The sequence below is a fragment of the Peromyscus eremicus genome, chromosome 7 (assembly GCF_949786415.1).
Source record: "Peromyscus eremicus chromosome 7, PerEre_H2_v1, whole genome shotgun sequence".
Taxonomy (NCBI): domain Eukaryota; kingdom Metazoa; phylum Chordata; class Mammalia; order Rodentia; family Cricetidae; genus Peromyscus; species Peromyscus eremicus.
In genome coordinates this window covers 84,350,042-84,422,130 of record NC_081422.1, presented here as the reverse complement: position 1 = coordinate 84,422,130, position 72,089 = coordinate 84,350,042, and the positions used below count along the sequence as shown (strand labels likewise).

At 41.2% G+C, this 72,089-nt stretch overlaps 2 protein-coding genes across 2 annotated transcripts; both read left to right on the top strand.

The window, feature by feature from the left end:
• The first annotated feature begins 34,682 nt into the window (after nt 1-34,682).
• Ankrd34c (ankyrin repeat domain 34C) lies at nt 34,683-36,287 on the top strand. Its single transcript, XM_059267057.1, has one exon. It carries the CDS (start codon nt 34,683-34,685, stop codon nt 36,285-36,287), a length of 1,605 nt encoding a protein of 534 aa, XP_059123040.1.
• A 14,495-nt stretch (nt 36,288-50,782) lies between these two features.
• Nucleotides 50,783-57,596, top strand: Tmed3 (transmembrane p24 trafficking protein 3). Its single transcript, XM_059268355.1, has 3 exons — nt 50,783-51,071; nt 52,620-52,868; nt 56,788-57,596. Exons 1-3 carry the CDS (start codon nt 50,895-50,897, stop codon nt 57,022-57,024), a joined length of 663 nt encoding a protein of 220 aa, XP_059124338.1. The 5' UTR covers nt 50,783-50,894; the 3' UTR covers nt 57,025-57,596.
• The last annotated feature ends 14,493 nt before the right edge of the window (nt 57,597-72,089 follow it).

Sequence of the window (72,089 nt, the reverse complement as noted above, 5' to 3'; positions counted from 1 at the left end):
TAAAAGTAGATTTAATAATTGACCTTTTTATCTTATCATATCCATAATATTTTTTCTTTTCATAATAGATTCAATAATCTACCTTTTGTCATTTTTATATCTTCCCCTTTTTCTTTTTAGAGTAGATTCAATTATCTACCCATTTATCTTATTATTTCTTTATTTTCTCAGAATAGACTCAATGATCTACCTCATATCTTGTGTGTGTGTGTGTGTGTGTGTGTGTGTGAGAGAGAGAGAGAGAGAGAGAGAGAGAAAGAGAGCTCATACATGAGTATGTGGGAGGCCAGAAGAGTGGGTGTCAAATGTCCAGGAACTGGAGTTACAGATGGATGTGAGCCACTGGACATTGGGGCTGAGAATTATACTCAGGTCCTCTACAAGAGAACTACTTTATTTATTAGTAGTATGTGTGTATGATGTCTCTGTGTACATAAACGCATAGGTTCCAGTACATCTGCAGAGGTCAGAAGACATGTGGAGTTGGTCATTTCCTTTTACCTTTACATGGGACCCAGTGTAGATGGAAGTTTTTGTATCTGGCCAGCAACTCCCAAATAATTGACTTGGAGGCTTAATATTACTTATGATGCTCAGCTGGTAGCTCAGGCTTATTACTAACTAGCTCTTGCACTTAAAGTAACTCATAATTCTTATCTGTGTTTAGCCACGTGGCTTGATAACTTTTCTCAGTTGGCAATCTCATCTTGCTTTCTCTTTGTCTGGCTGGCGACTCCTTGACTCTGCCCTTCCTCTTCCCAGAATTCTCCTAGTCTGCTTGCCCCACCTATACTTCCTGCCTGGCTACTGGCCAATCAATGTTTAATAAACCAATTTGAGTGACAAATCTTTACAGTGTACAAGAGCATCATTCCACAGCAACCCAGGGATCGAACTGTACCAGGCTTTTTCTTTTGGGCTACCTACCAGCTCTCAAATCATGACACAGAGATTTATCATTAGTTTTGAATGCTCAGCCTAGCTTAGGCACATTTCTGGCTAGCTCTTTTAACATAAATTAACCTGTTTCTCTTTATCTACATTTTGCCTTGGGGCTTATTACCTTTCTTACTTCTGCGTATTTTACTTTCACTGCTTCTCTGTCTGTCTGGTGTCTGCCTGGCTTCTTGCCTCAGGCATGTCTCTTCTTCTCTCCTGTCCTCCTCCTCCTTTTCCTCTTCCTCCTCTTTCTCCTCCTTCTCCTCTCTCTCTCTCTCTCCCTCTCTGCCGCCCATCCTTTTCCTGTCTAGCTATTGGCTGTTCATCTTTTTATTAGACCAATCAGGTGCCTTAGGCAGGCAAGGTGAAACAAATGGAACACATCTTTACATAATTAAACAAATGCAGCACAAACAAAGGTAACACACCTTTACACAGTTAAAGTAATATTCTGCAGCATAAACAAATGTAGCACATCTTTGCCCAGTTAAAATAATAACCCACAACAAAACTCAGATAGCCAGGCTCGCCAGGAAGCATTTTTACCTGCTGAGCCATTTTGCCAGGTCATGAAATGGAATTTTTAAATCCTAAAATAGCCAATGAGTATAGAAGTATAGCAAAAGATGTTCTTTATTGTAGTATGAGTGGGAACATAAATTGTCACCTACTCCTTTGTGGTTACAATATTGTTACTGTTCCAATAGTCTTCTGATTATTCAAAGACAATAACTCATATTTCTTAGAACCCATCAACAACAATAACTTTAGACAAATAGCTCATGATTATTTCTTAGAGAAAAAATGTAAACAACAAACATCCAGCAATCCAGGTGTGATTCATTAATTATGGTGGAATGATAGAATCAAGACCACAAACTGAGGAAGCCAAGGGGAGGGAGTCGGTAAGGACATTCCTCCTCGGCTTCTGCTTTAGTTCCTGCCCTGACTTTCCTTATAGCTGTAAGCTGTAGGATAAAATAAAGCCTGCCTTCCTTAAGTTGCTTTTGGACATGTGTTTATCACAACAATAGAAATAAACTAGGTCAGGAAGGTATTTCTGAATGATAGCCCTACCCAGCTAGTTATGGTCTTCAAAGGTAGAGAAGCACAAACCCTCTTCTTCCCACGACCTTGGTCAGTCACGGTGTCAAACACTTCAATTTCCCCACAGTGTTCAAAATAACTATGGCAGTGTCTCTTTCATGATACAAATAAAGATCTGTTTCACAGTTAAGTGGACACCTCGTCTTTGAGACTCTTCTTTCCACAAAGCTCTCTTTGGTTCCGCGGCTCTCCCATTCACCTTGTGTGGCCTTGCTTACGTGGCTGCATTAACTCTTTTACAGAGACAAACACAAACTTCCTGGGGCAGCTGGTGTTTGAATCTCTCCTTACTGCGTGGTTGGTGGGTGTTCCCACTGCTGAGAGTGACTCGGCAGACTCTCCTGGGAGGTTTTGAAGCTCAGCTATAGGTTGAAGAGCTTCTGCTCCTTAGGAGACTGACTTAAACATGATGGCAGTAACAGAGACTTCAACAATGCTCTGGTAGTTTGAATGAGATGCCCCCATGTTCTTAGGCATTTAAATGCTTGGTCCCCAGGTGGTGGCCCTGTTTGGGTAGGTTTCGGAGGTGTGGACTTGCTGGAGGAAGTATGCCACTTGAGGTGGGCTTTGAGGTTTTAAAGTCATGTGTTATTCCTAGTTTTCTTTTGCTGCTTCCTGTTTATGGTTTGAGAAGTGAGCCCTCAGCTCTCAGCTGCCAGCTCCATTCTCTGTCCACGCCTGCCGACATACTTTCCTGACAGGATGGTGAGGAAACTCTAACCCTTTGGAACTGCAAGCCTCAAATAAATCCTCCCTTCTATAAATTGCCTTGGTCATGGGGTTTCATTGTAGTGATAGAAAAAGTAGCTGAGGAAGGTGTTTCCTGGGCCATGTCCATGGGCATACAGTTCATTTATTTGTTTTAAATATGGGGTCTCAGAGTGGAGAGCAGGCTACTTTTGAACTCATGGCAATCTTCCTGCCTGGGCTTCCTGAATACTGGGATTACAGGGATTTGCCATTAGTTCCGATCCCCTTAGTTCTTTAGTCACTGGGCAGAAGTCAGTAGCACTTGACTCTCCACACACAGAATAAGCCTGCTGTGCTGCAAGCACCATCAGTCATAATCCTGATCAAGGCAGAAACCGGATCGAAATGCAAGCTCTATCCTCCACACCTGCCCTGAAAAGGAGTGGTTAAAATGTAAGGGCAGGAATAAGGGGTCTCTGGAGAACCTTGACATCTCAGGCTCCATTTTTACCAATATTAAAAGCAAGGACACGAAGCCTGAAGGAAGTAACCCAGAAGGGCTCTCAAGGAACTTCTGGGCAGGCCTATCCCTGGTCCCCATCCACATAGTGTTCCCTGTGGACTGCAAACAAGGGTTGCATCTCCAGACCGCTCAGGTCTTGGTGCCCAGTTCCTGGAAATTTGCATATGCTAAGCCTCCTTTGGGGGAAACAGGGTTTTTGAACAAGATTATTTTTAAAAAGACACAAGGCTCTTACAGGACCCAAAAGCACAGGCTCACAGCTTCTAACTAGGCTAGCTAAACAAGGATGCTCCTTGGAGGAGCTGCAAGTGAGGACTCTATTTTAGGCTTTTAGGAGGAACACGGGTGATCATGACTTCTACTGGAGGGAGTGGCTATTTAGGGACATTTATTTTTGCTGAAATACTTGCTGAGTATTTTTATAACATACTTTAAATCTGAAAAGACCAAATCGCTTCTGTAGGAGCTTAGAGAATGGAGTGGGAAGGAAGAGGGCAGCCATAATATTGTTGCTTTTATGTGGTGGTGACACCTTGGATTCAGTCTCTCTAGAGCAAAGAAAGGAAGAAGCGAAGCAGAGGCGGCAGCATAAATATCACACGAGGCAGCTTGCTGCCTCTGCAGGCTTCCCCAGAGCTGCCATTTTCTCTGATGGTCAGGATAATAGAGAAGTTTCAGGTGGCCGTGACTCTGAGAACTCTGGCTTTCTTCAAGTCTTGGGATTCTGGTTTTCAGGGAGCCACTGTGCCACCACCCGGTATGGCCACTCTCATTCTCACTGCTCTGGGAAAGTTGACCTCAGTGTTGCAGGCATCATGAGGGACATGTGGCACAGCTAAGATCTTCTAGACTCTGTAGCAAAACCACGTTTACCTCTTCGAAAAAGACACCCATGCTTGGGCTCTAGCCCATTCTGTTATGTAATTTCTGAAGGTGGGACTCAGGTGGGTCTTAAATACTGCATGTGAGTCTAACAGACAGTCTGCATTAGAACTACTACTTTGCAAGTCAAGCTTGGATGTGCAGAAGATTGACTTGAAGTGTTTGCTATCTAGACTCAGCACAGGCCTGGTGCAGGGCCTGAGAATCTGCATTGTTCTCAAGCTACTATATGCTGCTGCTGCTGCTGCTGCTGCTGCTGCTGCTGCTGCTGCTGCTGGCATCCCACACTGAGGTCCCAGATGTAGATCACTTCATACTGGACCAGTTTGAGGGGCAGAAGGGTTTTTTTTCCCTTGTCAATAATCGTAAGTGCGATTTTCAGTAAGTCCGATTTTCAGTAAGTCCAAGTCTGAGCTTTCCCTGTCCATAGGAAATGTTAATCAGGCCATGCCATTGCTGAGAGCCCTTTAATCTCAGTTTTTCTGTGACTTGAGGGATGATGGTCAGGAGTGTGTCAGACCTTTCTTATAATAGCTTGTGAGAATCGGGTGTAAAATTTCCTAGAATTTTGCCAGCCTGTCAAAACATAGCCATCATTTAAAATTTTGTAGGAACTTATAGGCCAGGCCAGTCAGAACAACATGGAAGGGCTACCTGCCAGTGGAACTCTCCTACACCCCTGGTGTGGTTCCCAAAGACGAAATTTGCTGTTACCCCTTCCTATCCCCACTGCCCACCCCTACTGCCATGCCCCCACCCCAGGTGTTATGTCCACTCCTCCAACTCTGAGTGAATATCCAATGAATTCAGGTAGAGGCCATGCCAGACAGAAGAACAGAACACACCAAACAGAAGAGCCTCCAGTGGGCAGAGGCCCCCTGTTGAACTAGAGGCCATGCTAGCTGCCAGAAATCCAGCCCCCAACTTTGATGGAGACTGTGCTGGACCACAGGCAACATGGTGGCTACCAGAAATCCAAGCAACAAAGACCAGAAGACCAAAGAGGAAACAGAAACCAAGGAAGAAAATACCTATCCAACAAAGACAAACTCAGAAATTGGCACCTAGGCATATAATTACCCTAAACCTAGATGCTTAGACACCATCATAAAAGCACAATCAACAATAGGCAGGACAATATGTCCCCACATGAACCCAGCTATCCTACTACAGCAAGCACTGGAAAGTCCAACATAGCCGAAACACAAGAACAAAACCTTAAAACCAACTTTATGAAAATGATAGAGATCCTTAAAGAGGAAATAAATAAATCCCCTAAAGACATCAAGGAAAGGACAAACAAAAAACTGGAGGAAATGAATAAATTCCTTAAAGCAAGTCAAGAAAAAGCAATCAGTTAAAGGAGACAAATAGAAATGTTCAAGACCTAAAAATGAAAATAGAAGCAATAAAGAAAACATAAACTGAGAGAATTCTGGAAATGGAAAATCCAGGTAAGTGAACAGGAACTACAGACACAAGCATCACCAATAGAATACAACAGATGGAAGAGAGATTATCAGGCATCGAATAAATAGATACAATGGTCAAAGAAAATGCAAAATCTAAAATTCACAACACAAAACATCCAGGAAACCTGGGAGACTATGAAAAGACCAAACCTAATTATAATAGGAATAGAAGAAGGAGACTCCCAGCTCAAAGACCCAGAAAATATTTTCAACAAGATCATAGAAGAAAAATTTCCTAACCCAAAGAAGGAGATGCCTATAAAGGTGCAAGAAGCAAACAGAACACTATATAGATTGAACCAGAAAAGGAAGTCTTCTTATCATATAATAATCAAAACACTAAACATACAGAACCAAGAAAGGATATTAAAAGCTGCAAGAGAAAAAGAGTAAGTAACATATAAAGATAGACTTATTAGAATATACCCGACTTCTCAATGGAGACTCTAAAAGCCAGAAGAGCCTGTACAGATGTCCTGCAGAGTCTGAGACCACAGATGCCAGCCCAAACTACCATACCCAGGAAAACTTTCAATTACCATAGATGTTGAGAAAACAAGATATTTCAAGCTAAAATCAAATCCAAATAATATCTATCTACAAATCCAGTCCTACAGAAAATACTAGAAAAAAAAAACCCCATCCAGTCCAAGGAGGTTAACTACACGAATGAAAACACAGGAAATAATTAATCTCACACCAGCAAAACCAAAAAAAGGGAAACACATGCACACACACACCCCCACCACACCATCACCACCACCAACAGAATAACAGGAACTAGTAATCATTGGTAATTAATATCTCTCATTATCAATGGACCCAATTCCCCAATAAAAGGACACAGACTAACAGAATGGATGCAAAAACAGATCCACCCTTCTGCTGCATATAAAAAACACACTTCAACATCAAATATAGACATTATCTTAGAGTAAATGGTTGAAAAAAGATTTTCCAAGCAAGTGGACCTAAGAAGTCAACTGTTGTCCTTTTTTAAAATTGTTGCTTCCTTTTAAGCCATAGCTGTCCAAATCAACAACTGCATCTCCACCACTGCTAGCAGCAGTCAGGCCTCAAGGGCCATCGCCAGAGGGAATTCTGTTCCACCAGGCTCTGACTCTTGCAAAGCTATGAAGGAAACTTAACTAAATCTCTGTCCCTCTAAAGAACCCATACTAGCAACTTAACAGGACACCTGAAAGCTCTAGAACAAAAGGAAGCAAGTACACCCAAGAAGAGTAGATGGGAAGAAATAATCAAACTGAGAACTGAAATCAATAAAATAGAATCAAGGAGAACAACACAAATAATCAGTGAAACAGAGTTGGTTTGTTGAGAAAATCGACAAAGTAGACAAACCCTTACCCAATGTAATTAAAAGACTAACTAAAAGAGAGAATATCCAAATTAACAAAATCAGAAATGAAAAGGGGGACATAACAACAGACACCAAGGAAATCTAAAGAATTAGGTTGTAGTTTAAAAGCTTGTGCTCCACCAAATTGGAAAATCTAAAAGAAGTAGACAATTTTTTTAATACATACCAAGTGAAATCAAGATCAAATAATCATTTAAATAGACCTACAAACCCCAAGGAAATAGAAGCAGTCATTAAAATCCTCCTAACCAGAAAAAAAAAAAAAAGCCCAGGGCCAGTTGATTTTAGCACAGAATTCTACCAGACTTTCAAAGAACTAATAGCAATACTCCTCATATTATTCAACAAAGTAGGAATAGAAGGAACATTGCCAAATTCATTTTATGAGGTCACAGTCACCTTGATTCCCAAACCATAACACTCAATAGCATACTTAAAAGCCAAATCCAAGAACATATAAAAAAGATCATCCACCATGATCAAGTAGGCTTCATCCCAGAGATGCAGGAATGGTTCAACATATGGAAACCTGTCAATGTAATCCACCATATAAACAATCTGAAAGAAAAAAAAAGCACATGATCATCTCATTAGATGCTGAAAAAGCCTTTGACAAAATCCAGCACCCCTCCATGATAAGAGTCTTGGAGAGATCAGGGATACAAGGAACACACCTAAATATAATAAAAGCAATATACAGCAAGCCAACAGCCAACAGCCCACATCAAATTAAATGGAGAGAAACTTAAAGCAATTCTACTAAAATCAGGAACAAGACAAGGTTGTCCGCTCTCCCCATATCTATTCAATATATACTTGATGTTCTAGCTAGAGCAATACAACAACTGAAGGAGAACAAGGGAACACAGATTGGAAAGGAAGAAGTCAAAGTATCATTATTTGCAGATGATATGATAGTATATGTAAGTGATCCCAAAAATTCTACCAGGAAACTCCTATAGTTCATAAACACTTTCAATGAAGTGGCTGGATACAAGATTAACTGAAAAAAAAAATCAGTAGTTCTCTTATATACAAACAACAAATAGGCTGAGAAAGAAATTAGAAAAACAACACCCTTCACAATAGCCACAAATAATATAAAATATCTTGGGGTAACTCTAACCAAGCAAGTGAAAGACTTGTATGACAAAAATTCTAAGTATTTGAAGAAAAATTTGGAGAAGATATCAGAAGATGGAAAGATCTCCCATGCTCATGGATTGATAAGATTAACAGAGTAGAAATGGCAATCTTACCTAAGCAATCTACAGATTCACCACAATCCCCTTCAAAATTCCAACTCTGTTCTTCACAGACCTTGAAAGAACAATACTCAACTTCATATGGAAAAACAAAAACCCAGGATAACTAAAACAATCCTGTACAATAAAAGAACTTCCAGAAGTATCACCATTCCTGATTTCAAGCTGTACTACAGAGTTACAGTAATAAAAACTGCATGGCATTGACATAAAAAATATACAGGTTGAACAATGGAATCGAATCAAAGACACAGACATAAATCCGCACATCTAGACACCTGCTTTTTGATAAAGAAACCAGAAATATATAATGAAAAAAGAAAGCATCTTCAACAAATGGTGCTGATATAACTGGATGTCTGCATATAGAATGCAAATAGATCCATAGCTATCACTCTGCACAAAACTCAAGTCCAAGTGGATCAAATACCTCAACATAAAACCAGATACACTGAACCTGATAGAAGAGAAAGTGGGGAATAGCATTGAACACATTGGCCCAGGAAACAACTTCCTGAACAGAACACTAATAGCACAGGTACTAAGACTGACAATTAAGAAATGGGACCTCATGAAACTGAAAAGCTTCTGTAAGGCAAAGGACCTTTTCATTAGGACAAAAACAGCAGCCTACAGAATTGGAAAAGATTTTCACTAACTCCGCATGTGACAGAGGACTAATATCCAAAATATATAAAGAACTCAAGAAACTAGACATCAACAAACCAAATAATCCAATTAAAAATAGGATATAGATCTAAACAGATAATTATCAACAGAGGAATCTAAATGGCTGAGAAATATGAAGAGAAATGTCCAATCATCAGGGAAATGTTAATGAAAAACTTATCAGGGCTGGACTTTTTGAGTTACCAGTTTGTCTGTATTTCAGGAAGTAAACAATGGAGGAAAAGTTAATAATGTAGATTAAACTTAAAATGAATGCTGGAGTAGAGGCAAGTTTTAGTTTAGTGACTATAATTTGCACAAGAGTGAGAAATAAAACAACACTAGATCATGAATCTGATGCAACGGCAGCAAACTTGTTAGGAAATGAGTTAGTGGTTATATTGCTTCATAAGTTGATGAAGAAGTACAAAAGATAGTCAAAATCAATAAAATCATTCGGTGAGAATTTATTAGTTAGATGGAGCTTACCAAAAAGGACTTGCATATTTTATTACTATTTATAAATAGTGTGCTACTTGCCCTTGATTTTAGTAAAGTTTGAGCTGTTATATATGGGGACATATGCATATACACAGATACAAATATGTGTAACATGCACATTCATTTTGCCAACCAGAGAGCCAATTGTGTTCATTGGCATGGCACCAGATACTAAGATCAGGATTTTACAAAATGCCTTCTCAACTTGCTTCTCTGGCATGTGTCTGAAATTAGGAACAGAAATCTGCATGTGTGCATGAATTCCCAAATCTACATTGAGATGTCTGATGTTGATGTCATGGCCTTTGCAATGAACAGGGTCACAGAGAGTGAGAGTGGCCGACTCTGGGGACTTTGAACCTTGACTCTGGAAAGTCAAACTGTCTTTCCAAAGGGAACTGCTGGAGAGTCTGGGCATGAGATGCAATGCCCCATCAGTAGTGGAAACCAAAGGCAAGAAGACTGAGGTCTACATTTAATTAATTTTTCTCCTGGGAAGAATTCAAGACAGCTTTCTTTCCAGTGGTCTGGGAAATGGGTTGCACAGAGGGATTCAAAGTTTCTCATGTTACATTTTCCATTCCTTTGCCCGATGGCATCTGTAGCATTCACACATCATTCAACACACACTCCCTGTTTAGCATTTCTGAGGGCTAAGCCTTTGGGGGAGTTCTATTCATAATGAGTGAAAGACAGGGCTTCCTTCCAAGAATCTAGTTAGGGAAATACACACAAAAAGGGAATTTAAGGTTCCGTCCACTCTGCTCTGGTCTGTCGAAATTACAACATTATTAGTTTCCTATTGACAGGGTCATACTCTCTGCTCTCAATATTTGTGGATGCTCAGAATATACATTTACAAGCCCTCTCTGGACACCATCTTACAAAGCATTATTTACATAGTCTAGTGCCAAAGGGTCTGAGTGGTTCAAGGAGGGTCTCATTGCTCAGAAAGCCATGCTTCATGATGGCATTCATGGTAGGTCTTTCAAAATATTATGTCCCTAGATGACTCATTTAAATTCCTGGCTGAATGAGCAAGAAAAGGTATTCCAGGCAATCTCTGAAAATATTTCCATTCTGTTAGCACAGATATAAAGAGCTAAAAGAAATGTAGGAGTGATTGCAGGGGAATATTTTTTGTACTCATGGGAATCTCGTTCAAATAAACAAAGATCAACCTTGTACAAAAACCAATTCAAAATGAATCAAAGACTTTAATTTAAAACCCCAAACACTGAAAATTTCAGAAGAAAATACATGGAATACACTGTAAGATATTGGGGTAGGCAAGGACTTTTTAATAAACTATCAACAATAGCATAGGAGCTAGCCTCATGTATCAACAGATGGGGTTATATGAAAATATATTTCTGTACAATCAGCAGAGTTAACAGGTAGTCTACAGAATGGGATAAAATCTATACCAGCTACACTTCTGACAAGCACTAACATCCAGAAATTACAGAGAATTACAGAAGTTAAATACCTAAGAAATGAAACTTCCAATCAACAAATGGACCGAATAGACATTTTTCAAAAAAAATAAACAAATAAAGACAAATGGCCAAGAATTACTTTAAAAGTGTTCAGTATTCCCAGACACCAGGGGGACAGGGGAAAGTAAATTAAAAAGTGCTTTGAGATACTACCTCTTTCTAGTTATCTTCAAGAAATTTGACAACAAATGTTGGAGAGGATGGAGAGAGAGAGAGAGAGAGAGAGAGAGAGAGAGAGAGAGAGAGAGAGAGAGAGAGAGAGAGAGAATCCTTATTCACTGTTTGTGAAGGTGCAAATTAATACAGCCATTGTGGAAGTAAGTTTAGATATTTCTCAAAAATTAAAAATAAGACTATCATATGACCCTGATATTTTACACCCTATCATAGAGATATTTGCACCCCATGTTACTGGTGCTCTATTCACTATAGAAAGAAATTTAAATCAACCTAGTTGTTCATCAACAAATGAGTGAATAACTAAAACTACACACACACACACACACACAGACACACACACACACACACACACACACACACACACAAATACTACACAGTTCCAAAGATAAGTGAAGTTAAAATTTTGCAGGAAAATGGAGGAACTCAGAATGTATATTAAGTGAAGTCATAGACATCTCAGAAAGAACAAGCCACATGTTCTTTTTCACGTGTGGAATCTAGCCAATAAAATATAAATATACGTAAACTGTACATGTGGGTACAGTATAACATGAAGAAAAGGGAACAAGGAAAGCTAAATATGAGGGGCAAAGGAAGGACTGAATGCAGGCAAATGTTTTTCTAGTTCTAATTCTGTTGTGGATTTTTAGCTTTGTTTTGGTGTGGGTAAGTGCATAAGTTTAATGTGAAGCTTCACAGATTCCATTTTGAATGCCAAGTTTAATTGCACATAAGTTCATTATGTTACACAGTCTTTGGGGCTGGTTAATTTTTGTGTATATTGTTTTTATTTATTTCCAAGTTTTTTTTATAACAAAGTAAAAAAAAAGCAATCCAATTAAAATTATGGCATAGAGCTAAATGAAGAGCTCTCAAAAGATGAAATAGAAACAATTGAGAAATATTTTTAAAATTTCCAACACTCTTAACCAACAGGGAAGTGAAAATTAAAACTACTTTAGGATTTCATCTTCTCTCGGTCAGAATGACCAAAGTTATAAACACAAATAGTAACAAATGCTGGAGTGGCTGTGGAGAAAGAGCAACACTTATTCTCTGTTGATGGGAGTTCAAAGCAGTGCAAGCACTATGGAAGTCAGCACGGAGGCTCATCAAATATCTAGAAGCAGACCTAGCACATGATTCAGCTGTAGCATTCTTGTGCAGACACTCAAAGGACTCTGTAGTCTACTATATATCAGATGCTTGTTCATCCATGTTCATTGCTGCTATATTCACTGATGAATGGACAATGAAAACAGGGTACATTTTACACAATGGAAAATTATTCAGCTAAGAAAAATGAAATTATGTGCTTCACAAGTAAATGGATAGAGCTAGAAATAATCACCCTGAATGAGGTAACCTGGACTCAGAAAGATGACATCACAAATTTTCTCTTATTTGTGGATATTAGTTTTGAATTTTGGAATACCCATAGAAGTCAGGAAATTAGTAAAGGGCCGTGGGAGTGGATTCATGGGCGGTGAGATAGAATTCAGTGCTATACAGAAGTAAAACAGAATAATAGAACAGTAGGAGTTAAAAGGGATGGCTGTGGAATAGCAGGATGGAGGAGGGAATAAGAGGAGATAGAACTAACACAAAAGGCCTTTTGAAAAAGTCATATGGAAACCTACTACCATAAAAACATCCTAACACACACACACACACACACACACACACACACACACACACACTTTTAAAAAATAGTTAAAATGGAGTTACCCTGTAATGATAACAATGACTGTACCAGACACTAGAGGCTAACAAACAAAAAGTTCAGTGCCTGGAATGCATTACTTCTTTTGAAGTTGTTGCCTAGTAAGGTCACAAAGACTCCCCAATATTATAAGCTATTGTCAATGCTCTTGGTTACTCCCTAGAACTTGACTGTAAGAGGCAATTATAAAGACACCATACTTGAGTCATAAGACATGGATAAATTAAACTGATACTGACCTGGAAGTTTCATCCCTGTTAGCTAACTTTCATAGTGCTGGAAGGTGCTATGCAGGTTACCAGGGGAGAAAAGTAACCATCAACATCCATCTAGCTGGTTCAAATTCTTTCCCAACAATAAGAACCTTCTTATAATCCTATAGAGCACTCTCTGATGATTACAAAGGTACTAGTTGATTAAAATAGTAATTTTGGGGGCCTAGAGGGGTGGATCACTGGTTAAGAGCACTTCTTGTTCCTCCAGAAGACCTGAGTTCAGTTTCCAGTGCCCACATCAATTAGCTCATAACCACCTGCAACTCCAGCTCCAGAGGATCCAGTACCCTTTTCTAGATTTTGTGGAGAACCCCCACACAAGGCACACACTCACACATGTACATAATTAAAAACAAATCTTAAGGCTTTTTTGGGGGGAGGGGACTAGAGAGATGACTCAGCAGTTAAGAGCACTTGCTGCTCACTCAGAGGTCCCAGGTCTATACTTAGGACCCACTTGAGTCTCCTATCTGTCTGTAACTCCAGTTCCAGGGAATCCAATGCCCTCTTCTGGCCTTCATAGATACCAGGCATGCAGGTGATGTACAGATATAACATGTAGGCCATACATATAGAATAAAAATTTATTGTCTCTTTGAGAATTTTGTACAATGTGTTTTGATCATATTTACCCCCACAACTCCTCCCAGATTCATACCTCCTCTCCATCTACCCAACTTTGTGTCCTCCCCAACCCCCTCCCCAATCAAGTTTAATTTGTGCTGACTATATACTCTTGGATGCATGGCCTTCCACTGAAGAATGGTTGACTTACCATAGACTACCTTTAAAAAAATGTAATCTTTGGGCTCAGTCACATGCACAACTAATGGTTTTCTCCCTTCTGTAGGCCATCTCTTCATGTAATATTGTTTCCTTTTCAGTGTAAGAACTTTCTCATTTCATGCAACCCTGTTTCTAAATTCTTGGCATTATTTGAGATAATTTCTGATATTTGAGTTTGATTTTCATTATCTCTGTCTCTTGTATTCTACTTTCTTATCTTATTTTGACATCCTCATTTAATTCATCTGTTTGATTGTATTCTCTTTGAATTAATTGAGGAGTTCATTTATGCCTCTTATTTCGTTCAGCATTCTATAGTCAGTCATTTGAAATTTACTCACTGGAGGTCATTAGTATTTTCATGTGCTTGGGTTTTCATGTTTCTTATGTTTCTGTATTGAGATTTATGTATCTGGGATTAGATTGCTGCTTAGGTATTTTTTTAATCACTCATATTCTTGCAGTGGAAATAACTGCAATAACTGCAATGCTCAATGCAGGAGGGTTAAAGTGTTAATCTCTCTCCACTGGACTAAAGGTAAAACTCAGAAGTTAGATCCTCATACAACAGGTTCAGGGCACCAGGCTCAATCTCCAGTAATACACTAAGATTAAATTACTATCTGAAGGAGAAACCACAGCTGATAGATAGACCCACTATGAAAATACAGCAATAGTCAATTGCAAACAAGTGCCCCTTCAGCTCCAGTACTTGATTTTTATCGTAAAAGAACTCAGATAGTACTGTATATGTTAAGATGTAAGTTACTGAGCTGACATAAAACAATGCCCACACTTGGGAGGCTGAGGCAAGAAGACCTTTAACTTTAGGCCAGCCTGAATTCATTGAGCTTGAGTTTCATACATATATATGAAAAACACAAAGAAAAAGAACAGTGTGAGAGACAAAACTGCTCCACCAAATTGGCATTGGGTGTTCTATATTAGAAGCATGAAAGAAAAGGAGAGTCAGGTGGAGGTGCAGTCTGTGTATAGTCTCCGTGATGGTCTTGTGGATGATGGCGCCTGCCCTCCTCTCTGGTTTGTGGATGCCTACCAATAATATGAGTGGTTCTTTGTAGCGCCAGCTCATGTATGCCAAGCTTGTGTCTATGGCTCCAACCAGATTTCCACCTCATTAATACCGTGTGGTTGCAATTGAGCATTACCCTTCACTACCCCATCTAGGGGGTCTGCAGGCAGGCTTCATAGTTACACGGCACTTCTTCAGGGTTCCTGGAGAATGCTGTTCAGAAAGAGGCTTTTGTGTCTAGAGTCACTAGGCTACCAATTCAGCATGAGTTTTAAAATGACCTCCTGTACTGAGAAAAGAGTACATATACTAAAATGGAAAATATGTGAAGCCTTAATGTTAAACAGAGAATTGGTTAAACGAAGTCTGGTTTATGCATACATTAAAATATAATGCAACCTTTAACAATGACAGAGAAGATAGCATGTAATGATATAGAACTACTGTATAAAGGGAAATAAAATCAATTAAAATTAATAGCTTTGTAGCTAATATTTTAAGGGAGACAAGAAGAGGGTATAAGATGAATATCCCATGTTTTACGGTTTAATTTCTTTTATGTAAATTATATTGCATCATTTAATATAAATGCACATAATTACTCCTTGAAAAAAATTAATAACAAACATGATAATCACACTATCTATTTTTATTTTTGGTAAGTATATGCTGATTTATTTGGAACCAGCAGTAGATCAGACCAAGGAACAGAATCATTTCTTTTTGTTTGTTTGTTTGTTTGTTTGTTTGGTTTTTTTTCGAGACAGGGTTTCTCTGTAGCTTTGCACCTTTCCTGGAACTCACTTGGTAGTCCAGGCTGGCCTCGAACTCACAGCGATCCACCTGGCTCTGCCTCCCAAGTGCTGGGATTAAAGGCGTGCGCCACCACTGCCCAGCCAGAATCATTTCTTTATCTTAACCGATCACAACATTCTTGCTTTCCATATTCCTAGTATCTCTTGCATATGATCCATTTGAAGTAAAATATAATTAAAGGTGAAGGTGATTGGGAGATGTGCTGCTGGGGAAGTTTTGGTGGTAGAAATGGCTACACCCTTTAAATTCTTCCTGTCTGGAATGTGGTGCTATGCTTTGAGTCCTCTGCATCAGTCTGGCAATGAGAAGGCAAAGGCCAGAAATCACTGTTGCTATCCCTGCAAGCCATGAGCTCCTGAACCACTCACCCAAGGCCATGCTCAAACCTTTTATTTGATGAGAAAACAAGCACTTCTCTAGTGATGTGTTGGACAGCATTGAGCCTATTAGCAATGCTATGTTGTACACTTAGTATATATTTAGTTAAGCCCTCCTACCAGAATTTGAAATTAGAAAATAAAAAAAAACCCTCTACATTGTTTAAGATGAGGGTTTCTGTTACTGTGGCAACTGTGGGCATATCTAACAGATACATTTGAAAGACACCAATCATTTTTTTATATTGGGGAGGCGGTTTCAAGACAGGGTTTCTCTGTGTAGTTTTGGTGCCTGTCCTGGATCTCGCTCGGTAGACCAGGCTGGCCTCAAGCTCACAGAGATTAGCCTAGCTCTGCCTCCTGAGTGCTGGGATTAAAGGTGTGTGGCACCACCACCCAGTGCAATCATTTTATAAAGGAAAGGGTGAACTAGAAAGACTTGAAGCATTCCAGGTCAGAAAGGATAGTCCAGAGGCCGCTGCTGTGGAACCTAGTAAGGAAGAGTGAGAATAAGAAAGAACAGCCTCATTATAAAGTGAAAGCGAGGAAGAGCTTCAGAAGATCCCTAAAAGACAGCTGAAAGGGGCAGAGAAAGGATGAGTGAAGCCCAGAAAGATGTGAGCCAAGTAACCAGACTTCTAACTGCCTGGCTCCTAGAGGCAGTGAGAAGGCTCATGTAAACAGAAAGCCAGGCAGTCCAGGTGAAAAGAGAGTAACAGCCCTACCTACTATCTGAGCAAGCTCATGCCCTCACAAACCACAAATCCACTTGCAAGTTTTGATGAGAAAGTAATTTCTCTGGACAAATCACTAATAGTGGAAAAGAATTCCATTTGTCGCTCTGCATAACTGAGAGTGGGGTTGCTGGGTGCCCCCTTGAAAGAAAGTCTGTTGTTTAAAACCATGCCACCCTGGAGACCAGAGACCAGAGAACACCATAAATCAGTAAGCCGGAATGTAGCCTGCCACGAGCTAAAGGTGAGAAAGAGCCTTAGGATGTAGTTATGAAGAGTGAGGTGCCCTGGCGTTGGCAAGCCAAAAAGTGCAAGCAGCAGGCTGGGTTCAGACAGTGACATGCGTGGGGAAGGTAATTTCTCCCTCAGTTGTCAGGAACAAATTTCATCAACTGAGATCACCCTAGGGTTTGACACTCAGTGTCATGGGCAGACACAGCTCTGGAGCCACCTATCTGCCAATTTTGATTATGCATTTTTTTTCATTGTTGGATAATGTTTTTCTTTTCCTTTCCCTTTCTCCCTGTGTTTCTCCTGCTTTTCTTTTTACTATACTTGTAGTGATATTTTGAACTTTATTTTCAAAAGCTCTTCTGTTTTTAGTTTTTTTTTTTACATTTATCTAAGTTTGTTTCTAAAGGTTCTAATTATTGAGAAATATTTTTCATTGTTATTTAAGTTTCCAAATCGCTTCATCTTTTCTGTTTCACTACACTCTTCTCCTTTCTATTGTTCCCTTTCTTTCATTTTCACTTTTCCACTTCACTATTTTCCCCTTTCCTTGAATCACTATTCTAAATTATTTTAAATCCATAGCACACTAAACATTAGTTTTGTCATTTTCTGACTCATAGTCATTAGTGATGTATTAGTGGGCTTTAGTCCATTTTAAGTGTGTGGTTTGATATTGTTGTTGTTACAACAATTTCTTTTCTCTACTCTGACATTGTTAAATTCCTCATTAAAAAATGTCCCAAACATTCCCAAATAAAACCAAAAATAAAAATACAAGATATATGTAAAAACAAGGTAACTTGATTTTTCCAAAACTCATAACTTTTCAACTATTATACTCAAGGATACTTAAATATGTAAAATGTTGGCTGAAGATTTCAAAAGTTCACTTGTATAAATGACCAATGATTCCGAAGAGGCTACAAACAAGCAGACAGATAAAATACAGGATCTAGAGAGGAAGTCAGCTACATAGGGAAAGATCTCAGCAAAACTGATGAGGATCCAACAATGTGGATGAGAAAGATAAGCAACATAGAAGAAAAATAATCAGGAGAGAGACTGCAATTTTGAACAGCAGCAGCAGCAACAACAACAAACAGAAATGGAAAATTCAGCAAATGAAAAGCAAAGCACAACTGAAAGCATCACAAATAGTCGTGGCTAGGCTGAAGAAAGACTATCAAAGATGGAGACAAGGTCAAGGAAATGCTACATTAAAAAACTAAGAAAGAAAAAAATGGAAGTGACCAAGCATCCAAGAACTATGGGATATATTTAAGAGATCAAACCAAAGAATCTGTGGGATAGAAGATGGAACTGAGATAAAAATTAAAGGCATAAAAATGTATTCAATGAAATTATAGCATAATGTTTCTAAATCTAGATAAAGAGGTAGACATTTCAACACAAGAGACTTTTAGAACCCCAAATACACATCCAGCTCTGTCACAAATCATAAAGATGTCAAAACACAAATCAAAGAAACAATATTAAAAGTTGTAAAAGGAAAAAAGTGAATCCATTTACAAAGTCAAAACATCACAACAAGAGCATAGCATTTGTAAGCAACACCAAAAATCAAGAAAAGATGGAATGATTTATTTTCATCTCTGAAAGTAAATAGCTGACAACTAAAATGACTGTCTCAGCAAATCAATCCTTTCAAGCTGATGAAAATAAGGATATTGTAAGCAAGCACAAACCAAGGCAATTTGTGATCATCAAGCAAGCATTTAAAGAAGATATTTAAAAGAATACTATATACAGGGGAGAAAGAAGGACCATCTCAATCTGAAGAGCACAGGATGGAATACGTTTTTGAGTGAGATAGATGAACAAAGAACAAATAAAAAGAAATCCGTTATATTTGACACAGAAAATCAACTTCTAATTCTAATAGGAAAGAACAAAAAGAATAAACTGATACAAAGCATATGGAAGAATAACCAATAAAATCACAGGAACTGATAAACCTCTCTTATTAGTAAATTTAAATATAAATGGCCTCAAGTCATCAATAAATTGATGTAGACTAGTTGAATGGATCAAAAACCGTGATCGATCTATAGGCTGTAGAGATGGCTCAGCAGTTAAGAGTGCAAACTGCTCTTCCAGAGGACCAAAGTTCAGTTCCCAACATCCAGGTCATGTGGCTTACAACCACCTGGAACTCTAGTTTCAGGATATCTGATGCTTTCTTCTGATCTCTGTGGTACCTGCATTCATGTATGGACACACACACACACACACACACACACACACACACACACACACACTTTAAAAATAAAATAAAATTTTTAATAAAGCCCAATATTTACTGTCTCCAAAAAACACAGACTGACAAAAGATGGAAGTAAATCTGTAAGTGAACAGAAGCTGAAAACAGGCTGGCACAGCTCTTTTGATATCTGATAAAGTGCACTTTGAGTCAGAATTAGTAAAGAGAGAAAGTCACTACATACTAATAAGAGTAACAATTTAGAAATGAGGAGAAACAATTGTAAAAATACATGTACCAAATGTCGGGGCTTCTAGTTTGAAAAGACATACACTATTGGGTATAATATGTCAGATAGGTCTGATGAAAACAGTTGATGATTTAAATACTATCTCATCTTTAGATAGTTCATACCAACTAAAAGCCAACAAAGAAACTTCAGGTTTAAACTGTACCATGGATGATTAGACTTAACAGATAACTCCAGAATATTTCATGTGGCATATACCAAATACCATTTTCAACAACCTATAGAACTTTCTTTAAAACTATCACATTTCAGACTACAAAGAAAGTCTTAAAAATACAAAAGAATCAAAATAACTTCTTGTATATCTCATCAGATCATATTAGAATAAAACTTGAAATCAATGGTAAGAGAAACTACACAAATACATGGAGCATGAACAATACAAACTATTGAATGGCAGGTGGGTTATTAATAAAATCAGGGAGGAAAAATTTAAGTTCTCCCAAACCAATGAATATTGTTTACCAGTTACTAAAAGTATTGGAGATCCAAGTCAGTACTAAGTGTAAAGTGTGTGGCTTTGAGTGCTTACATTAAAAATTCAAGGGCTGAATAGATTTAAGGCTCAAGTGGTACAAGCAAATGTGCTTGCTGCATAAACCTGATGACCTGAGTTTGCACATTGGGTCCCATGAAGAAAGAGAGTACTGACTCCAGAAAGTTGTCCTCTGACCTCCACACATGTACTGTGTAAACACACACACACACAAAAACACATATGCACACATGTGCCTCTAAAATAAGTGAAGAAATATATATATATATATATATATATTTAAATTCAGAGATATCTCAAACAAATAACCTAATGATGCACCTCAAGGTCTTAGAAGAATAAGACAAACCAAGTCCAACGTGGTGGATAGCAAAAAAATGATAAATATCAGGGCAGAAATTAATGAAATGGAGACTCAAACAACAATATATAGATTCAATTAAACAAACAGTTGGTTCTTTGAAAATATAAACAAATTGATAAACACCTAGCCAAACTAGACAAAAGGAAGGTTGAGAAGACTCAAATTAATAAAGTTAGAAATGAGAAAAGAGATGTTACAACACATTCCAATGGAATCCAGATGATCATTGAGCAAATTCTTTTTAGAAGTCTATATTCTCCTAAACTAGGAGAATCTAGAATATGTAGACTCTAGATGCATATGATCTACCAAAACTAAATGAAAAGAGTCTAAACAATCTAAACATATCCATAACAGGCAACAGTATTGAAATAGCATAAAAAAGTCTCCCAGCAAAGGAAAATCCAGGACCAGCTAGATTCCCTGAAGAATTCTACCAAACCTCTAAAAAAGAGTTAATGATAACATTTCTCTAATTGTTCCATGGACTACAAAGAGAAGGGACTTTCCCAAATTCACTGAGCTTACATTACACTGATGCTCAGACTGGATAAAAACATGACAAGAAATAAAAATTACAATTCAATTTCCCAATGAACATAGGTGTAAAAATTTTTAGCAAAACACTTGGATGCACATTAAGAAGATCATATACTATGAACAAATTATATCCTTCCAGGGATGCAAGGATAGTGAATATATACAAATCAATAAATGTAAAATAACACATAAACAGACTCAAGGACAGAATGCACACAACTATCTCAATAGATGCAGAAAAGGTCTATGGCAAAGTTCATGATCCCTTCACAATAAAAGTCCAGAGGAAACCAAGACTAGAAGACATACTTTGATATGACAAAGATTAGACACAAGAGACCTATAACCAAGATTATACTGGCTAGGAGAAAAATCGAAAACATTTCTTCTAAAACCAGGAACAAGACAAGAGTGCTGACTCCTTCCCTTCTTGTTTAATACACTGCTCAAAATCTTAGCTAGACCAATAAGAGCAATAAATAAAAAGGATACAAACAGGAAAAGATGACGTAAAATTACCTCTGCATGTAGATGACATTATCCTATACTTAAATTATCATGACAGTTCCACCAGAAACCCCAGGTTGCAAAATCAACAAAAAAAAAAATTAATAGCACATGGAGAAATGGATCAGTGCTTAAGAGCACTTGCTGCTTTTCCAGAGAACCAGGTTCAATTCTTAGCACCCTCATGGAGGCTCACAGCCTTCTATAGCTCCATTCCCAAAATGGCCCCCAAAGGCACTTCATGCCCATGGTGCACAGACTTATATTCAGGCAAACATTCATACACATAAAAATTAAAATCTGAAAAAAGCCCAAGTCAGTAGCTTTTCCAAATGCCAATAATGAACTTACTAAGAAAGATGTAAGGAAAATGAAACTATTTGCAACACCCTAAAATTATCCAGGAATTGGGCCAGTGAGATGGCTCATGGGGTAGGACAACTTGCTGCCAAGCCCGACAACCTGAGTTCATTCCCCAGAACCCATGGTAGAATAAGAGAACAAATTTCTGCTGATTATCCTCTGACCTTTACACACGCTCCACAATATAATACAGAATAAATACATGTAAAAATGTTACATAAGAATGATATCTATAACTTAAAGACATGGCAGAAATTGAAGAAAACAAAAGATCTTCCACACTCATGGGTTGGTAGAATTCATGTCATGAAATGGCTCTATCACTTCAAAAAAATCTATGGATTCCATCTAAACTCTAATGGCATCTTTCATAGACCTAGAAAAAGCAATCTGAGAGTTCATGGTGAAGCATCTCAAATAGACAAAAGTGTAGAAAGTAGAAAGCACAGTGGTGCAGGCATCACAACGCCTACTTGTTAATTGTACTACAGAGCCACAGTCACCAAACCGGACACATACAACAGTGGAATAGAATGGAGGACAGTAAACAAACCCACGTGACCACAGGCACCTAATCTTTGGCAAAGGAGTTAAGACTGCACATTGAAAAAACGATGCAGCAAACGGTGCTGGGGAAAGGAGCAGGCCGCATGGAAAGGAGTGAGAGTAGAGTAGAGCCTTCATCCTGTACAAAAGTCAGTTCAAAGTGTCTTCACAAGACCCAGAATGCTAAAACTGCTAGCGGAAAGCAGGCACAACATGTTATAGGGACAGTCTTTAGGCTCAAATAGCACACAGTGGGGAAAAATCAAGAACTGACAGACCTAGTGGTCTAGTGTCTTTGGCTAGAGGGGACTGGCAATATAGATTATTAAAATTTTATGGCTTTTATTGGAAATTAGTTTTAAAACATTGTTATCACTATTGCGATTAATCAAATGGGTCCAGTACAAAGGGTCCATGGATAAGGAAGTGGCTGTATTACTCACTGATGAGCAGATTTGGAGTAGTTTGAGAACCTTTGCTTCATATTGTCACATATGGCATTGGTGGCATAGAATAGACACACACACACAGGAAGAGAGAGGGAGAGGGAGAGGGAGAGGGAGAGGGAGAGGGAGAGGGAGAGGGAGAGGGAGAGGGAGAGGGAGAGGAGAGAGAGAGAGAGAGAGAGAGAGAGAGAGAGAGAGAGAGAGAGAGAGAGAGAGAGAGAGATGAATCTTTAGCAGATCCCATCTGCAAAAGCAGACAATATGTCTCGTTCACAGCTGAATCTGAGCACAATAAAGAGGGCAAATGAGGTAATATAAACCTAGATTCAATGACTTTTTTTGCAAAGAAATCTTTTAAATATCCTGGGATACTATAACAGCTTGTTTTAAAAATGTTAATAGATTATTATTAATAGGTTGAATACTAACCGATGTAACTAACACATAAACAGACACAGGAATTTATCCTATTTTACACAATGGGAAACTGGGGCATGAAGAACGGGTTCAATATTTCTTTTACCAGAGATCCCATGGTTAGTAAGGGGTAGAACTGGGATTCAAATACAGGCAGTTTGTCTCCATGATCTGTGTTCTCATCCAACAGCATGTACTTCTTCATAGTGCAAAACAGAGGTGTGAAGGACATATTTGAACATATAACATAAATGTCAAGTTTTCATTGAAACATGGAAAGAAAATGCTCATTGAATGTTTTGAAATGACCATATACATTGACTATAAAATGGAGATTATGTAAGTCAGACAATTAAAACTACAGCAAAACAACACTAGTTATAAACAGCAAAGATAATGGGTGAGAACATGACATCAGAGATGAAAGGGCACAAAAGATCCCGTTCACAGATAGTTAAATACGAGAGGACAATTTGTAACTGGAAAACTGCAGTTTCAAAAAATGAAAGAAATAGTTTATTTTTCCAAGCAAACACACACTACTCAAAATTGACTCAATGAGAGAGAGAGAGAGAGAGAGACAGAGAGAGAGAGAGAGAGAGAGAGAGAGAGAGAGAGAGAGAGAGAGAGAGAGAGAGAGACAAGAACATTCCAGCAGCCATCAATGCTTTTCAAAAGATAGTAAAAAGAAAATCTGTCCTTTTAAAATCCACGGAGCACTGATGGTTTCTGAGGGTCATCTAAGAAACCCTCAGTGAATAGACAACCATGTTAATGATTTAAATATCTCTGAGAGGAAAACTGGAATTCCAGGAAAATTATTCTATTAGGTTAGTATAATCCCGCATTAAAGCTCAATGAGAGATCAACTCTCCCTAACAAACATCAATTTGTTAATAGAAATGGAAAAAAAACTACCTTCACATAAGTAAACAATTTGAATCTAGCAGTATGCTTGTGTAAAGGAACAGACATGGTCAAGTAGAGTTTGGATACTATAATACAGCACTCTCAGAGATAGCATGTTAAATCAGGGCACAGAGGAATGGGTTTTTCAGAACTGGTGTTGGGACAGTTGGCATCTCACATCTGTCAGATCCTAACCTTACCTCTTTGCACGAACGTAATAGCCACAAACCATAAAGGCATTTAGGAAAGAACCATTGTTGAGACTGTGGGATAGAAAACTCCTTTAGCAAGATGGGGAATGTAGGGAGTGACCATACAAACCTTTACAGGGAAAAAAAATCCAGAAACAGCACTGAAGTTATAAAATATCATGGATACTGGATGGAAACTTCTGGGTAAGGTACTATGAAACCACCAACTAATAAAGGCACAGTAGGAAATAGCATTCACACATTTGAAAGATCAGTAAAATAGATAGCCCTCTAGTAAGACTGGTTTTAAAATAAATAGAAGATAGAGTAGTAGAAAATGCCAACAGAGAGCATTAAGAATGCAAACAGTGAAAAAAATTGCAAACAGTGTCAGAGACATACATGCATACATACATAAATGGTAAGATGTGTTTTTAATTTTTTTCTTCCTCCTCCTTTATTTTTATTTTTATTTTTTGAGAGGGCATGAGGTTTGCAGGGGTGACCTGGGAGGACTGGTAAACGAGTGTGATCAGGGTACATTGAGTGAAACTCCCACATAATCACATAATATTGGAAAAAATGGCAAGGCAACACTTAGAAACGTTGGACATATAAATGAGACAGATAATTTCAAGGAATATAGAAATCACTAAAGTTGACTCAAGAAGTAGGACGGTTTGGGGTAGGATAAATAGATGCTATGTGTGTATATATATTTAGAAGAAAATTCAGCTTACCTCTGGAAGCTGACTAGTGGGAGAAGGGTGCTACAGGGCTGGGAGGAAGAAGACACCCACTTTCCAAATATAGAGCTCTGCTATGAATGATATGCAGTAGCCATAAATTAATTTAGATAAAAGACAACAAATACTGTTAGTGATGACTCCATGGGAAGTCATGGGAGTAGGAGGAGGTGGGGTAAAGGATAAAGTTGATGGAATCCAGAATTATGCATGTGGGAACCATCTCAAATAACCAGATCCTCTCCTCTCCACATTACAGACTGTCATCCTGAGACCCCAAAGATTTTATCAAATCTATCAAATCTGAGGCAGGCAGAGCCACAGAAAGACCAAAGAAGGTCTTTTAAAATCTCCAGACCCTAAGGTCTGGACTCACCAAGTGCGCAGGCCGCCAGGGGTTCTAAGGCTCCTGCTAAATTGTTGAGTTAAATCTAATCCCTCCCAGATCTGGGAACAAGGGGGCGGGGCAGCGGCTCCTTTTCCCACAGCGGCAGGTAAGCACCTCCCCACCCCAGCTGCCCCCTCCTTCTGGCTTCCTCTCTCACACCCACCCACACAGCCTTCTCTGTTCGCGGTTGGAAAGCCATTCTCGGGCGCCAGCGGGCAGCAGTGGCTTGTCAGCCAGCAGAGCCAGCAGAAGCCAAGCTGCAGGACTGGGCTGCGCAGGAGCTCTGCAGCCAACAGCTCCAAGCTGGGGGAGCGTTCTCACGTTTCTTTAATACTTCTTTTTCTTATTAAACGCCTCTTTCCTTGGCCGCCACAACTTGGAAGAGCAGAGAGCGATTTGAGAAACTGACACAGAGGTTTCATTTATGGCCCTTGAAGAAGTTCTGAGTAAGTCTGCATTCAACGGCATCCACGAGGACAAGGCTAGCCTGGCTTCTGGCGGTGCTTCAGACTGGCAAGGCTCTCTGGCAGCTAAGCTGAAGCTGCAGGAGGAGGTGCTATGGAAGTGATGACACTGTCTAACTCCTGGACCAAGGTAGCATCGCTGGGTAAGCAGGTAAGCATCCCCACTGGGTAAGTGCGCATTAAGGGCTTTCCGCTGGTCACCTAGGTGAGACCCAAGGCTCCCCAGAAGTAAGTCCACGTTGTCTAGCCAGGGCAGGAGGCGGGGCTGAAGGAAAGAGCCTCCTTTCATCACAGGAAATTGTGGGAGACTGGAATGGAAGGATTTAATTTAAATATAAATATATATTTGCACTAACGTGTGGGGATGAGATGCGTAGGAGTCAGGGATTTTTGTAGGAAATGGTTGCAGATTGGGTGTTAGGCGTCTGGGTTTTTACAGGAACCGAAGCCGTAGCAAAGTCTTAACGTTTTTGCATAAACCTGTGATGAGTGGGCAATGAGAAGATGTGAAATGTGAAAAAATCTGAAAATGTGCACAAAATCGTAAAGCATATGTGTCTGATAATTTCTGAAAAAACTGATGGCATGAGCATTTACTGTTCTGACTTCATTTGAACCCCTTCCTCCCCCATATTCGGCCTTCAAGAAGGTGCCCAACGACACTGATAGCAATGAACGCCCACACACCAGGCGCGGCCGCACCCCGGGTTTCAGCACCTCGGACAGAACCCCTCCTCCCCCAGGTCGCTTTGAGCCAACCGCTCGGATTGGCTCCTAAACTGCTACCTCCCTTGGTTCAGCCAGACAAGGCTCTTGAACCACAAACACAAATGTGGAGTTCAATTTTTAATGGGCTTCTAACTGCTTCCTGTGACTACAGAAGGAAGAGCCGGAGTGCAAAGATACCCTTCCAAGCTTCCGCAAATGCTGTAGCTGAACGAAGTGGCCTCCTTAGTTTTGGAGTGTGTACCCAAACTTTCTCAAGTACTTATCATTTATACCGCTTACCGTGTGCCAACACCCTGTGCCAAACGCTCTACATAGATTGTATAATTTTATGCACCATGATAGCTCTATCTGTATGCTATTTTTATCACCATTTTTTCAGATGAGAAAAACTGAAGTAAGAGAGACTAAGAAACTTGTCCAAGTTTATACAACCAGGGACTTTACAGCTGATTGAACCTTAAACTCCATCCCAGCCTACAGAAGTAGAACCATAAGTCTGAGCAGAGTTCCCTCTGTGGAACAGCTCTGAGCTTGGAGTTGGAGGAACAGAACCGGAACAAAGTTGTAGCACTATGCCTTAGGACATACTGCAGGTGTTTGGAACTGTAACTTAATAGGTAGAGTGTCTGCCCAGCACTATCAAAGCCCTGGGTAAGACCCTCACAATCAGTCAAACCGGGCGTAATGGCTGCAGTCCTGCAATCTAAGTACTCTGGAGGAGAAGGCAGAAGAATCAGAAGTTCAAGGCCATTCTCCTTTACTTGTGAATTTGAGGCCACACTGAGATACATGAGACTCTATCTCAAAAAGTGTGTGTGTGTGTGTGTGTGTATGTGTTGTGTGTGTGTGTGTGTTCCTCAAACTTTAACTGTGGAGTTAGTAGGAAAGAAGAAAGTAGCAGGTAGTTGGAAAAGCTACAAGGCAGTAATGAACAATATATTACAGGGCAGGCTTGGGTTCAGAGCATGGCAGGGCTCCATGGAAAAGACATGAGACAAGCTTACAACCGTTTAGGAATTTTTAAGCAGAACTTACTACAGGAAATTCACATACTGCCTATCATTTGATCCTTACAACACTGTAAAATGGGTAGGGCTTGGGGTTATCCTATTCATCTGGCAAAAGAAGACTTGTCCTGAATTCCTTAGGTACCTACCTAGCAACAGAGCTGAAATTCTGAACAGCTCTCTTGCATCTTTGTTTGGCAATACCACTTTCTGCAGACTGGCATTTCCTTTGGAGCTTAGAATTTGTCAATTTCAGTACTAAAAATATTTAGATAAATAATATTGACATGTGAGAGAAATGACTTCTAAACTACCTTTGGATCAACTTAATAGATGCATATTAACTATAATCTATTTTTGTTCCCAAAGAACTTAAAACAATCTTTAAAGATTCATAAGATATGAGGCTTATATTCAGTAGTAGTTGAAGAAGTAGAGGAAAAACAAGATGAACTATAGCCAGAAACAAATGGATATGAAATACATCTTAGAAAGTCCTAGAAGTCTGCTCTGGGTCAATAAGAACAATATATACCTAAGCCTTTTGAGTAAGGCATAAATAATTATGAAGATACTCACAAAATATCTACAGAACTTTCTCTTTTGCATAACAACATATTTCAGATCACTGAAATATTTACTTGTGTGACAAATGAGGGAAGATAACTGGAAATTTGTTGGACTTGGGACCAAAGAAAGTAGCCAGCAAGGGAATGACTTTATGACATTACATCTTTACCAAAGTAATTGCTAATTACATAATTTATGATGTCTCACTTGACCATATGCACCTTCAAGTTAACAACAAGAACAGAAAGCCTCTGCATTTATTGTTTTATCTAATTTTTCTGACAGCTTTGAAGAGGTCAGCAATAGGACATGAGAAAAAGGGTCAAACTATAGCATGATGGCTTTTTGCATTTGTATGTAAACCTCTGTCCCTATTTAGTCCAGATAAATTAACAAATGTATGAATAATTGTAAATGAATAGTTGTAATACTATAGAGAGGGCCTTCTCATGCTAAACAATAACTAATCCTTGTATTCAAATATAATAATTAATATATCATGCCAGGGACTGGAGAGATGGCTCCGCTGTTCCGAACACTTTTTGTTCTTGCAGCGGACCTGGGTTCTATTCTCAGAACCTACATGTCAGCTCACAGTCATTCCACACCCTTGTGTGACCTCCTTGGGTACCTGGCAATCACATGATACACAGATACATATTCAAGCAAAACATTCATACTCAGGAAATAAAGTCAACAAATCAGAAACATTTAAAATGTCATGCCAGTCAAACAGCACATGACTGTGGGTCACATGGGTCTTAGGCCTTTAATTTGTGGCCTTGGTCTGAAAAAACTCAGGCCAAACACTTGGAAAGATATTATAATGAATGATTCTAGATTCAAAGAGGAAAAGGCTCAAAGCCTGTCATGTTTGCTTCCTATTTTTAAATCTGGAAGATTGAGCAAGATGGCCTCTTGGAGCTTAAAAGGGACATAAGACTTCTAAGCATTTATAGATAACAAAATAACAGAAGAACTTCAGGACAAAGATGGTGTACACCCTCCCCCTGTCATGCTAGTCAAACAGTACATGATTTAACTTTTGGATGTTGGTGGTACTTAGTATTCAGCATTTATTTTGTAGCCCCAGTGCCTTGGAGTCATGCTAGTCATCACCACAGTCATAATGTTAAATTAGTTAAATCTTTTTTTTTTTTTTTTTTTTTTTTTTTTTTTCTTTTCGAGACAGGGTTTCTCTGTGTAGCTTTGCGCCTTTCCTGGAACTCGCTTTGGAGACCAGGCTGGCCTCGAACTCACAAAGATCCGCCTGGCTCTGCCTCCCGAGTGCTGGGATTAAAGGCGTGCGCCACCACCGCCCGGCCAAATTAGTTAAATCTTAAGGATCATTGAGAGGTGTATGTAGTGGGCATGTCAAGAGCATGGGAAGAAAGACAGTAGGGAGACAATGCTCATATCTCAGTTTACTTTTTTTCTGAATCACAAGAAAATCATTTTCTTTGGGGTTATGTTTTAATTATTTTTCATCTTTAAATTTTTGAAAAAATTATATATATATTTTAATTTTTGAGACAACTTTCATTGGTCTGGAACTCATCAAGTAGGCTAACCTGGATGTCCAGGGAGCATTAGAGATCTTCCTGTCTCGGCCTCCCAGTGTTGGTTTTCCAAGTGTGCTCTGCCACACCTGGCATTTTCACAGGAATTCTGGGTCTCAAACTCAGGTCCTCATGCTTGCCAGGCAAGTGTTTTACTGACCCAGGCATCAGGTAAGGTTTTAAAAATAAAATAATGGCATCTAGAGTGGCCAAAGTGATAGGATTTCAAAATTCAGAGGAGGTGCCAGCTGTTTCCAGTGAGAAATCCAAGTTTAGAGACCCCCAGTAAAGTATCCCATCTTCCCAGTGTTAGGCGTTCGTAGCATTTGCTTCACTGGGCGCAGTAGAAGACAAATATCAAATGAAAGGAAACTAGGTATTGGTTGACTCACACAATGTATCACTGGTCAGTTCTGCCTTTCTGAGTTCTCTCCAGCTTTACTCACCCTCAGCCTCTGTATTGGGGCAGTCCTAATTCTCTTCATCTCCACAAGGCTCTTATGTGGCCTCCTAGCCTCCCAATCCATTCCTACCCTCTCACCAATGATTATGTCACCTTTTAAATTGCAGCTATCCACTGCTTGGCATTTCCACATACCAGCATCTGCCTTTAGGACAACAGTCTAAAACGTGTTGCCTGGCCTCCTAGTTAGCTCACTCTACCAATGCCTATACCCCTTCGTCCCTGACCCTATACCACAAGGTTCTCTAAATTTCTCATCAAGTAGGCTAACCTGGATGTCCATACCCCCCTTTTAAGGGCTAGCCCAATTGTGTGTTCATTATGAATCCTCTCCTAATCTGTACCCTTAGTTCCTCATGGTACTCATTTCTCGATGCTGTATGTTTGTCTTCAATTCTGGGACTTACTACACCAAACTATAGTTATTTCACATAGATGCCAAGAACATGGACTTTGAGGTGGGACTGCTGGATTTGAATTCTAACTCTACAACCTACTGATTTTAGATAAGTGACTTTCTCTCCCTGATGCCCAGTTTAAAGTTCAATTTAAGAAACAGGTACTATTACTATCCATCTCATGGTATTGTTGTAAGGATTAAGTGACAATGCATAGAGACATTGTCATTATTCAGCACATTGTTTGGTACATGGCAAGCATACCATAAAAATTTATTATTATTACCTTCCTTCTAGATTGTAAATACTTGCATTCCATATAAATCCCTTAATATCCATATAAATAACCATATATCTCTTTATCTTCATATCTGACTATGTTTGATGATGAATAAATGAACAAATAAACAAATAGCACTGATACTTTATTCAGGACTTATTTATTATAAATAGCAGAAATTTTAACTCACATAATTAGAGACAAAAACACACTAATTAACTGAAAGTCTTTTAGAGTGCCTTTTCTTGTCCTCTAAAAGCCAAAAATTTCAGAAGAGAGAGGGTAGTTCTCTCTTCAACTTGCTTCTCAGATTATTGGTAGGTTCACTTAGTCAGTTGCAATCATCTGGGAGCTGATTAAGGCTAGACAGATGAAATGGTCTCACCTACATTCAGGAAGTTAGCTGAAGCTCCACCTGACATTTCTAGTGGGGTATTCCAGTATTTCTCACTAAGAAGGTGGTTTCCAAGAGGGAAAACTTAGAGCTTTTATCCCTTTCTGTTGGGCTAGCCCAGTCTTCCTCATAAAGCAGGTGGGTTCCAAATGGGAAAACTTAGATGTTGCAAGGCCTGTGAAGGCTTTGCTCAAAAGCGATGGTGTTATTTTGCCTATTTTATTGGTCAGCTCCTCATACATATACCAGGATAGGAGAGTTTTGTAGCCATGATTTATAGTTTACCACAAGTATCAATCTAGGCATGGGATGACTGGGTCAGAATGTAGACTTCAGTTTAATATAGTGGTACCTATTTATACCCCAACATGTGCCTGATGGTTTCTGACTTCCTGCATCCTTTGGGTTGTCATTCTGTCTAACATTGAGTGGTACCTTGTGCTTTGATTTGATTTTCCTTGAGTGCTAATGAGACTGAGTACCTTTGATGAGCATGTAAAGCTCATGGGTCATTTGTGTATCCTCTTTTGGAGGAAGTGATTTGGAGGAGTTCTTTATATAGTCTGGATATGAGTCATTGTAATTTTACTCAACTTTCCCTCTTGGATCTTGATTGATTTTTCTCTTGATTACAAAGGAAGTAACATTTGAGCTGATGTTTGGAAGATGATGAATAATTAAAGAAGAGCAGGGAGTCCTTATAGTTAGAAACAAGAGCAGTGCCAGGAGGGAGAAAAGTGGGCATGTATAAGAAACACTGACATTTTAAGGTAGAATGTGAGAAGAGCTGGCATCTCAGGGAATAATTCTAGAAGGTGAGTTAGGGTCAGGGGAAGAAAAGCTTCTGTGATGGAATGAAAAGAAGTGTTTTCACTGGCTATCCCCTTTCATTTAGTTAATGCTTGGAAATTCTGCTTTGGATTGCCAGAGCTTGGAGACTAAGACGTTTATTGAATATTGAACAATTCAAGACTTTAACACAGCCACCATAGGAAGCACACCATTAAGGAGATCATTATGATGGCAGGAGAGAGAAAAGCCACAGACACACAGAGAAGATGAAGATCAATAGGATGTTAAAGGAGAAAGGGAACGGGGAAGGAGATGGAAGTACAGACATGTCGATATGTCAATTGTGCAATGCCCTCAGGTGACAGCAATTCTTCAGAAACTCTCGTAGAAACATACACGCACAATTGCAGCAGGTTAGACTCAGAGTCTTCAGTGTGATGCATCTGAAGTAGTGAGAAATGAGCCGAAGCAGGAAGATACAGACCGGGCTGCTGTTGCTGTTAATTTTAAAAAAAGTGCTTCTAGGAGGAGCTGGGATGGATTAATGAAACCTTTTTCTCTTAATGTGGTATAGTGTGGCAGTGATGATGATGGTGATGGTGATGGTGATGATGGTGATGGTGACAGCCATGGCAATGGTGTGCGTGTGCGTGCATGTGCGTGTGTATGCTCAAGCACTCGTGCATGAGTGTGGAGAGGCCATAGGTCAACCTTGGGTCTTATTCCTAAGGAGCCATCCACGTTTTAATTTTTTGAGGCAAGGTCTCTCACTAGGACCTGAAGTTTAACAATTAGGCTAGAACTTCTGGCCACGAAGCCCCCAAGATACTTCTGCTGTTACTTCCCCATCTCTAGGATTACAAATGTGCTTTCCCATGCCTGTCTTTTTAAGTGGGTTCTGGGGCTTGAATTCAGGTCCTTCTGTTTGTATGGCTACCTGAGCTAGCTCTCAGGCCCTGGTTTTCTTTTTTATGCATTAAAATTTTTTAAAGGATGAGCATTTATCTCTCAATTTCAGCCAAGAGAGTTTTGCCTTCCAAATCTGTGGAAAATAGAAACCGAGAAGCCATTGCTTTGAGTAATCCAGGAAGAGAAAGAACGCTGCAGATCAGATGAGGAGGAAATAACAGGCCGTCAGCTCAGTTAGAGCTGGCTACCCAGGGTGTCCATGTGGAGAGGCCATTCTTGCAGACATGAGTCAATGTAATCGGTACCTATAGGCTGTTCAGGGCATCCATGCCAGCCTTCCTATCACTTCCTATTTGTAAAATGCATCTCAAGCACACAGTGTGGAAGTTCTGAACCCATAGACTGGACAACTCCCATGAAGAGAACAAGACAAAAAACCAGAGTGTGACAAATTTTGATGGAGGAAACTTTGGTTTTAAACTGTGTTTCACAATATGTGAGAACAAAAATTCAACACTGCTCTCTATTCTCTGCCATATATCAGTTCAACAGGAGGGAAGGATATAACACGGCATGGTGAGAGCTGCTGTGAATTAGGCAAATGGGAATTCTGACATCTGCTGGGAAAGTGGAGACTAGATCCTGGAAAAGAATGGTTATACTGACTTTATCATACATATTTATTACTGCTTTCTCTTCATACTCATAGTGATACATATTCATTTTAGGAACACAACAAAAAGAAAAAAATGAATTCCTCCCTAGGCCTATTACCTAGAATAAGGATCAACACATTGGTGTATTTTCTACTAGCTTTTCTGATGCACATCAATAACAATGCTTTTAATGATTATTTGTAAAGTGCCCTACTCATTATGTGTGAATCACTGCTAAGTGCTGAGGATCCAACAGTAAAAACAAAAACAGATATGAATGTTTATTTTTTAAAGGAACAGATTTCTGTATTTGTGTTAACTGAGAAGTCAACACAACCATATCTTGCAATTTAAAAATAGTTACTGTGTGCTCTGCATTATGCTAATTGCTTTTCATATGGCCAGGTGGTTTTTGTGTGTGTTTGTTTTACACACATTTTTAGACTTAATTCATATTATTTTATGTGTATGAGTGTTTTGACTTCATGCATATATGTGTACCAGGTGTTTGCCTGGTGCCCATGGAGGTCAAAAGGTGTTGGGTCCCCTAAAATTGGAGTTACAGATTAATGTGGGTTCTGGGACTCAAACCCAGGTCTTCTGCCAGAGTAATGCTCTTAAACACTGAACCAACTCTGCAGCCCTTAGCCAGGTGTTTTATACACACTATCTAAAGAAATCTTTAGAATAACCCTAAGATGTAGGTCACTACTATTTCTACCTCCATTATAGATGAATAGACCCACTCATAGGCATTCAATAACACAGTTCAGGCAACACAGCTTGGGATCAGGCAGGGACATGATTGCATCTAGACTTTGAAATAATCATGCTGCATAGAATAGCAATAGACTATATAATGCTTTCTCTTCTTCTTCCCTTGCTAGGTCTGATTACCCCTGTCACTTAGAGGTCCTAAGTTGAAGCCACCATGATGGATGATGACACTGAGTTGAGGACTGATGGAAACTCCCTCTTAAAGGCTGTATGGTTAGGGAGGCTCCGGCTGACCAGACTCCTCTTGGAAGGGGGAGCTTATATCAATGAGAGCAATGACAAAGGTGAAACAGCTCTCATGGTGGCATGCATCACCAAGCATGTGGACCAGCAAAGCATTAGCAAGTCTAAGATGGTGAAGTATCTGTTGGACAATAGGGCAGACCCCAATATCCAGGATAAGTCTGGCAAGACTGCGCTCATCCATGCTTGCATCAGAAGAGCTGGGGGAGAAGTGGTGTCCTTACTGCTGGAGAATGGAGCAGACCCCAGTCTTGAGGATCGCACTGGGGCTTCAGCCCTGGTTTATGCAATAAATGCGGATGACAAGGATGCACTGAAGCATCTCCTTGATGCCTGCAAAGCAAAAGGTAAGGAAGTGATTATTATAACAACAGACAAGTCATCTTCAGGCACAAAAACCACCAAGCAGTATCTCAATGTCCCTCCATCACCCAAAGTGGAAGACAGACAGTCACCACCACTGTGTGCATCTCCTTCTGACATTGAACTGAAGGCTCCTGGTCTGGGTTCTTCACCCAGTGAGAAGGATGATGATTTCTTCATCCTCCAAACAGGACACCAAAATGGCTGTAGTAGTTCTAAGATCTTGAATGAGCCTGGATCACCCACCAGGAAAGTGCCTAGCCTTAAAAGGGCCCGCTTGCCCCAACTGAAGAGGCTCCAGTCTGAACCCTGGGGCTTGATTGCTCCCTCTGTGCTGGCAGCCTCCGCACGCCAGGATGAAACCCATGGCACAAGCACAGACAATGAGGTCATCAGGAGCATCAATGACATGCCCTTCCCTAGAAGGGGGTCCCTCTCCAGAACCAACAGCATTGACAGTAAAGACTCCTCTCTCTTCCCCACAGTCCAGGAACAAGTTCTGAAGATTCCAGCTTCAGCACCAGCTACCTGGAAAGCAGCTTATGAGAAAGCCCAGGCTCCCCACCCACGCCTGGCCAGGAGAGGAACACTTCCTGTTGACCAAGAGAAGAGTGGGATGTGTCCACCAGGACCATCAGCTCTGAAAGATTCAGCATCTCTCAAGCTGTTGGAAAATGACCTCTATGACTTAGACGTACAGCCAGGGGCTGACCCACCCAACTCCATGTCCCTTGAGTCAGGCAAAGGACATTTGGACAGAAAGAAGCTCAACAGCTCCCACTTGTCCCTTTTCCATGGCTCTCGGGAGTGCCTGGATACTGTACCCAGCACATCTCCCAGCTCAGTGCGCCGCAGGCCCCCTCATCTTCTAGAAAGAAGAGGTTCAGGAACTCTCTTACTAGACCGCATTGCTCACACGAGGCCTGGCTTTCTTCCTCCTTTAAATGTGAATTCAAACCCACCTATCCCAGATATCAGAGCCAGTAGCAAACCACCTTCCCCACTTGCTGGTGGCTTAAAGTCTGTGGTTCCTGTTGCTCCAAATTCACCAAAGAGAGTTGACTTGAGAAGTAAAAAGAAACTCCTTCGAAGGCATTCTATGCAGATTGAGCAGATGAAGCAGCTATCTGACTTTGAAGAAATCATGACCTAGAACCTCTTAGAAACAGTTTTCCCACCCCTAGTCCATAGAATAAGGAAGAAACCAAACCGAGAACAACACAGCTACACAGGCCCTCTTCCTCCCAATCATGGTGTGGGGCAACTTCAAAAAGCATGGTGACTGACAGGTGCCGCTTCACTTCCGAGACAAACCCAAGGGTTATTTCAGATTGCCACTTCTGAGGTGACCTCTGGGTGCTGCTGCTGCTGCTGCTGTTACTATTTCACACACCAAAAAGAGCTCAGGACAATTGGGTTGTGGAGATGAAGGTACAGGAAGAAAAAAGTAATTCTCTAAAGGAAACACACCTTTGCAGTTGGAAGGTAACCACACAAATATAATGGTTGGTATTTTCTGCCAGAAAAGCACAGACCATGAATTTAAAACATGAGAGTGTATTCAGGACGTGTCATTAGTAGTCTATAAAGTGCCTAAAAAGAAAACAAAGCTTTCGTGCTTTTCTAGGATGTGGAAAAGCTCAAAAACACCCACCCCCTAACTACTGTATCTGAATACCTGAGTTCTACACGGCACAGGAGAAGCAGAGTATTCCCTCATGGAAGAGGTTTTGGCATGTGGGTCTCACCTCTTGCTGTGCTTGAGCATTGTTGAAAATGGTAGGGGCCATTCAGATTGCCTACTAATGTATTTTGTTCACATACTAATCCCCAAATATCACAGCTCTGATGTGTTACAGTTGCCAGTAATTCAGAGTTGAGTTTTCCTCCAGAAATGAATTCAGAGACACCACACAGGATCCATGTTGAAACAGTATGGAACACTCCCTTAAAAAAAAAAAAACATAATTAACTGAGTTGGACTCAAAGGTGATGTAATTGACCCAACAGACCTTTACAAATGCCTCCTGATTATCTTTAAGACAGTTTGGGGAGATTTATGGAAAGCATAATGATAAATCACCATAGGATATATACAGATTAAACGGGACAGTGGGTGCCTTTCCAGCTGGAAGCAGCAGGAACCAGTTCAATTTTTTAAGCCTGAACATTTAATGGGGTGAAAACCATCATTTCCTCTTCAATGATCTGAGTAATTTGAGGGCAATCTGGTTTCTTCTTTACCTGTATTATCTAGGTGATGGAGGATTTGTATAAATCACCTCTACAATTCTTCAAGGTATGAGCAAACCCATAAAGGAAGAGATGTAGCACATTTGGCATAATGTAGCTGCATTGTAAGTGAGGTGAAAAAGTCCTAGTTTTTCCTCCTTTTATTTTTCCTCTTTTGTGGGATGAGGTGCATTTGTTCAATGGTTAAGAAACCCAGGTTGTCCCCATGGATGGCATCATGCAGAAGAACAATCAAGGCTCTGGGTCTGATGGATTAGGGTTTTCATTTTTCAAGTGTCTAATTTTAGCAAAGTATCGATGCTACTTTGAGCCTCTGTTCCATCAGTTGTGCAATGGGAGTCACAGTGTGCATAAAGTTGTGCTGAGGATTAAACCATGCAGCAGATAGAAGCATCAGATTTTGCATGTGGTATGGGTACAAATCATTAGATGAGAGGCAGCTACTCTTATTTATTTCTTGAGATTCTGGAAGTCTCAAATACATTAGGTAGTAAGTGATGCCCCATACAAAACAGAGTCAAGCATAACCAAAAGATTCAAGTGTCTCTCTGTGACCCTCAGTGATTGTATAAATACTAATTCCTAAAAACTCATTTGTCACATAAACAATTGCCACAAAAGCTCTATATCTTACATCATTTTTATAAGGTCATATGATGGAAATTTATCTACATTTATATTCCAAAACAGTTGTTAGTAATACTTATAAACAAAACAAAATGTTTATTTTTTTTTAAAAAAATGATTCTTTTAAGGCAAGTGCTTACTGGATCTCAGTGCTTTTCACATTTGGGGCTGATAACTGTTATGGGGGGTATGTTCTGGGCATTTTGGAATGAACAGCAATATCTCTGGCACTACTCAGTAGATGACATTATGACACCCAAATTATGACAACCAGAAAGACTCTAGACATGTCCAGATGTTTCCTGGCAACAACATGCCCCGGTTGCTTACCAACGCTCTAAAGAAATACTGTATGTGGTAGAAATTTGTCATAAAGGACAAAGTGAATTGGAGGTGTGGCCTTCAAAATTCTTAGAAAATCCACACAAACAGGAGTATTAAAGGTCTTGTACTTTGCAGGAAAGGAAGCATATTAGAAGAAGAGCACATAAAGTATGAAGATCAGGGCTCAAGAACTGGATTTAGAGTGGGAAACCCATTTGCTTTTCAGAACTGTCCAGTAGTTCTCACGAAGTAGGTGTGATCACAAGCAAATAACAACTCTCAATGCATTAAAGAAAGAATCATAAAGATGACCCTGCTTTCATCATGCCAACACACACACACACACACACACACACACACACACACACACACACACACACCACTGTACATCTCTAATACATTTTAAGCTATGATTAGTGCCAATTGGAACTAACTTCTGCTAGTGGTGTCTAAATGTGAGGATAAAAAGACAACTGCAGAAGAAAATTTCGTAAGGCTTTAGCTAAGATTTGGTAACCTAATTTATCCTAAGTAGTCAACTGTGGTACATTCATATTAGTTAGCTTAGGTGAAATACCAAATGATAAATTGCTCATTCAGAGTAGTCAGACCATTGCACAAAAAACATAAGATCAGATATTTTCAGGCTGGTGTCATCCAGTTGTGACCTATCCATCAGCCTTTCTCTAGGTAGCCATTATTAGGACAGCATCATATCTCATCACTTCCTGGTGATGTATTAGTCAAGTTAGACTGTCCTAAGCTAGTGTAATGGCCAAATTACTGCATTACTGTCATGCCTAATTAAGCATTCTTGTCCATTTCAATGAACTTCACAGAAATGCTTTTCAAAAAAAATGTTTTAGATTCATACATGCTTTCTAGTCAGGGATTATCATTTCCCTTTGGAAATCTAGTCACCCTGTAAGTTAGCTTCAAATTATGTTTTTAATAATCTATTCACTTAGGTGTTTAGATTGTTTCAAAATATAATTTAGAAAGTGAGCCTGAAGTTTAAAGTCTAGAACTTTGGTTTAATTTCTAGAAATTCCAAAGCCTTTTTTTTTTCTTTTTAAAGACACCAACTATTGTCCGTTCTCTTAGAACTTTGTCAGTAAATGGTACCTTGTACATTCAGGTTGTATGTGACCTTCCTGCTTTGTGTGTGTTGGTGCTTCAGATGTAGCCTGTGCTGCCTAACCTGGTTCTCTGTAGTGCTCTGTCCTAGTCTCAAGCAGAGGATGTGTACAAACACGTATCCAAGTCCATTCAAGGAAACCATTTAGATGTTTCTAGGATGTCAATAAAAGATATATTACAATCCTTTGATACAAATGACTTCTCATTTTTTTTGTCAGAAAAATTTCAAGGGTAAGTATTATCTCTGTATATTTTCTTTCTTATCTTTTAAAGACAGAATCTCACTATGCTTGGGCTGGTAATGGTCTTTAAGATGGTATTGATAGCATCTCCCAGCAACATCAACTTCAACAGAGACTCAATATTTTACATCCACACAAATTGAAAGCCAAACTTTTAAGTTATATGAACTTTATGGTTGGTTTCTTTCCTGTAGAAAAAAGTGCAATTAACAAGAAGATGTGTTGCCATATTTGAAGATAAATACTCACCACTGTTACTTAGGACTGTTAGGGGTGTCTGCATTCCCCCAGAGCTGGTAGCACAGACTTGTAGTCACTAGATTTTCCTCCCTGTGTCTTGTAAGCTCTCATTCAAGATCAAGCAGTAAGTATAAAATGGATTATCTGCAGGATTTCTCCTGTCCTGTAAATATTAGTGTTCTGTGAGTCTCTGGATACTGTCAGACTTGGCCCTTAGTACCATCCCTAGACTCCTAAAATCACAACAGAGGAAGGAAAGTTCTATATGCTACACCATGTCTACGACAGAAATTTATCTAAATACCCAAAAAGGTTGTTAATAATATTTATAAATGAAACAAAATGCTTATTAAAAAAGGTTCCTTTAAGGAAAGTGATGATTGCTCCTCAGACTAGTTTTCACCTGTCTTTTCTCCACTTCTACACTGGGGAAAGGGAACCTAATATTGATTCCATATGCTTTGAGGAGAGATGATGAGTGATTGTCCTGCATGAGGAGAAAATGCTGGGAGAGGTGGAAGAAGCAATGAGGATCAAGGCCCAAAGTGGCTCACCTTGGGGGAGGGGATGCATTCCCAAGACCCATGAAAGGCTTAGAATTTCAGGTTCAGTAATGCAAACTGTTCCTTTCCGGAGTAAAACTGTAGATAGAAATGGCTACATGGTCAAGCTTGGTGGGAAGACATCTCTGATGGTCAATCTTGATTATCAATTTGGTAAGATTATGAAACACCCCAGAGATTCATAAAGGGGCCACCTTTGAGTATGTCTGTGAGGACCTTTCCAGGGAGGATCAAGCAGCGACAAGCTTCTGTGAACGTGGGTAGTACCATCCCATAAGCTAAAGGGAAAAGGAGAAAGCTTATAGAACAGTGTTATCTTTCTCTGTTCCTCCTTCCTGGATGCCATCATGTGAACTGCTATGCTTCACCATGCCCTCCCCAATGATGGACTGCAACCTCAAAAACTATGAGTCAAAATAAATTCTTCCTCTGTAGGCAGAAGTTTTTGTCCTGCCAGCAACTGCCAAATACTCAATAGCCGCTTCCCAAATAATTGACTTGGAGGCTTAATATTACTTATAAATGCTCAGCTGGTAGCCCAGGCTTATTACTAACCAGCTCTTACATTTAAACTAAGCCATAACTGACTTGATACGTTTTTCTCAGTATGACATTCTCATCTTGCTTCCTCTGCATCTGTTTGATGACTCTTGATTCTACCCTTTCTCTTCCCATCATTCTTAGTTTGGTCATCCCGCCTATACTTCCTGCCTGACTGCTGGCCAATCTATATTTTATTAAACCAATTAGAGTGATAAATCTTTACAGTGTACAAAGGATTATTCCATAATATTTCACCCTTTTTCTCTAATTAAAAAGGAAGGTTTTAACCTTAATATAGTAAAACTATATACAACAAAAACAACTATTAAGTAAGAATTACAGTAACAATATCCAATTCATTTGTATTTGACAAAATTAGACAAAATATATTTAATTATCTATCTTGGTGAGTCTAAAATTTGTATCTAATTCACTTTCTACTATAACTAAGGAAAACTATGATTATAACTATTTAGTCTTCAACTCCATCAAAGACCCCAGAAGGGTGGAATGTTACCTAATGACAGGGATCTCAAGCTGCCTGGACAGTCACCCAAAGTTTCTCTGCAAGTTTGGGGCATCCAACTTTGTCCTACAGGCCTAGCATGTCTGACAGACTTTCTGTAAAGCAGGGAATTCTGAAGGACTGCCCCACCTTATCTTGGCAAAGTTTGGAAGTTACCCTTTTTGCTTCCTGCTGGTCCAGTTTGGATGATAATTGTTAGCAGTTTAGGCAGGGCAATTTCTTTGCTCACATGGCTAGCTTTTGCCATAAAGAAAACAAACTCCATATGGAGTTTCTGTGATGTCCATCATCTTCTCTGAAGTAGATTGATGCTGCCAGAAGCAGACATGTCTCATTGTCATGAAAAGCCTAAGTTCTTAAAACATTTTAAATGCCATATTCTGTAGGTCTTTGAAGTATCTGAAGATTGCCTATCTATCTGAAATATAACTCTGTGTGATCTTGAAAATATATCTAACATGATTATAAATGTGCTATTATAGATGACTATCAATCTGTATTTCTTATCTATATATTATATTTTAAATGAACCACATAAACCTAATACCCTAAACAAGAGTAGAAATATACACACAATATAACAAAATTAATTTTAAAGTTGTATCAATAAACCAAAATCCATACCAATGTAAATGTAAAATTAATAGTTTTTTATTAAAGTAAATTCAATATTCTAACCTTTTATCCTATCATTTCTATATCTCCCCTTTTCTTTTTACAACGAGATCCCTAAGTCCAATTTCCTTTGTTCAGCTTTTTTCCTGACCATTACCAATAACAACTTGTAACTAACTCCTCTAAACAATGACAAAATAGTTCTCTAGACTATTTCCTGTTGATTGGGAGTACTGGTCATCTCAGTAAGTCACCTTGAAGCTGTTCTAGATGTATAACTCAGAGGAAATTGCAACAGAGGTGCTTTGAGATGTTGGTTAATATGTAAAGTGAATAGAAAATCTCTTTATTTAAAATTTTATTTTATTTTATTTTACAATATAATTTAATTCTACGTATCAGCCACTGATTCCCTTGTTCTCCCTCCTCCCGCCACCCTCCCCTTCCCCCCAGCCCACCCCCCATTCTCATCTCCTCCAGGGCAAAGACTCCCCCGAGGATTGAGATCAACCTAGTAGACTCAGTCCAGGCAGGTCTAGTCCGAGCCAAGCGACCCTGAATAAGCCCCAGGTTTCAAACAGCCAACTCATGCACTGAGCACAGGACCCGGTCCCACTGCCTGGATGCCTCCCAAACAGATCAAGCCAATCAACTGTCTTACCTATTCAGAGGGCCTGATCCAGTTGGGGGTCCCTCAGCCATTGGTTCATAGTTCATATGTTTCCATTCGTTTGGCTCTGTCCCTGTGCTTTATCCAACCTTGGTCTCAACAATTCTCGATCATATAAACCCTCCTCTTTTTTGCCAATTTGACTCCTGGAGCTCCACCTGGGGCCTAGCCAAGGATCTCTGCATCCAGTTCCCTCAGTCACTGGATGGGGTTTCTAGCAGGATAATTAGGGTGTTTGGCCATCCCATCACCAGAGTAGGTCAGTTCAGGCTGTCTCTCGACCATTGCCAGTAGTCTATTGTGGGGGCATCTTTGTGGATTTCTGTGGGCCTCTAGTACTTTGCTTCTTCCTATTCTCATGTGGTCTTCATTTACCATGGACATTCCTTGTTCTCCCTCTCTGTTCTTGATCCAGCTGGGATCTCCCGCTCCCCCAAGCTCTCTTTCTGTTGACCCTCGCCCTTCATTACCCCTACTCACGTCCAGGCTGTTCATGTAGATCTCATCCATTTCTCTGTCATTGGTTGATCCCCGTGTCTTTCTTGGGGTCTTGTTTTCCAGGTAGCCTCCCTGGTGTTGTGAGTAGCAGTCCAGTCATCCTTGTTCCACATCTAGTATCCTCCTACGAGTGAGTACATACCATGTTTGTCTCTCTGAGTCTGGGTTACCTCACTCAGGATGATTTTTTCTAGATCCATCTATTTGCCTGCAAACTTCATGATGTCATTGTTTTTCTCTGCTGAGTAGTATTCCATTGTGTATATGTACCACATTTTATTTACCCATTCTTCAGTTGAAGGGCATCTAGGTTGTTTCCAGGTTCTGGCTATTACAAACAATGCTGATATGAACATAGCTGAGCAAGTGCCCTTGTGGTATGATTGAGCATTCCTTGGGAGAAAATCTCTTAATTAAAAAAAAAAAGGAAAAAAAAAAAAAGAAAAGAAAAAAGAAAGCAGGCTGAGCAAGCCACAAGAAGCAGCACTGCCCCCTGGCTTCTGCTCCAGTTCCTGCCTCCAGGTTGCTGCTCTGGTTTCCCTTTCTTCCCCAAGTTGCTTTTGGTCGTGATGTTTTATCAAAGCACTAGAAACCCCCGTGGATATAGGTTTATTTAAATAACCTGGGATTTCTGTCAGCCTGAGAACCTGAGTGATGATGTAGGGAGGTCTCTGTTCCCCAACCCATGAGAAACTATATGTAGACAAACAGTTTGCTGAGCCGTGAGATTTTGGGGTTAATTTTTATGGTATCATAGACTTTTCTACCCTGACCAATATGTGAAGAATGAAATCTCTCTCTCCCTCTCTCCCTCCGTTATTTCTTTTCCCCTTTCTGAAAAGAAAAAGCTCTCTGAGCAAACCTTAGGAACAGGGTGGTGGTGGTACAGACCTTTAATCCCTGCACTCGGGAGGCAGAGGTAGGCAGATCTCTGTGAGTTTGAGGCCAGCCTAGTCTACAGAGTGAGTTCCAGGACAGCCAGGGCTGTTACACAGAGAAACCCAAGCAAACCTTAGAAACAAACCCATTTATCAGCCTCTAGTGTAGGGTTTCAGATACCCACTTTGACAGGGATAAAATATAAAACAAAATAATTATCCAAACAAAAGTTGGGGACTTCACAGGTGACAGGTGAAATGTCATTAAGCAACTGAGTTTACTTTCCCCCTACAATTCAGGACACACACTGTTAAGACAGAATCTCTCAGCTAAATATTGAGCTGCACTGGTTGTTTGTGTGTGTGGGGGGGGGGAGGAAAATTTTAATTGTAACAACAAATCAATATCAAAAAATCCACCATGTGTTTCCTAGAATCTGTAAAAACATCCATAAGTGAGCAAAGAACCATTGAGAGCATGGCTGCAGGGTGGAGGTGACCTGGGTGAACCATGAGGGTTTATGGAGTCTTTGGAACTGTGTTGTGCAGTAGACACTATGTTTGAACTATTGATGACATGTTTGGCATTGCTAAATCTTTTAAGTCCTTTACATATGTCATTAATAAGGTTTTTTGTTCACATATATATTTGAAATATCAACACAAAAACCTTGAGGAAAACCATTGCGAAATGATCCTCCTGCTTCTCTTATATTTTTGGTTGTGAGCCTAGCCTTTAACGGCTGAGCCATCTCTCCAGCCCTCTCCTGCTTCTCTTCTTTGAGAACACATGTATGAGTTTGTTGACCAGTTTATATAATGTGATATATAATTATAAAAGAAACCCACTTTATTGTGAGGATCACCTTCATAAGTGCTCTGTAGAATCTCTCTGCCCCATCTCTTCCTGATATTATGAGCAAATCCACAGCTTTTGAGCTATTTTGAGTAATGAGAAAAAATATAGTCAAGCTTCATTTCAGATGGATGTTTCTCTCCAGTGTTGGGGATTGAACCAAGGGCCTTGCACAAGCTAAACATGCACTTTACCAGGGCAGTGCATTCCCAAGACTTCAAGCAGCATTTCAGTGAACAAGGTTAAACTCTATTGAACCAATGAGAAAAATCAAAATGGTCTCATAGAGGAGCAGGCATTAAGAAAGTAGGGCCGGGCGGTGGTGGCACACGCCTTTAATCCCAGCACTAGGGAGGCAGAGGCAGGCGGATCTCTGTTTGTTTGAGGCCAGCCTGGGCTACCAAGTTAGTTCTAGGAAAGGCGCAAAGCTACACAGAGAAACCCTGTCTCGAAAATCCAAAAAAAAAAAAAAAAAAAAAAAAAAAGAAAGTTAAGTAACCAAGATCATGTAGCAGGAATCTTAAAAGTTCTTATTAATAAATCAAACCTGAGGCCAGTTATTGGGGTGAAAGCTGGAAGATCAGAGAAGGAGAACAAGCCACAGCTACCTCACCTTGCCAGTTCCCCAGCTGATCCTGTTTCCTCATACTGAAAGCCTCTGAGTCCTCATCCAGAATGGGTCTCAGCTGAACTGTAGCTCAAAAGCCTAAAAGCTTAACCAGCCAAATGCGTAACCAGCCAAATGCTGCTAGTTTCTGGTCTCCATGCCTTATATATCTTTCTGTTTTTGCCATCACTCCCTGGGATTAAAGGCTCACTTCATGGGATTAAAGGCGTGTGTCACTATGCCTGGCTGTTTCCAATGTGGCCTTGAACTCACAGAGACCTAGAGGGATTTCTGCCTCTGGAATGCTGGGATTAAAGGTGTGTACTACCACTGCCTATCCTCTATGTTTAATATTGTGACTGTCCTGTTCTCTGACCCCAGATAAGTTTATTAGGGTGCACAATATTTTGGGGAACACAATACCACCACAAGATCATTACCAAAATCATGCCAGGATACGGGACTAACACTGGCTGTCATAACCTCAGGACTCTCAACGCCATCAGTCATCTCTGTCTTGCTCCAGGACTTGAACTCCTTTAGATTCATAGGCAAAAGCAACCAGTTGGCAGAACCTGTAACACACAGTCACATGCTTTGGGATCAGGGAACAGGGGCACAGAATATCTGCCCCTCTTGGTTCTGTAGGTTCTGTGGGCAGGATAGTTTCTTCTAATAGGAAGAATGTTTAAATGCTTGACAACTACAAAATCAGTTGTTCTAGAGAAGTTGGTAAGTCCCAGGAGGGCAGCACTGGCACCACCACACTCTGTTATCTAGTTTGCAAATGCTTTCTACTTCTCTGTTTGGTTTGTTCTGTGTTGCTTTTAGTTTCATGGGAACACTAACTTGGTGAATTTGCTATTTGCCTTACTCAGTCCACATATAGTGACTACATGGATTAATTCCTTTTTGTTGCTTTACCAGTTTGCTGATAAATGTCTAAAGTATCAGGTATTCTTACTGTACTTTCATAATATTTAATTTTTGTTGCCCCGTCCTCCCCATGCTTTTTTCTTCCCCATCTTCCTATCCTGTATTCGTGCTTAAACTTTTCCACCTCCAGTATTTCTTTTTCTACATTCGTATCACATGAGTTCTATTACCCTCACCCTCTCTCAAAGCCTCTTCCTCCCATCTCTTGGGTCTCTTTCTAGTTTCATGGCCTCTGCTCGCACTCACTTCCATGTAAATACACATATGTAAAAACTGGAAGCTGGGATCTGCATTTAAGGGCCAGTCTGCCGTGCCTGCCTTCTGAGCATGGCTCAGCTTAATCTAATGGTTTTCAGTTCCATCCATATTTCTTCTTCAACAGTTGCGTGTATGGATAAATGTTGATTTGGTTTCAAAGTCCTAGCAGCACATTGGAGAGTGCTCCTGCTATGTGGGATAAGGAAAAAATGGTGCAGATAGGCCATCTTGTATTGTCCATTTCACCTTAGTGCACTTACTCACCCTTTGAGTTTTTAGAACTATGAGATCATACACACAGAGAGAAATTATAGAACATAAATGAGTGAATCAACCAAACATCATAGTGTGAATCCCTAAGGCTCTCTTGGGCAACAGCCTTAACTTTCTGGATCCTCCTGCTTCATAGAACTCCAATTCTGCCTTTTATCCTTCTAATGCTTATGCCCTTCTTTCTTTATCTTGCCTTATCTTCTTGCCTGAAATTTAATGTGAATCACAATTGTAATAGTAGGCTCTTATGTTGTAACCCTAACTTCAAAGGAAAGGTTTTTTTTTTTTGTGTGTGTGTGTATGAGTGATACACATATGTATGTGGTATATGCTTATATCATGTGTGTGGGTGCATGCTTCTCTGTGTGGGTGAATGCCAGAAGAGAACACTGGTGTCCTGATACATCACTGTCAACCTTATTCCTTTGAGACAGGGTCTTTCAGTGACTCTGGAGCTGGGGTGGCAATCAGTAAACCCTGTAGATTCCCTTGTCTCTGCCATCCACGGTGCTAGTGTTACAATCACGCACATGGCCATGCCCAGATCTCTTTATGTAGGAGCTGGGATCTGAAATCAGGACTTCATATTTGGGAATAAGCATTCAGATGCACAGAGCCTCTCTGCAGCTCCAAAGAGAAATATCTAAGTGTTTATCATGAACCACAAAGTTTGGTCCAGTTTTAATGGATATAAATGGCAATAAGGAAGTTATCTCTCATTCTTTGGTTACTAAGAGTTTGTATCATGAATAGCTATTGAATTTTGTCATATGCTTTTTTGAATCTATGATACTGATTTTTAAACAAGATTTCAGAAGTCACCTCAGGATTAGGGCAGACAGAAGCTGTTTTGGTTTTCTTTCAGATTTTCTTTGTTTTAGGACTTTCTACCACATATGATGAAATATAAAATTTCAAAGGCACTTCAGATGTCGCCTAACATTCTATAACTTATATAACATAGCTCATGAATCATCTCCACGGTATCTTCAGTATACGGCTGTTCACCTGTCTCTGCTCCAGTATATGCAGGGTGAAAATTGTGCTGCCCATTCACTCTCTTCCTGGAAAATTTCAGAAAGTTATTCCAGCTCCAGAAAGATATTTATGTTGAACTGAGTTACACCTCAGTGTCATGAATGCTTAGCACTCAGTTTCGCCATATGGAAACATGGAGAACTAGCAATCCCAAGGGATGGATGGGGCAGTGTGCTTGTTGGGAAACACATAGCCTCCAGGACTGTGCAGATCTGAGTTTAGCTTCTAACTTGTTGATGAGATAGGTTAAATTGAATATTGTAGCAGATTGTTTAACAGTCATAAATGTGTCCCATTCCAAAAGTGCCCCCCTCCGCTCTTTACAACCAGGCTTGACCACTTCTCACCTTAGAGGTAGAGGTAGAGTCTGTTTCTCCCTCTTCTTGTATCTAGGTCAGCTTTGGGCTTTATTGGCCATTAAAATGTGTAGAAGGTGACATTGGAAGAATTCTGGAGTCTAGCTCTTAGAGAACCTTGCTATCTTTGCCTGGGTCCTCTTGGGGTACTTCTCTGAGTGTGTCACATGAGACAAAAGGCCTAGTCTCCTTGTGGAGGATGCTTGGCAGGGAGATAGGTATTGCAGCCAATAACCTGCACCTGCTCCAGACATGCCAGTGGGACCATCTTGTAATGCCAGTGCAGATGGACTCTAGATAAGTGTAGCTTCATGGGCAAGTCCAGGGAAGACTGCCCAAAGCTCAGCTGCCCAACTGACCCACAGAATCATGGAGGTTATAAACCACTGTGGGTCTGAGCTACTGACACACAGAAAAACTGAACAAAGACAGGTGTTACTGAATTAGACATCCTGAGCTCCCATTTCTTCCTTGTGAGATAGGAACAAACTTGTATTTTTTTTTAATACATGGCGCTGGCGAGGATTAATTAATGTAAACTATGTTGAGCTGAACAGCTAGGTGAGACTGTGACAAGTACATTGTTAGTGCCAAATAAATGGTTGCTGTTGTGTAATCTTTTAAAGCTAACATTCCCTATTGGTTTTTAATGTTAAATCTTCCTTCCTTTGGCATTCCCTTGTTTGAAGCAGCCTCCTGGAAGTGCTTATGCTGCCCTTCCTAATCACCTTCCTTTGACTCGTCTCCCAATTTTGTTAATATCTCTCCTAAAATACTACACTAGATGCCACCTGATCATTGCCTGTTAAGGCAATAACTTACTTTTTAAAAACCCAGGCACTTCTCTTGTCTTGCATGCAATTTGATGCTGATTCTAATTCTGCTCACTCCAACTTAAACAGCTGTTAAGTCAGGCCTTCTCGTCTCAACTTATGCAGGAGTTTTTTTTTTTTTTTCTTGGAACCTAAATGTAGCATTTCATATATGTCCCATGTAAACCTCTGTTGTTGTTTTTTCTTCACTTGGTTCTTCTAGTTAGATAATTATAACTTTCAAGTCTTCAGATATTCTTCATCAACAACGTTAAGAGCTGGTGAGATGGCTCAATGGTTAAGAGCACTTCCAGATGACCCCAGTCTGGTTCCCAGAACCCTTATCAGATGAATGACAATTGCCTGTAATTCCAGCTCCAGGGGATTCAAAGCCTCTGGCCTCCTCAGGGACCTGCACTCATGTACATACGCACATGCAGACATGCAGATACATGAAATTAAAAAATGAATAGAGTGTTAAAAAGGACAGGCAGGGAAGGAAGGAGCCTCAAGGCACACCACTCAAAACCTCTTTCACATCTAGCACAGAGACAGTACACATTATTAATAATTATATTATATGGGTGATGCTGTTTCACAACTTACAGATTGCTTTCATATACATTAGCTTCTTGATACAAGGTCCAATATGGCCAGTGGCCATGCATGCCAATCTTACCCACGTGGTGGGATACATGGGCAGTGAAACTCTTTGCTAAAATCAAGGTTCATCGTATCTAATACTGCTCTGCTGAAATAAATTTTATTGAGTAGCAAATAACATAACACATATTTTCTTTGTTTATGGCACTACGGTGAACATAAAAATCCTGTAGGGCAGTAGTCACGAAAAAGACAGTGAATCAACTGGTCTTTCAACACTTTTGAGAAGTCAAAGGGGATGACAGATTTTCACCAAAATAATTTTCAATGAACTCCAAATGCCAAAACGTCACTGAAATCTTTTAGAAACCTTTATTTTCAGAAAAGAGTTTGTGTGTGTGTATGAGAGAGCGAGCCTGTTTCCTCCCAGAGCAGGAGTAGCCATGGGGTTTAGTTTGTTGAAAACTTCTTCACCTTGGATAGGGGAGGGGAATGAAGAGTCCATTGCCCTCCCCGCGTTTCCTTTTTGTTCGGCTACCTCTCCTAACTACCGTGGGTGTTCCTTATATCCCGGATTTCTCAGGAGACCTGGGAGACCAGTGACAGCAAGTCAGAAAGAGAGTACAAGCCCAAATGTTTCTGACTACAGGAACTGGAGGAACGCATCCAGAAGTCCAACCTCCTGACAGGGGGCGGAATACCGCTCCTAAACTCAGTGATGCGCAGGCGCAGCGGGCGGGAAGGTCTCGGGCCCACTCCTCCGGTGTGCGGCTGCGCACTGAGTCGCCGCCGTCCCGGAAGCGCTGGGCTGAGTTCGCGCCACGTCTCTCCAGGGAGCCCCTCCCAGCTCTCTGCAGTCCCTGCGTCCGAGCTGGTGCTCGGAGGACCAGGCCCAGAGCATCATGGGCAGCGAGGCCCCTCGCGCTTCATCCTTCCAGATGCTGCTGCTGCTGTTTCTGCTCCTGCTCCGGGCCGAGGGACTGCGGGGCGCTGAGCTCACCTTCGAGCTGCCGGACAACGCCAAGCAGTGTTTCCACGAAGAGGTGGAGCAGGGCGTGAAGTTCTCTCTGGATTACCAGGTGCGGCCCTAGCCGCGTCTCACCCGGGCACTAGCGCGCCGCCATCCGGAGAGGCTAAGATTAGCCACGAGAGGCTGCTGCAGGGGTCGGAGATAACCCTAGACCGGTAGACATGCCCCTGAAAAGAAACGTTTGTATCATCCAGAGCCCACCCGAAGCGGGGTAGGGTGGTTGGGGAGTTAGGCAGGCTACAGGTGCGCGCCGAGGATGGGGAGGCCCGTCGCCAACCCGTGTCCTGCAGAATGGACCAGAATGACCTCCCCTGGTACCTTCAACTCTGTGAACCCCAGTTCTGATTAGCTGACACAGGCTGGCAGTCTTTCTCAACTGTCTCTTGGGCTGCATTTCTTGTAGGTGCTGAAGCCATCCCCATCTTTTCCAGTTGTGGTTGGGGTGAGCTAGCGGCAGCGATTAAGGGGTTTTTGGAAAGGAGGGTTCAGCACAGATTTTAAGCCTTGGCAGTGTTCACAAGGAGAATCCCCCCCCCCCCCCCCTATGTGGTTACTCGGCTTGCTTTTTACCATATGGCTCAGCAAAGTCTGGTCCTGCAGGGACATATCTAATAGCTAACAGTTGCTTTGGTAAAGGGTCTGCTCCCTAGGGTTAGTGAGCAGGTCTAGGGCCAGTATTGGAGGGATGAGTGACTATGTTGGGGCAAGACTTCTAAAAATGAGGTGACACAGGCAGCCCAAATGGTGCGCACCCAGCAGCCCTACTGTGGTGGAAGCTCTGAAGGATGCTTCTGTTTGAAGACAACCTCCCTCGTTATTGATGGAGTCACTGATGAGACCATTCTCACATCTGTGGACAACATGCAAAGTGTGTGTATGTGCCTGTCTCCGTATAGGCAGTTTAAGAACAAGAACAGCGTTCTTAATGATGGCTAGTGAGGCTCCAGAAGCCATCAGGGTAGGCATTCCCCACCAACAGGTGGGTGGGTGGGGTGTCTATAATCACCAAGGAGACAAGCCTCTGGGCGTGTCTGTGAGGGAGTTTTTCCATTAGCTTGGAGTGTGAAGAACCTCCCTAAGTTTGGGTACCATCATTCCTTGGGCTGGAGTCCCAGGCTGAATAAGAAGGAGAAAGCCAGCTGAACAACAGCATTCATCTCTCTCTGCTTCCTGACTCTGGATGCCATGTGACCAGCCGCCTCATGCTCCTGCCGCCATGACTTCCCCTCCATGATGAACTAACTGTGCCCCAAACTGATTTACAGCTAAAATAAACCCTTCCTTCCCTCCTTCCTTCCTTCTTTCCTTCCTTCCTTCCTTCCTTCCTTCCTTCCTTCCTTCCTTCCTTCCTTCCTTCCTTTCTTCCTTCCATTGTTTCTGTCAAATGTTTTGTCCAAGTAACAAGAAAAAATACTGAGTATCATGGCCACTGCCACTCATTTAACTGCTCAAGCTCAGCAACATGGGACGTGTCATGGCATTTGTGTTGGAAAGTAGTAAAGGTTAAATTATAAAATGCTTTACAGTGGTCACTATTAGGGTCAGCATTTCAAAGTCTTGGTTGCCCCCAGTAACACATCCTTTTTGTGGTTGTCAGGTTATCACTGGAGGCCACTATGATGTGGACTGCTATGTGGAGGACCCCATGGGGAACATCATCTACAGGGAGACCAAGAAGCAGTATGACAGCTTCACGTACAGGACGGAGGTCAAGGGCGTTTATCAGTTCTGCTTCAGTAATGAGTTTTCCACCTTCTCTCACAAGACCGTCTACTTTGACTTTCAAGTGGGTGATGAGCCCCCCATTCTCCCAGACATGGGGAATAGGGTCACAGCTCTCACCCAGGTAAGTGGGCGTGACAGGGACAGGACTCATGGGACTCTCCTGCTCTCAGCATGTTCCTGCTTTTCTGTCCTTGTCATGAGCAAGAATCACCACCTAGCTCTAAAAGACTGTTCCCCTCTGGTCCCCTGTTTTTAGCCAGAGCCCTCTCTTAGCGGATGCTTCTCCTCTTCACCCTTCAAAATGTCTTTCTCTGGCACAGCACCTCTTTTAAAATTGCGCCATGTACCTCTTTGCTGTGTGATATGCTCAGATTGTGAGGACCAAAGCTATGCATCGGGAGTGTGTTGGTGAGGGTAACACAAGCTGCCGTAACAAAGCTGTATGTCAGTGCCTCGCACACTGTGAGTCTGTTCTCAGGACGGCCTGGCAAAGGCTGGTGGATAACTTGGGGATCCAGGCTCTTTTGTTTTTGTTCTCATTTCCTCTTCATTTTTTCCCCTTTTTCTTTCCTTCCCTCCCTTCTCCTTCTTCATCTCTCCCTCTCTTCCTCTTTCTCTCCCTCATCTTTTATTTATTTACTTTTTTGCTGAACTCAGGCCTTGTGCCTGCTAAGCACATGCTCTACTACAGAGCTATGTCCCGAGCCCCAAGGCCCTTTCTTACCATACTTCGCCCTTCCTCCAGGCTTCAGAGTCCACTGCCTTTGAATAGCAAAAGAAGGAGAAATGAGAATGGCCCAGCTGTCCCTTCAAAGCCCTGTCCGCTAGTCACACACATAACTTCCAGTCATGCCTCTTTGGGGAGCACGTGTGTAGCAAGTCAGGATGAGAGGATGGCTACCAAGTACAGTCTCTGAACAGCAAATCTCCTCTGGGGAAGAGAAATCATGATGTTTTTGGAGGATGGGTAGTTTCCGCTGACCCCCAGGGCTCTCAAGATTATTGGCCCCAGCCTCCCTCCTGAGTTCGTCCTCCTTCTGTTTAAGCTCCTCCTTCCTCCCCCACACAGGCTGGGCTTCCTGAGGGTGAGGACTCTGGGCTCTGTTTGCCGTCTTAGTCTCAATGTTTCAGTGTAGGAGGCATTGCACCCAAAGGAGCTCATCAAATACTTGTCCCATGACTGATCACCATGCCCTGGGGAACCTGTAAGGCAGGAATAACTATCTATGGCGACACTTATTCTAGGACCAAAGCCAGAATGTCTCAAGTCTCCAAGGAGGCCAGCATTTCCCTGTTTGCCCTCTGAGGAGACCATATGTTCTGTTTCTTTTTGGCTCACGCCCGGTTTTTCACCAACTCCGGACAGCTGGAGATTAGAGATGCATTGCCCAGTACAGCAGCCACTATGCACATTTAGCTGTTTAAATAAAAGTTAAAAGATCCAGCCGGAGGTAGAGCTTGTTCTGTTGGTCACTGATGAAACTGGAAGATTCCATAAGCCTGAGTTTAAGGGCTCCCTTGTGCACTGATGAGAGAAAATGAGAGAGAAAAGGTTAATGAGATAGGGCAGCCGAGAAAGCCTTTCCTGGAGCTTGGGTTCCAGTGTGATCGATCCTATCGCAAGGAAGAGGGCAGGTGGAGTTTGTGAAGTTCTTTCACCAGCCTGTTTTCACTCGATATCATATGGTTCCCCTTTTAGCCAGAGCCTGCTTTCCCACATCCCCTGAAGCAAGGTAGGGTATCAGCTAACTGAAATTTTGTGGTAACAAGCTGAAGAGCTTTCCAGTAGACTAGCCCTGATGGGCGATCCAGTGGATGGGGAGATAGCATGCTTTTATAAGGTTAGGGTAGTGCTCTCCGGTGTGTGTCACCGTTGGTGACGTAATGCTTTAGGGAGGGCTTATGCCATGTGTCCTAATTGTGTGCTGTGGTTTGGATATGATTTTGGCCCCCAGAGGTTCATATGTTGGAGTCTTGGTCTCCAGTGTAGCAGTATGGAGAGGTGATGGACCTGTGCTGAAGTGTCAGGCTAGGGCCAAGGGTCAGAGGAATTCCCAGTTAGTGGATCCAGTTGAACAGGAAGGTGGAATTGTTGCATACAGCTGTACAAGGAGGTAGGGTTATTACATATAGACAAACAAGGAGGCAGGGTTGTTATATACAGTTGAACAAGGAGGTAGGCTTAGTTAATCTTGGTAGGAACTCTCTGTAAGGTGAATCTTCAGGCTGTAAAGATCTGGGGGAGAAAGCTACAGTGGGCATTTTCTGCAGAGACTATCAACATTTGCACTAGGACCACGAGGGAAGGTTTCACCATTTTCCCAGGGGTCTAAGACACTGGAGTCCTTGGCCATGCCCAGGTCAACAGCTCACATCCACTCAGGACTTCATTCACTTAGAGCTTCCCCCACTACCTCCATTAGCATTAATCAATTCTATTTTACATTTCTATTTTTAAAGGTTTATTATTTTATGTGTATGAGTGTTTTTGCCCATAAGTATAGCTGTACACCATGGGCATGCAGTACCTAAGAGGGTCAGAAGAGGGCATCTCATCCCCTGGGACTGGAGTTACACACAGTTGTGAACTGCCATGTAGGTGCTGAGAGTCAAACTGTAGTCCTCTGAAAGAGAAGTCTGTGTTCTTAACCATAGGCTTATCCACGAGCCATCTGACCAGTCCCATTATTATTAATTTTTGTGAGTCAGTGGATTTAGTTGATTACTTTTACTCATCATCCAGAGCTTGAGGAAAAGGTTATTTATTGTAATGTCGTGGCTCTTCCTCTCCCAGCAACAGTTAACTGCCTATAGATCCTCAGTAAGAGGTTGGGCCTTGTGACTCCCCCCATGACAGAATATTGACAGGTCCAATCTTGTGCCGGTAGTCACAGCTGCTGGAGTAAGGACTCATGCTCTTCAGCAGGCCCGATACATTAGTGGTCCATTACCACAGACATGGTAGCTGAATGCTGCACTCATCTTTCCCTCACAACTCTGGGTGCTGAGAGTCTGGGCAGGCTCAGTGGTCCTCTGCGCATAGTCTCACAGAGCTGAGATGGAGTTGTTGACCAGATGGTGCTCTTACCCAGAAGAGGAAGCATCGTCTGCTTCTTGTTAGCCAGACTGTTGGCCAGATTCAGTTCTGTATGGTCAGATGGCTAGGGACCCCGTTTCATTGCCAGCCATTATGCTGTCAGCCCCTTGAGACATTTTGCTGATTTTTGTAGGGTTTGTCTTCTTTCGGCTAGAGAGAGTATCTGCCGAAAGGGTTTGTGTGAGTAGATCAGGCCACAGGGTCATTTCCCTCCCTGTCTTAAATTCAGCTGTGCCTAGTAACTGTAACCACAGGCGTCTTGGCTACCCTCACCATAAATTCCTGGGTAGGGAGGGAGCAAGGACTGATGGTGGTGTTCCAGACATTTTCAGAGATCTGCCTATAACATAGACTGTTTTAGCAGGCATAAGAAATGGTGAAGTGGTATGTGTGACACATGAGCATATGTGTGTATATGCACGGTTACATGTTCACACGTGTTTATGATTATACATAAAACTATAGGCATCCGTTATGCAGTAGAATAAGCAGTTAATTCAAAGTTCGGCATAACTGTGACTAGTTCACACTGCTGTTAATTAGCTTGTGTACCTCAGGCAGTTCATGTAGCCTCTTTGAGCCTCAATTTCCCCATCAATAAGGATAAGTAAGCTACAATCTAGCTGTCTTTCACGGAGGGTGGTGATCGTGCTTGTCAGGGCATTGTGAAATTAAATAAGAGAAACAGGATAGGGCTCGAAACACGGACAGTCCAGTCAGATGCTAATTCTGTCACTTACTAAACGTGTGATTGGACAAGTTATACTCTCTGAGCTCCCGCTAGGCTTTTCTGTAGGATTATGAAACCACATAAAGTGTTTAACACAGACCCCTCAGAGGCATCAGTAGATGATGCCTAGGATGCTGTTGTGAACCTTGGCTGCTAGCTCCTACCCTGCCTGACTTAGGGTTGACAACTGACCGATTTTCTCTTCCTGCCTAGATGGAATCTGCCTGTGTAACTATTCATGAGGCTCTGAAGACTGTGATCGACTCCCAGACACATTATCGTCTGCGAGAGGCCCAGGACCGAGCCAGAGCTGAAGACCTTAATAGTCGAGTGTCTTACTGGTCTGTTGGAGAGACTATTGCCCTGTTTGTGGTCAGCTTCAGCCAGGTGCTACTGCTGAAAAGCTTCTTCACAGAAAAACGACCCATTAACAGAGCGGTCCACTCCTAGCCACACTGGACCACTCCACAGCCCCTTGCACCCTAGGGTCTCCAGTTCCTGCAGGGATGGAGGTGTGGCACAGGGTGCAGGGAGAGCTGCAGGGAGAACAAAGGCCACACCTTGTTGTCTGTGCACATATCTGATCCTTGCACTCCAGCAACTGGAGGTCACAGAGCCAGTAATCTGAAGCATCTAATTGTGTTGTGTGTGTAACATTGACCAAATGGTTTACGGGTCAGCCTAGGGATTGGCTACTGTTGGGGGCGGCAGTGATCCAGCATCCAGTCTGTGGGAGAACTCCAAGGACCTGCGCCTCCAGGGTGGCTTAGGGTTCTGCCACTGCTCTATGGTACATGGGTCATTGGGTTGTTGTGTCCTCATCCATCTGGAGGAGAAAGGAACTCTCGGTTTTTGCTTTTCTTCCCATGAGCCTCTCTGTACCTAAGGATATCAGGTCTAACCTGGAAGCAGTAGGGTCAACCGTACAACCAGGACCCAAATGGAGAGTGAGTGCCCTTGGTGATCTCTATCTCTTGGAGGCAGAACTGTGCTAATAAAAACCAAGTTTGAGCACTCTGGAAGGGTGTGCCTCTATTTTGTTGCCTTAAGGGTACTTCTAGCTTAATGGGGAGCGAGGGTGTAAACAGTGTGATAGAAAACAGTATGGGGTAGAGATGTGAAGAGGAGCCAGTGAGCCATGTCCCTCCCAAGGGAATGGAAACAGGAAGACCCCTTCCCATTCCTGTCACTCAGCAGGCTGTGCAAAGACTGTATACAAACGCGTTCCTCTGTGACAACAACCACGCCCTGTCTGCATGATCTGCTCCCTCATTTCCTGTTAATCAGATGCCGTCTTTCAATTTAGGGTGGCACCATCACACTTGCCCCAATGCCCTTGCCTTTAGGAAGGTATTAATGCATACTTATGGAATATGATGGATCTGGAAGGAAGGTAGGGTGTCCATCTAAAAGACAGCTAGCAAGGAATCTGAGAATCCAAGCTGACAATAACAGTGGGAAAGGGCAAAACAATCCTTTGAGAAGACACCTTAGAAACCTTATTACTTGGCTTGGATGAAAGATAAACTTGTTTTCTGTGTGTTTTTGATGGTATTTTGTCTCTTATTTTGAAATAAGTACTGTGTATATTTAAGAGATTGGTTTGTGAACTATAGGGCAGAGTGAAATATGATAAACTTTCATGTATCTGCTACCGAGGTTTACAGCACACGTGGGCTGTCTCTACCCAGACTGACAGAGCACACCTCTCACATCTGAGCTGTCTCTGTCCAGACTGACAGAGCACACCTGGGCTGCTCCTTTTTGATTTTGTTTGTTTTGTGACAGTTCTTGCTATGTAGCCCAGGTAGGCCTCTCACTCTCAATCCTCCCAAAGGCTGTTTTAGCTGGTGCGCACCATCACATCTAGCTTTGACCTGTACTTCTTCTTCTTCTTTTTTTTTTTTTTTTTTTTTTGGTTTTTGGAGACAGGGTTTCTCTGTGTAGCTTTGCGCTTTTCCTGGATCTTGCTCTGTAGACTAGGCTGGCCTTAAACTCACAAAGATCCGCCTGCCTCTGCCTCCCGAGTGCTGGGATTAAAACCGTGCACTACCACTGCACGGCTCCTGTACTTCTTAGATGCTCCCTAACTGCATGCCCTTTGCCAGTCCAGCTTCTGTGGGAACCACCAACTTGAACATACTGTTCTTCAGTCACTGAAGAGTCTAAGAAGTCAAGACCATCACTGTAATACTTCTCTTGTCATTTTTCAGAGAGAGAGAGAGAGAGAGAGAGAGAGAGAGAGAGAGAGAGAGAGAGAGAGAGAATTATGTTCTCTAACTTTTAGAAAAAACAAAAAGAAATAGAATTGCCAATGTCTTCTGCATATAACCTTATTTAACTGTCAGGAGCACAGACTAAGGGAGACACTGCCTTATTCATTCAGTTTTGGAGAGAATGTTTGTAATGAAACTTACAGTTTGTTTATTCTTTGCCAAATATTTTTGAGCAACTATATACTAGTAACAAGCTTAATAATTACCCAGGCCCAAAGACCTAATTTTTAACCTGTCAAGTTTTATAGTTCTCCAGCTCATGAAGCAAAATTTAAAATGAAAGACCTTTCAATAGAGAAATCTATTAGGATACTGAAAATAAGAATTTCAAACATAGAATAGGTGTGGTGTGTGGTAAAAGAGATGAATAAGAATTTAGGGAGGAAAGAGAAATGGAAAATCTGAGCATGTACTGGATTACGGATCTCAAGTCACTTTGATGCCTTTTGATGCATCCCAATAGTCAAAACTTTTACCAAGTTAATGCTCAAACTGTCTTTCAGAGCCTTGTTCATTATGAAGAGTTTTAGATACAAATTTTAAAATGTGGGAGACCTTATGGTTTCTCCAGCCTTCTTTGAGTATTCAAGAAAAAGAAGGCACTCCCTTGCTTCAAGCCTGTGCTCCTGGGGGAGACTCCCATTCACATATAGGAAGAAGTGTTCAATGTTGCATTTGAGTAGGAAATACTCAGTTGCTTTGGCCCTTTGGAATTTGAAACTAGGTCTACCATGCGTCATTGTGTTATCATGGACAAGGTGATGAGCTGCTTGCTCTGAACTGCCCTTAGTCATGAGGTGGACATGAGAAAGTGTTCTGACTGGACAGGGAGTTGGGCCATATGCATCACTGTTGAGCAGAATTCGCTCTCAGCAAGATCTATTTAAGCCTGGATGCTACCAACAGGAAGAGCTGAAAGGCACATCTGTTACCAGCTTACTCAGGAGACTGAATCCCTGTGGAAGAGAAAGCTGTCTTCTGACATCCCTTGAGGGTTAGTATTCTTAAGGGAAAGAAGGCTTTAAAAACCGAGGGCTGGGTCCATAGAAGGTATAAGGTTGGCACTTCCAGGAACTTGTGTCTAAGCTCATAGGAGGGGAAGAAGGGGGAAATTGAAAGAGGGAGTGAAGAGGGATGGGACAGATATCTAATGAAATATGGTGTGCTGTAGCTGAAGTTTTCCTGGTTCTGCCTGGCCCATGGTCAGGACAAATCTCTTTCACTCACCAGTCCCGCAGCTGCTTGGACCCAAGCAAACACACAGAGACTTATATTACTTATAAACTGTATGGCTGTGGCAGGCTTCTTGCTATCTAGTTCTTATATCTTAAATTAACCCATTTCTATAAATCTATACTTTGACACATGGCTCATTTCTTACCGGTATCTTACATCATGCTTCTCATGGCGGTGACTGGCAGTGTCTCTGCCTCAGCCTTCCACTTCCCAGAATTCTCCTCTCTCCTTGTCCCACCTATACTTCCTGCCTGGCCCCTGGCCAATCAACACTTTATTTATCAATCAATCATCCACAGCAGAACAAGTGGAGCTTCTGCAGAGACTTTGTTTTGTTAAAATATTTTCTAAACAGGGTAAAATAATGAGCATTTGGCCAGGAATCAAATTAATATATGCTAAAGGTTTTATTTTATTCCACAATCAGCAGAGAATGTGGTCTCATAATGGTTGGAAAGAGTGTTTGAAGAACAGACATTGACACAGAGCTATGAAGTAGCTCCAGGTCATTGAGACAGGCTAGTCAGTAACCCGGGAGGATGTGCTATATGGGGAAAGCAGGTAGTGGAAATAGCTCAAGGTCAAGGCTTGGGATTAGATGGCCTGGAGAAGTGTGCAGAAATGTAATAGTTTTATTTTGATGTTTTGTTTGTTTTAAACATGTTTTCTTCCTCTCAAAAATCTAAGCCCCTGAGCTGTCATCCTCACCATCCAGGGAGTGGCACTGATGTCCGCAATCAAACAGACCAGCGGCTCCATTTTTATCTAGTTCCCAAAAGAGTCATCCCTTGACCTTTCCAGGCTTGGACTGGGAAGAACTTGCAGCCATTTTCTCTTGGGATTTCACCTTTATTTTAGACTGTTTTCTGCTCTTCATTTCACCCAACCTTTATGAATAGTCCCCCACTAAATCCTGCTCAATTAGAATGGGAAGGAAAGGAGGATGGGAGAAGGAAGGAAAGATACTGCTGTTGAAGATTCTGGATGCTACAGATAAGGTGCTTTTGCTGGCTCCTCCCACTTCCTGTAGTTTCTGACTGGGATTGGCAGCACACTAGCTTTTCTTTGCTCCTCACTGGGGTTGCAGTGGTCGTGGGCTATAGTCCTTTGAGGGATGGTTCATTTTATTTCAATACAAACAAGTACTTCCAAATAAACTTGTTTGGGATTAACAAGGAGCCCCCAACCAACCTATGGCCTTCCCCCCCCTTTTTTTGTATTTAATTCCTCTAAGAAGATCCCCATTGGTGGTTGAGTAAGACTTCTAAGCTGTGGAGATATAGGGATGAAGTTGTAAATAGTTTACAAAACTGGTTGCTACTGTTCTGACATTCCGAGACAGTGAAGCAGGTCCCGCTATGCTCTAGTGAATGCCAATCAAAGTATACAGCTTCTTTTGGAACTTGTTTCAACAGAATCTTTAAAAAGTCCTATTTCTTGGGTTGTCAAGATGGTACAATAGGTAAAGGTGCTTGCTGCCAAGCCTGAGGAACCGAATCCAATCCCAGGGACCCACACAGTGGAGGGAGAAAACTGACCCACCGTTTTCTCTGACCTCCACCTGTGTGCTGTGGCATGTTCATGCCCTTCCCCAGTTCATATACACATACACACAGCATGCATGCATGCTCTTAAAAACAATATGTAAATGATTTAAAAAGTCATCTCTCTTGGCCATTGTTTTCCATAGCAAAGGGGAATAGGTACAAGTGGGATGGGTGTCTTGTGTGATACAAGAGGAAGAAAAAAATCACAGCCTTCTCTCCAGATAGTATTCACTCTTCTCATTACAATCTGGCTTATTATATAGTTTGCCTTCAAACAGAGAAGAACTGCATTTCAATTAAAAAAAATATCACCTCAATTTATAAGTCATATTTCCGGTGATTAAGATACTAGCTTAAAAATGGATCCCTTGCCCTGCCTCCAGGTAAGATGTTCTCCTCCATGATCTTATGACTTACTGAAGGCCCACAGTGTTGGGACCAAGTGACAGGGATGAAAACTCTGAGCCCAAATAAATCTTTCTTTCTTTAAATCAATTCTCTGAGGGATTTTGTCACAGTGATGAGAAAGTGCCTAACACAGATGCACTTTTAAAACACAGGAATGTTGAAGATAAAAAGATGAAAAGGCTTTTCAGAAAATATCAACTGAGTGAAAAGAGGAGAAATGATCATGACATCTGGTGACCAGAACTCAAAGTGAATTGTCACACTAGGCTGTAGAAGGAAAGGAATGATAGGTCAATGGATACAACTGAGAAGCTGCACAAGGGCACAGAGAGCCATAGATGGAGGGGGCCGCAATGACTCATGCATGAAAACTCTGCTTCCAGCCAGAGCCTCGGACATCTTGAGGCATCATGAGTGTGGGCCCAGGGGCCCAAGTAACAGCTTCTTAGCTCAAATGAGGTAGATGAGTTGGAAACTGGAGGAACATTGGGGCCACATTCAAGGCTTATTTTTCCAGACTCTTCCTCACTCTAAGACATTTTAAAATTTGGGGCCAGCAAGAACATGAAAAATAAAAGCTTTAAGAAAACCAGAGACCTCAGTCCTCAGTTTCATTGGACACTCCGCACTTCAGGAACCATTGACACAGACAGAGTGGAGCTGCTGGTCTTCAGAGAATGAGAAAGAAATGATTAACAAGAATGAGAAGTAAGTTATCTGCTGAGGAAAAACTGGAAACTCAGTGCCTTCTGGGACATTTATTGGGAGAAAACCCTGAAGTGCTGTCTAGAAGGAACTCAGCCTAGAACAGACCTAAAATCCTTTCCTTTGTTTATGTTAGACAGAGCCTATGTTCCTGGTTGTCCTGGAACTTACTAAGATCAGACTGTCATTGAACTTGCTGTGATCCTCCTGCCTCTTCCACATGAGTGCTGGGATTACAGGCATGCACCACTAGGCCAGACCCATAGACCAAAACTCTTGTAGTTCAAGTGCAAAAGCTATGGGTGGCCAGCCTAAATTCAGGGGGTGGAACACACAAAACCATTCTTGAATGAACTAACCCAGAAAAATTCTATTGAGTCAGGGAAAGGCAGATGCCATTATATGAAAGGTGGATGGATCCTGGATTAAGTGTGTGTGTGTGTGTGTGTGTGTGTGTGTGTGTGTGTGTGTGTGTGTGTACTATCTGGGTAAAAGAATGGGGCTCATGCAAGGCAGGGAAGAATGTATAGGGATTAATATGGTCTAAGTATATGACATAACTAAATGAAAATGTCTGTATGAAACCCATCACCATGTCAATAACTTTAAGCCCATAAAAAACGAGCAGCTGGCGAGCAAGCATTTTATTGTTGCTGGAGAGCTTCTCTCCAGGTCCCACCAAGCCCTGCAGTCCCACAACCCACGTATAAAATAATCACTCAGATGCTTATATTACTTATAAACTGTATGGCCATGGCAGGCTTCTTGCTAACTGTTCTTATATCTTAAATTAACCCATTTCTATAAATCTATACCTTGCCACGTGGCTCATGGCTTACTGGCATCTTTATATGTTGTTTGTCCTGGTGGTGGCTGGCAGTGTCTCCCCCTCCTTCTTCCTGTTCCCCCAATTCTCCTCTCTTCTTGTCCCGCCTATACTTCCTGCCTGGTCACTGGCCAATCAGTGTTTTATTTATATAGAGCAATATCCACAGCACTTCCCCTTTTCTTCCTTTTTTTTTTTTAAAAGGAAGGTTTAACTTCAATATAGTAAAATTACATATAACAAAACAATTATCGAGCAAGAATTACAGTTAAAATATTAAAGAAGATATCCTAGCTATCTTATATTTGTGAGTTTAAGGTTTTATATCTAACTTATCTTTTTTTTCTTTTTTCTTTCTTTCTTTCTTTTTTTTAAAGATTTATTTATTTATTATGTATACAGCATGTATCCCTGCAGGCCAGAAGAGGGCGCCAGATCTCATTACAGATGGTTGTGAGCCACCATGTGGTTGCTGGGAATTGAACTCAGGACCTCTGGAAGAGCAGACAGTGCTCTTAACCTCTGAGCCATCTCTCCAGCCCCTAACTTATCTTTTATCATAACTGAGGAAATTGTAAGTATCTAGTCTTCAACCACATCAAAGACCTCAGAAGGATATAATATTACCTGAGAAATGGGAGAAGGATGTAAGCAACTTTCGGGAGTCTTGCAGGGTAGACAGAGACAGCTGACAGCCTGGACAGTCACCTAATGTTTCTTTGTAAAGTTGGGGCATCTGTCTTTAGCTCACAGGGCTAGAGTCTCTCTGTCATTTTTTTTTTTTTTAGTGTCCTGTAGAATGTCTGGCAGTTTTCTCTGTGAAGCAGGAACCTGAAGGACCATCTTGTCAAGCAAAGCTCAGTGGTCATCCTTCCATGGGTCTTGTATGTCCAGTCGATCAAGCAGTCCGAATGGCTATCTTTGCCAAGGTGAAGATAAACTCCATATGGAGTGTCTTCGATGCCCATCCTCCTCTCTGAAGTAAATCGGTGCTGTCAGGAGCAGGAACTGCTTCTGATTTTCCATAGTTATTAAAATTAGTATTACCCCAAATCCTCAAGAAAAATTAGAAAGTTAGCATTTATACTTTCTTCAACTTTTCTCACCCCTTAATTCTCTATTTTCCTATACTTAAATTATTAAGATTTATAAAATGTATTCACACTAGATTTTTCCATTGTTGTCTATGGAAATTGGTAGATAAAATGCTGTGGATATCACTATATGCTGCTTTGATAGAAGCATAGACCCACTGTTCCTGAGACTTGATGGCTCCCAGGGCTGGCGGAAAACGTACCACCGCCATGCTGGGAAGCTGAAGTGCTCTAAGCAGTTCTAGTTCTATTGCTTCGTGTGTAGCATATAACAGCTCTCTGACACAGAATCTAAGCCTTCAATTTTTATGAATGAGGAACACAGCACAGATTTCATTCAACTTTTCCCAGGGCAATCTGGCTAGTAAATGTAAGGTGAGGAAAATTTTACTCATCTTTCTAGTAAGTCACTAAAATTAGCTCCAGCCACTCCTAATGCCATCTGATGAAGGAAGTCTTGGTCAGGGACAATGGTGGTCACTGGAGCTAGGGTAGTCAGCTCTGTCCTTTCTAAGTCCTATGCCACTGAGATGGTCACTTTTAAACCTTGGATAGAAAAGTCCTGTCGTCTAACTGTGAGCATAGCAGACAGATGTTAAAACACTTAAAAGATAGGGACCTGGGGCCAGGGTGCTAGCTCAGCTAGTGAAATGTTTGTAGCACAAACATGAAGATTGGAGCTTGGACCTTAGAACCCACATAAAACCCAGGCATTGTGATGTGAATTTATGTGCCCAGAGCTGGCCATCTAGCCTAGCCAACTTGGTGAGCTCCAGGCCAATGAGAGATATTGTCTCAAAAAATAGGTGGATGCTGACTGAGGAATGATGGCAGAGGTTGTCTTTGGGCCTCCACATATACACACATGAACATATACCTACATGAACAGCAGAAACTCACTTCCTGAGGTCCTTGTCTGTGGCTTGCAAATAACTCTTTTCCCTGTGTCCCTACACGGTTTCTTAAAATTTATTCATTTTTGACACAGACACATCCCAGCCCATGACCAATGGTATTGGGCATATACCATCCAATTCTCTCAATCTATGTTGCTTTAAAAATTAATTATATTCTACTCAGAATCACCATTTTATCAAGTTTGGGTATTTTACAGCTTGAGTTAGTTGCTCCCTCTTGTCTCCTTTATGAAATATTGATCTGTACAAATATGCTTAGAGGATAGAGCAGTTTGATAATGATCCAGTTTTGACTGTCACTTAGGAGCTGTGAGGATGGGCACATTACACAGTCTCTCCTTTCTGAGCCTCAGTTTCCTCATTTGTAAGAAATATGATATTAAGGGACATGCATAATGATGTTCATTGCAGCACAGTGCATGGGATGAAACGTTGGATACAATTCAAATGCCCATCAGGAGAGGGCTGGATAAACAAACTGTAGATGACTTACATGTGAGAATACTTTATTATGGTTGGAAATGAATGGAATGCTCCCCACACAGCCATATGAAATGATACTCAAAGTATATTGAAGAGTGAAAAAACATCACAAAGTGTTCCAGTGTGATACTCCTCGTTTATCACCAAAAGCATGCAGAAAGCTGTACTCTTATGAGCAAGCTATGTTTGTGTGTATATACAAACACACTTAAATACATATTAAAAATTTAAAAACACAGATTGGACATAATGGTATAAAATGCAAGGTTATCACACTGGGATGGAGGGTGAGAAATGGGGGCAGGGAGGGCTACAAAAAGATGCTTCACTTTAATGTGGAGTGTTATGAGTCGGTGGTGATAATGGGGATGGAAGTATTCATAACAGTAGCGGTGGTGCTGGTGCTGGTAGTGATGATGGGGCAGTGATGATGAAGGTGTCTGTGTGACGGTGATGGTGGTGATGGTAGTGGTGGTACTGATGTGGTTATGGTGTTGCTGGTGAGATGGTGGCAGTAATGGTGGTGATAGTAGTATGGATCAATGAGGGTGGTGATGGTGATGGTGGAGCCCTGCTGTGGGATGGTCTGTATGTCAAATGTGTTGCTGATTGGTCAATAAATAAATCACTGATTGGCCAGTGACCAGGCAGGAAGTATAGGCGGGACTAACAGAGAGGAGAATTGAGAGAACAGGAAGCTGGGTGGGGGAGACACTGCCAGCCGCCACCATGACAAGCTGCATGTGAAGATGCCGGTAAGCCACGAGCCATGTGGCAAAGTATAGATTAATAGAAATGGATTAATTTAAGCTGTAAGAACAGTTAACAAGAAGCCTGCCACGGCCATATAGTTTATAACCAATATAAGTCTCTGTGTTTACTTGGTCAGGTCAGAGTGGCTGTGGGACTGGCGGGTGAGAGAGATTTGCCCTGACCGTGGGCCAGGCAGGAAAACTCTAGCTACAGAGCACTGATGATAAGGTCTGTGGTTGGTTATGGAAGAAGAGACATTGGTTATGGTGATGGTGACAGTGGTGATAGGGATGGAGGTAGTGGTGGCGGTGATGGTGATATGGATGGTGGTGATGGCAATGGCGGTGGTGAAGGTGATGAGTGTAATGAATAGAACTAGACTTCTGATCTACCTTTGTGCCATGCCATGTACCACAGAATTTAATAGTTTTGGGGATGAGTGTCTTACTCTAGTAACACTAAACTTTTTAAAGGTGAACTGAAGGACTGTGTATCCCCCCACTGCTCCTAGTAAACAGTCTTGAAAGCTCTGCATTTAGGGCTATAATTAGATATTTCTATAAGTACTTGATGCATGCTATCATTTTCTTAGAACTGCAACAATATGAGAGATGACCACAAGAGGACAGCAGAGAAACACCAATAAAGCCTCTCTGTTACTCAAGCCTGAGGGACCATACCATGTTCTCCACTCAGGCAGCTGCTCTGGGCAGGGAAAAACATGTTTCTCAAGGGACTCATGATGCGGGAATCCCAGGACTATTCGAGGTGTCACAGAGTGTCATTGAATTTAAGAACTGTTTAGAACCATCTGTTCAATATCCTTAGCCTCAGCCAGTAGCATCTTGACTGTGACTTAATGGGAAACCTTGAGCCAGAACCACCCAGATGGGTCCCTTATGAGTTTCTGAGCTATAAAAACAAGCATAAGAAATTATTATTTTTTAATCATGTGCTGCTGACTTTGGAAATAACGTATGTTGCAGCAAAAGATCACCATCATCCCTGCACGCCAGTGTGTGCTAACTTTACTTGCTATTCGGGTGACTCTTAAATACAAAGAAGTCATTTCCCTCCCAGTGTTCTCTAATTAAATGCCATCATTTGTGATTATATGTATTACATTGGATATGCAATATATGATATATGATCGCTATATATCATATATTATATGATATATGATCGCTATATATCATATATTATATATGACATGTATACACAACATAGTATATATTTTATATGACATATACAATATATTATATATTATGATTTTATATATATAAAATCTTTACAAGTTTGAAGCAGTGATACAAAGTTTAGAAATAACATAAGAACTAATGCCAAGCATGTCTGACCAGTAGACAGTGGGAAATGGGCTATTAGAAGACAACTAGGAAACAAAACATTGATTCTCAAACCAAAACCTAGTTTTATGTTGTACACAAGAAACATACACAGATAGTCAGAAATAGGAGTACCAAAGGTGCCTGTATAAACAAACAGGAGGACAGGGTAGGTAGCTCAGCTGGTCAAGTGTTTGTCTCACAATCACAAGGACCTGATTTTGCTTCCTGGCACTGTTGTAAAAAACTGTTTGTGGTGGCATGTACTTGCATTCTCAATGGCGAAGAACTGGAGACAGACAGATCTTATAGCTCACTGGCCAGCCAGTCTAGCCTGCTCAGTGAGCTCCAGGCCCCAGATCCTGTCTCAAGAAACAAGGTGAAGCATCCCTAAGGAGCAACCCCCGAGGCTGCTTCAGGCTCCTGGCTTCCATAGCTTCCCCCTACCCCACCCCCACTATACAGACACATGAATGAACATAAACAAATAGCTGCACAAACACACGGATATGCTAAAAAGAGAAAAGAGGAAAATATCTAAGTAATTTTTTAGTGCCTGACTTAAGCATTTGGCCTTTGGTGGCTGTGGAATTGTACTGAAAGCCTCGTTAGGGATGGGCAATAAGCCTATACTGGTCAGTTTATCTTCTGAAAAATGGCCACAGGTCTTAATAAATGAGCAGAGAGGCCTGAATGTTTACCAGGGCCTCAGCATTATTCAAATACTGGCTTGCATGTATACTTTCTTGAGTGCACAGCAAAGAGGGTGAGGGAGGTCAAAGGGGATCAGAGCCAATGGCCTGTGTCACAGAAGTGCGCACAGGGAGCTTATTTCTCATGCAGAGACACTTATATGGATGCTGAAGACATTGACTAGTGTGCCACAGCCCTAACATATTATTAATTTTTTTTGGACATGGGTTCCAAAGGGAAAGAAAATAGAAGAAAACACTTTTAAACACAAAAATTATCTTTATTTCTAGCTAAGGTGATCCTTAGCATGGAAAACTCAGAGTAATTAACTAAAACTCCATCAGAACTAACAAAGAATACAGTATAGTGCCTGGTTCACGCATGCTCGCGCGCGCACACACACACACACACACGCACGCGCGGAATACTTTCCTGTAATCCAACAATAGCTTATCAGAGGAAATTAATGGAAATAAGATCTAGTGCTTATGAGAACAAAATCACATTTTTTTTTTACCACTAGGGAAAAATGATACATTTTAGCATATTTTTTAATGTGCTGAATATTTATGGAGCAAATAACTTGATTGACAACCAAAGAGAAAGTTATAAAACATTAGTCATAGCATTTTCTCATTTGGAAATAAACACACACACACACACACACACACACACACACACAGTGGGAGAGAGAGAGGGAGGGAGGGAGGGAGGGAAGGAAAGAAAGAGAGAGAGAGAGAGAGAGAGAGAGAGAGAGAGAGAGAGAGAGAGAGAGAGAGATATTTTGCATTGATAACAGTTCTAAAATTTAACCACCAAACTATCACTACAGTTTTATTCTGGGTTGCAGATCAGGTATAACTTGTAGGTTTTTGTTTTGGTTCATTGCTTATTTGTATTTTCCTCTTAAAAACAGATATGTACTGTTGCCTAATAAGATAAAATCTAAGGGAGAAAAAAATAATATGCTCTTTAATGAAGTCCCCTCATTTTTGTTTGCCCCCAAATTCACACATGGTCATTATGTCTAACAGCCAATGACTCCACCTTCCCCTGGTCAGGGAAATAACGAGCTATACTGGGAAACCTGAGTCTGGAGCTACAAAGCCAGAACACTTACTAATGTACTACATTGTTTATACAGTGGATCATTGATGGACTTTCTTCATTTCTTCTATACGGACTGGAAGAAAAGTGTATCATTGCAGGAAAAGGATTTTTCCCTGAATAACTGGGTTGTATTCTCAGACATTTCAAGATGAATGGAGACTCATGGCTTTGGAGATGATTATACAACAGAAATGTGTAAATCTCTTCATTTGCCTGATGCAAAACTCTCTGTATAATTGCCACCAATTTCTAGAAAATGAAAGTTATGATTTAGCTATTCTCTGAGGCCATCGGGGAAAAATGGGTCAGGCAGAACCTTGGGTGTTTCATTCCTTTTCTGACAGTGACTCCAGCTTGGAGAGATCCTGTGGAAGTTTTGGTACAAAGGACAAAAACCTCATTTCAGTACCCTGTAGGCTTTTCAGCTCTGACTCAGGTCTCCAGGTGTGAAGCTTATAAGGAGCAGACCACATGCACCTCCTATGATTGATGTGTGAACAGCCAGCCTCTTGTACCCTCCATCTCTTACATCCAGATTCAGACTCCTTACAACAACACACAGAAGAAGAAAAAAATCCAACAGTAAAAAACAAAAACAAAACCAAAAAAACAACTCATAAAAGGTACCTGAAGGAAAAGGGTTCTCTGTAGGAAGCCCAGGACCTCTTGCCCTTTCCATTACGTGAAAAATGGAACCATAGTAAAGATATCAAAACTCTTAGATCAAAATAAAACAGGACTATTCCCTGTGGAAGGATGAGCTCAACATTGAATCTATTGTCTATTCAGTTGCCCCCATTATATCCATTTTGGCTTAATTCTAATTTATTACAAATGGTGATGCAGGAAAGAGGCAAGACCATATTACCCTTGGGGCTCCATAACTGTCACTAATGAGTTATTTCTTTTTATTGTGGTGATTCAGGATAGGGATCAATGGGTTATCAGTTCCTTGCTTAACTTTACCAATCCATATTTTGGGATCTATATACTCACATGGTACCAGAAGCACAAGAATTCAATCCTTTAACGTTTTTGTGGATGCCCCATATGAGGACTCCAGAAAATGAGCTAGGAGACTAGATAATTGAAGTGACATTTCATAGTGCATGAGATCTGGAAATCAGACTTGATGTCCAAGAAGCCACCTTTATTGGGCTGTTCAGCAGTTACTGTATAACAAAACACAACACTATAGACTGATGAAGCCGTCCCATAGAACAACTTCAGAGCCTAGGGGTGATAGGAGTGGTGAGCATAGGCTATCTAATCAGAGGGAATAACTTGTAGTGGAATAACTTTGTGATAGATAAGGGAATGGCCTGATTGATGAGACAGAATTCTGTGCAGAAAAAATTCCAAACCAACTCACAGCCAGGAAACGCTCAGAGTCCCAGAAAACCAGTCAGCCACTGTCTTAGGATTTCTATTGCTGTGAAGAGACACCACAACCATGGCAACTTTTATAAAGGACAACATTTAATTAGGTGGTTTGTAGTTTCAGAGGTCTAGTCCATTATCATCATGGTGGGAAGCAGCTGGTAGTAGGGTGGTATGCAGGCAGACATGGTGCTGGAGAAGGAGCTGAGAGTTTTACATCTTGATATGCAGGCAACAGGAAGTGAACTCAGACACCAGGCATGACTTGAACAAATATGAGACCTCAAAGCCTGCCTCCACAGTGACACATTTCCTCTGTAGCTGGAAGATTTCCTGGGTCCTACCTGGCCTATAGTCAGGACAAATCTCTCTTACCCGCCAGTCCTGCAGCCACTTGGACCCAAGTAAACACACACAGGCTTATATTAATTAAAACTTCTCAGCCATTAGCTCAGGCCTACCACTGACTAGCTCTTACATTTAAACTCAGCCCATTTCTGTTAATCTATATGTCGCCATGTGTTCTGTGGCTTTATCCATGTGTCATTACATGCTGCTCCCTGGACAACAGACTGGCGCCTGCTGACTCAGCCTTCCTCTTCCCAGAATTCTCCTCTCTGCTTATCCTGCCTATACTTCCTGCCTGGCTACTGGCCAATCAACATTTTATTTATCAATCAAATAAGAGCAACACATTCACAGCATACAGAATGACATTTCCATCATTCCTCCAACAAGGCCACA

What these genes read in the sequence shown, in the direction of transcription:
- Ankrd34c (XM_059267057.1), top strand. Translation starts at nt 34,683, where the DNA reads ATGATGGATGATGACACTGAGTTGAGGACTGATGGAAACTCCCTCTTA.
- Tmed3 (XM_059268355.1), top strand. Translation starts at nt 50,895, where the DNA reads ATGGGCAGCGAGGCCCCTCGCGCTTCATCCTTCCAGATGCTGCTGCTG. An exon ending in AGTTCTCTCTGGATTACCAG is followed by an intron (nt 51,072 to 52,619) that starts GTGCGGCCCTAG and finishes TGTGGTTGTCAG; the next exon opens with GTTATCACTGGAGGCCACTA. An exon ending in GGGTCACAGCTCTCACCCAG is followed by an intron (nt 52,869 to 56,787) that starts GTAAGTGGGCGT and finishes CTTCCTGCCTAG; the next exon opens with ATGGAATCTGCCTGTGTAAC.